The following is a 72089-nucleotide window of genomic DNA, read 5'->3' as shown; positions in this document are numbered from 1 at the left end:
GATGATGTATTCCCTCGCGTATTCACAGTGCTTTGCGCAGACTCCCAAGAAGCCCTCATGCATGTAGTACGGGTCAGCAACACAGATATGAGGTATCTGCTCAACCCTAATGATGTAGTTCATGTGCAAGGCATAAAGGCTTCTTCACGTGAAACATGTCGAATATGTAATCGAAACGAAGGAAGAACTTATTCGCGGGGAAGCAGTTGATGTATGACATTAGCCGCGGAATGTTAACCACGTAGAGTGGGTATCCTGGATCTTTCGAGGTGATGAGGCCTTTCTCTATCCGCAGCACATCGTCATGAAGTCTCCTTAGATCGCCGAATCTGGCCCGTAGCGCTCTTGCAGGTAGGATTGGTTGACCGGGGATATGCCATTTATCCGCATCGGGGATATCTATACGGTCCTGAAGCCGAGGCTGCTGAGGCGGCTGGATCATAGAGTCAGCTTTTTTTTCCTTTCCTCGCTCTCTTCCTAGACTTCTTTACTACCAGAAGGTCGTCCATAATACATTCAGCCTCCGGAGACGGCAATTCAGGCACCGACTCATGACGCTCAAACCCTGAGTAGGCGCCAGTATAGACATACTGTTCAGTGCCATCGTCATCCTCATCCTCATCCATGGGACGTCATCAGCGACTAATGGAGCCTCCTCCTTACCCCGTCCGCTATCACCCGACAGACACCGGACGCTAATTGGGTAGGTCGGGTGTTGATGTTCATACCTTGCTGAGGCTGCGTGCTCGTGGGTGTGCTCCCAGCCGCCTCCAGACGAAGCAAACTCTTTGGCCACAACAGGACCCACCCATTGCAACAATCACAAAGCCGCCGTGGGGTCTCGTCGTCATCCCCCACTAGTATCAGAGGAGGAAAATTCTCGTGGCCCGGTTTGACACTGGCCACAGAAACCTTGAAGACGTTCGGGGGGATCGGCCGGCTCTGGAACAATGGTTCCTTCGGTGCACGGGCGAAAACGGGAGATTATACATTTATTGAAGGGGGCTGGTGTGACAGATACCGTGAGGGCGTCGAGCTCAGCCAAAGACGAAGCACCGCGAGCAAGTCTGGTGCCGGAGCCAGTGCGGGAGCAGGTGCGGGAGACAGTGCGGGAATCGGTGCGGGAGCAGGTGCGGTGCAATGCTAGTCGAGTTGCTCCCCAAGAAGTCAGTAAGGGGAAAGTCCGCTACATTTTTTTCTGGATTTTGCTTGGTCCAAGTGAAAACGGCCGGAACCAAGGAAGTAGATATATCTACAACCACCTGTTTTGCGGCAGCTACCACTATTGCGACTGTCTGAGATGATTTCTTCTCAACCGCAATCTCAACCTTCTTGTCGATGATTTCTTCAATTAACCTCTGTATTTCCTTTCTCTCCTCCGTGGTCTCACGGTAGTACTTCTTCCACGTGGCGCCATCTTCGACACCGTGCACGCGTCCATACGACGGTCGAGTATCCACCGGGAGTCCTTTCTATATGTTCAACGCCTGGTTGAATGGAGTGTCCCACTTGGGCCTCGCCAATGCCTCAGACGGCGAGTCGCTTTCGGCCGCAATCATGTGCTACTCTCTCTGCAAAAGGCACAAGGATCGTTTACAAATATGACTAACGTGTGCAGTCAAATTGATCAGAAACAAAAATTACCAGCAGTCTCATGAACTCCGTCGTGACCGGGTTTGTCTAGTAAACCTTCTTCACTGGGTCCCAACGGTGCCAGGCCCTGAGGACGTCATGCTCCTGCGGGACGGTGAACTCCGCCAAGGGGTCTGCGATGCCCAGACTTGCGGCTTCCGCATCCTCCTTGGCCCATTTGGACCTCTTTCCGCCGTAACCACAGCTTCCGAGGTGGTGGCTCCCAATGTTCCTCTCTTGAAGCCCGTTCATGTACTTAGATTTTTTTGGCAGCTTCGGCCTCGCAAGCCTCCTTGAATATTTGAAACTGCTCTACCATGATTGTTAGGTTATCCTTTACAATCTCGAAGCAGGGTTCCTTGTCGATGATCCTTGTTTTCACCCTTGTTTTCCAGGCGGCCAACACGTTGCTAAACTCGGTCATGGCGTGTTTGTTTATCTTCTTCATTGCCGGGTCCTTGTCTGGATCTTCATAATCCTTTTCATTCCGGCCCGGGAACAAGAATATCTGGTGAAACTTCTTTAGGAGGGAGGGCCTCATATTATCTATCTTCTGTAGTTTCTCATCGTAGATGGTGGCAGTTGTCTGTACGATGCAGCCAATTTGATTGTCGTAGCACTTGCGCGCTTCCTCGGGCGCCTTTGGCTCAAAATTGCCGTCGTCCACCTCCGTGACCACCAGTCTAGTAGTCTTGAGTTTGTTAGGAAGTCGTTGCCTGTTTTCTTTCGGTTCTACACCGGCTCCGCTCCCCGAGGCAGCGTCGGTCTCAGTCTCAGCGCCGGTCTCGATGCCGGTGTGAGTCTCAGCGCCCGTCTCAGTGTTAGCACCGGTCTGCGTGTCGGTCACAGTCCTCGATGCCACTGGTGGGCCTAGCAACAACATCGGTTGTTCGTCGGCAAGGCTCAAAAATTCGTCTGCCGCCCGGTAGACGTCGTCGCAATCACCAGAACCCTATCCTTCATCGTTGCTAGCCATGTTTCCTATGATTAAATCTAGTCAATTAATTCTAGACCTAATAAAGTGAATATTGACATAAAAAGGCCTATTGTTTTGCAGGAATGTTGACTCCTTCCTGGTGCGGCAAATCCCGGGCACTTGATATGTCCTAGTTTGTAGCACAAGTCATGCCGAAATTCATGGAAAATTTCGGCATGACCTTTGCTAAAAAGTGGACAAATCGAGAACCTGAAATTTCCCGGAACAGAAATGAATCAACATTCCGGCAAAACATTGGCCACTCAGCTTCATTCCCTGGAAACAGTGTTCAAATATCCCTCTTCGACACTGCAACACATGTCCAAATATACACGAGCAACCACATGTCCAAATTTCACAAGCTAATTCAAAAACAAATTGTAGAAGAAAATTCATTTAACTACTAATAGAACCAAATACAGTTAACTTTAGTGCTCTATAATGATGAAAGGAAAAAAATCCAGATAACTACTAATTTCATTCATTTAGGTTATTCATTTAACTTCACCTAATTAACCTACTGTACCACTACTACTAGCAGCACTACTAACCTAATTAACCTAGCAATACTCCACTGCCCTAACTGAGAAACATCTAATTAACATCTACTAGTACCACTACTGCCCTAACCTAATTAACATCTACTAGTATCACTATATACTATACAAGCAGCATCTACCCTAATTAAACCCTACTGCCCTAACTAACTTTTGTTGTAAACCAAATTTTTTGCTCTAAACTAATTTTTGCTCTAACATCTACTACTTAACATCCTTTGCTATAAACAAACATTTGCTCTAATAATTTTTGATCCAAAATGCAGAGAGAGAGGAGTGGGGGGGAGGGGGGACTTATAGAGAGGGGAGAGACGGTGACGGGGAGGTGCTCGACGACGGAGGCAGGGGCGGAGAGGGCGGGCTCGGGCACGGGCAATGACGGTCCTGGGCGGGCTCGGGCGACGGTGAGGTGGAGGGCGGCGATGGTGAGGTCGAGGGCAGCCTCGGGCGGCAGCGGTGAGGATGACAGCGGCCTCGGGGAGAGACGGTGAGGTTGCGGGCGTCCACGCCGGCAGGAGACGGCGGCGAAGTGGGGCGACGGCGAATTGGGGAGACGGCGGCGAGGGCGAGGGATTTGGGGAAGAAGTGGTGGACGGGGGGGGGGACCGCTATTTATGTGAAACCTAACGGTAGCGCGTTTCCGAAAACGCGCTATAGCTAAGTTAGCTACATCGCGTTTCCTGAAACTCGCTACTACTATTCCTTTCTCCTTTTTCCCCTTTTTTGATTTATTTTTCTTTACATTTTATTTTTTTCCTTTCTCCTTTTTTTATTTCTTTCATTTCATTTACTTTTCTACTTGTTTTTCATTTTATTTTATTTTCGTTAGCAGTAGCACCTTACACATAAACGCGCTGCTACAACAAAATTAGCGATAGCGCTGTTTCTAAAAGAGCGCTACTACTATGTGTAGCCGATCGGCTTAACGGTCGGAATTTTTGTAGTAGCGCTTTTACGGCGGGACGCACTACTAGTATATGTGTATCTGCAGCGTGGTTTTTTCACGTGCGCTACTGCTATCTAGCAGTAGCGCCCTTTCTTAACACGCGGTACTGCTAAAGTTCTGTGTATAGGCTTTTCCCTAGTAGTGTGTGGTAGACCAAGCACAAGTTATGCACGTAAACCTACATCACGACAGGCTTATTCCTCGCTTCCTCCTTTAGATTCTTCTCTTTTCCCAGGACTATGGTGTACTCAACATCTTGCCCAGTGACCCACTCGTCACCATTTGACTTTTTGAACATGCGTCTGAAGCGTGCAAGGAATCCTTTCACCATCGCAGAAGAATGGGTGTAGATGACGTCGAACTCATCGTCGGTCATGGTTATAACCTTATACTCACCGCCAATCATGGAGATTTGGGACACCATGGTTTGGGGAGAGGGTTAGGATTAGTGGAACTGCTGTAATGTGAAATGATGGGACGACTAGGAGCAAACTGCCGTAATGTTAAAGGACAGCCGGGGACGAGTAGGAGTGAACTGCTAGCGGTTTTCCGATTGTAAAAATGCTTGAGTGGGTCGTGCGAACGGCATGGTAGTGGCTTGCCCAGTGGATAAATGGATTGATGCACAGTATATGGGGGCTCAATTAGATGTCATGTCTACTAGACGCCCAATTAAATGGCTTCATGCATCTACGTGTTCGCGCGTCAACCGTCGGGAAAATTATAAGTGATACAAAGCTTTCCATGCTCCCATGATACGGGCTTCCAAGAGCCCTTGGATCTGAGATCGAACAGTTGCATGGCGTGATTCTAGACCTATGGTGAATATCCTATCCTGGAGGATTATCCTGCAAATTTTCAGCAACTTAGCATGCAACCGTTCGATCTCAGATCCAAGGGCAGTCATCAGCCCTTATCATGGTCGCTCCTGCCAAGACCGTCGTCTCGCTCATGTGGTCGCGCCCATGGAGATTTCAGATGGCTATAAATGAGCATTTTTTTGCCTACTTCGCATGCATGAAACTACTTCCCCTGTCCAGGTGCGTTAGGCTATCTAAAGTTGGCGTGTCGTACATAGTCATCACTTAGTCACTCATACAACAAGGTTAGCTATAACGTTGTCTATAAGAGTATTTTTTTACTTCTCTCTATCTCTTTCTTCGTAGTATTTACTACATTTGCCAAGGATTAAGGACTACACTACTTGGCACCTGTATACCATGGAGGTTGTCGGGGATCGGGAGACTCATGCCGGTCGTAGCGCCCCAATAATAATGATAATGGCATGTCAAATCATATGGCCCCACCTGTCCAGCAGTAACGAGCTGTCAAATCACACAGCACTACGTTTGGAGCAGCCTACTCCTTCATCTTCTCGCCTCTCTGTCGACCCGACTAGGCGGAACTGCCCCGCCTACCAGGCGGGAAAAGCCCCGCCCTCGACTTTTAAATATAATTTTGTATCCATGAACTGCGCCATGGAGCAAAGCCTCAAGAAAACGATGGTACACATGTATACAGCATGCCCGTCGCATTCGCGTCGCACCCCAGACGGTCGGTTGATCTGGCACGCTGCTCTCCAAATAGAACGTGCGTCATATTGCGTTTGCACACGCATGTGGGATGATAACCCACAAGTATAGGGGATCGTTTGTAGCCTCCTTCAGTAAATCAGAGCGTCGAACCCAACGAGGAGCTAAAGGCAGAATAAATATTCCCTCAAGTTCTATCGACCACCGATACAACTCTAAGCACACTTGATGTTTGTTTTACCTAGAACAAGTATGAAACTATTTTGCAAGAATAAAACTATGGATAAAATGCAAGGTTATAAAAGTAGATAGCATTTGTTAATAAGAATGTCATTTGTCCCTAGGTAATCAAAAACAAGTACCGGTAATCATTCTTGTAATTTTATATCAGGGAGAGGCATGAGCTAGCATACTTTCTCTACTTGGATCATATGCACTTATCATTGGAACTCTAGAAAGCATCCACAACTACTAAATTTCATTAAGGTCGTGAAACCAAACCATAGCATTAAGTATCAAGTCCTCATTTCTCCCATACGCCATAACCCACTTACTCGGGTTTAAGCTTCTGTCACTCTTGCAACCCACCATAAGAACCATGAACATATTGCAACACCCTATAGAAGGGGCCCCTAACGTTTGCACGAGAACGGAGGGGCACCGTAGGACAGCACCAAAATAAAATATACAATCATACCAACCAAGATCGCGATTAACCCACAGGACAAAACGGATATACTCAAACATCATAGGATAACCATAGATCATTGGGAAATAATATATGGAGTTGAGCACCATTTTAAGTAGAGAATACAGTGGGGAGAAGAGGTGTTACACCAGTTCATAGAGGGCGAGAGAGTTGGTGATGACGGTAGCAAGATTGTTGATGAAGATCGCCGTCACGATCCTAGCCCCGGCGGCACTCCGGCGCCACCGGGAGAGAGGGGGAGAGAGCCCCCATCCTTCTTCCTCTTACTTGGCCTCCCCCCTAGATGGGAGGAGGGTTCTCCCTCTAGTCCATGGCCTCCATGGAGGCGGAGGGGCGGGAGCCCCTCTGAGATTGGATCTCCCGCTCTGTTCACTTCTGTTTCGTGCTCCCGAGATCTGGCCCTTCACGGTTTCTTAAATTCCTGAAGATACGTAACTCCCATTGCGCTAATCTTTTTACACAACTTTTTTTCTGGATATAAGCTTCCATACGCCCGAAGTATAGCTCGAACCAACGTTCGAGGAGGGCACGATACACCAGGGCGCGCGGCGCGCCCTGGTGGGTTGTGGTGGCCTCTGGCCTCTGTTTACTTTGATTCCACCTCCTAAAATTCACAAATATTCCAAAATAATTCTCTGTAGAGGTTCATCACGTTTGGACTTCGTTTGATATGGATATTCTACGATACAAAAACATGCAACAAACAGGAACTGGCACTGGATAAGTAAGTTAGTGCAAATAAATCATATATAAAGGTGCCAAAAGTATGTGAAAGTTGTATAATATTGGCATGAAACAATTAGAAATTATAGATATGACAGAGACGTATCAGCATCCCCAAGCTTAATTCCTGCTCGTCCTCGAGTAGGTAAATGATAAAAGAATAATTTTTGATGTGGAATGCTACCTAACATAGCTTGATCATATATCTAGTGATGGCATGAATATTAAGACATAAGTGATTCAAAGCAAGTGTAATTTGACATAGAGACATCAATACTCAGGCATCCCAACAATCAATCATGTCTTTCAGAATATCAACGCTAAAGAAAGCTATCCCTAAAAAATCATATAGTCTTGTCATGCTCTGTCTTCTTAACACAAAGTATTTATCATGCACAACCCCAATGACAAGCCGAGCAATTGGTTCATACTGCTTAATGCGCATAAGATTTTTCAACCCTCATGCAATACATGAGCGCAAGCCATGGATATACATAGCACTACGGGTGGAATAGATTATGATGATAGGGGTAAATATAAAGAAGACAAAAAAGTAAGAAAGTCTCACATCGACGCGGCTAACCAACGGGCTATGGTGATGCCCATCAATTGATATCAATGCGAGGAGTAGGGATTGCAGTGCAACGAATGCACTAAGAGCTATAAGTGTATGAAAGCTCCATATGAAAACTAATTGGGTGTGCATCTAATCCCATAATGAAATATTCCCACTAGTATATGAAAGTGACAACATATGAGACTCTCCATATGAAAAACATGGTGCTACTTTGAAGCACAAGTGTGGTAAAGGATACTAACAATGCCCCTTCTCTCTTTGTTTATTTTTTTCTTTTTTTCTTTTTCCTTTTTTTCTTTTTTTCTTTTTCCTTTTTTTCTTCTCGCATTGTCCGGAGTCTCATCCCGACTTGTGGGGGAATCATAGTCTCCATCATCCTTTCCTCACTGGGGCACTGCTCTAAAAATGAATAATGATGATCATCCCACTTCTATTTACTTATAACTCAAAAGAAATAAAAATTTCAACTCGATACCTATAGCAAAATATGACTCTATATGAATGCCTCTGGTAATGTACCAGGATGTGCAATGATCTAGCGTAACATGTATGAAAAATGATGAATGGTGGCTGAGCCACAACTACTATGTCAGCTATATGATCATGCGAAGCAATATGACAATGAATGCTCAAGTCATCAAACGGAAGCGGTGGAAGTTGCATGGCAATATATCTCGGAATGGCCATGGAAAAGACATAATAGGTAGGTATGGTGGCTGTCTTGAGGAAGATATAATAAGTCTTATGTGTGATAGAGTGTATCATATCACGGGGTTTGGATGCACCTGCGAAGTTTGCACTGAGTCTCGCGGTGAGACAGGGCAATGCACGGTACTATAGAGGCTAGCAAATTGCGGAAAGGTAAGAGTGCGTATAATCCATGGACTCACATTAGTCATAAAGAACTCATATACTTATTGTAAAAGTTTATTAGCCCTCGAAGCAAAGTACTACTATGCATGCCCCTAGGGGGGATAGATTAGTAGGAAAAGACCATCGCTCGTCCCCGACCGCCACTCATAAGGAAGACAATCAAGAATAAATCATGCTCCAACTTTCATAGCATAACGAGAGACTATACGTGCATGCTTCGGGAATCACAAACCTTAACACCAATATTCTTACTCACCACAACCGTTTACTAGTACCTCCCACATATTCCATCTCTATATCACCAAACTATTGCAAGGAATCAAACATATCATATTCAGTAATCCATAAGTTTTATGTAGGATTTTATCACTAACCATGCAAATGACCAATTCATGTTGACTCTCTAAATAGATATAAGTGAATCATGTGAGTTCAATTCTTTCTACAAAAGAACATGCTCTAACAAATATAAGTGAAGCAAAAAAGCATTTTTATGAACATTAGTTTTCTCTGTGAAGAGAAACAGGCAATCCAAACCTCAAATGATATAAGTGAAGCACATGAAGCATTCTATAAAGCCATACCCCAAAGATATAAGTGAAGTGCAATGAGGGTTCTATAGATCAACCATGGACTATCTCATACCAGCATGGTGCATAAAATAAAAATGAAAACTAAATGCAAAAGACGCTCCAAGATTTGCACATATCACATGAACGAAACGAAGACGAAAACATACTGATACTTGTTGAAGAAAGATGGGATGCCTTCCGGGGCATCCCCAAGCTTAGACGCTTGAGTCTCCTTGAATATTTAATTGGGGTGCCTTGGGAATCCCCAAGCTTGAGCTCTTGCCTCTCCTCCTTCTCCTCATATCGAGACCTCCTTGATCTTTGGTCACTTCATCCACACAAAACTCAACAGAAAGCTCGGTAAGATCCGTTAGTATAATAAAGCAAATCACTACTCTAAGTACTATTGCAAACCTATTTATATTTTGTTTTTGCACTGTAGCTACTGTAATATAACTTTTCCATGGCTCATACCTCCCATAAAAATCGATAGTTTCATCAAAACAAGTGAACGAATGCATCAAAAACAGAATCTGTCTTAAACAGGACAGTCTGTAGAAATATGAACATCCACCACACTTCTGGTACTCCAAAAATTCTACCAAATTAGGAAAACAGAAACAATTTGTATAGAAAGACTGTGCGAAAAGTTTCAGAAACATTTAACATTCCAGTAAAAAAATGAAAATACACGCGCTACAGCCACAGTTTCTGTTTCTACACCGCACAAACCAACAAGCAATCTAATCATCCTAAAGGAAAATCTTGGCACATTATTTTTATAATACAATGGAATTGTACAAGGGAATAATTATTTTTGTGAGAATCTACATGAAAAACTCTACATTGTTTCCATGAGTATGAACACAAGTGTTCAAGGTCGACCCTCACTTCTCTAGTGCATATCTTCCAATCGCTTCTCTTTCGTGAAAAGTTCCCCTTGGAGAGTCCTGGATTAGGGGGTCCTCGGACAGCCAGACTATATAATTTTGCCGGACTGTTGGACTATGAAGATACAAGATTGAAGACTTCGTCCCATGTTCGGGTGGGACTCTCCTTTGCGTGGAAGGCAAGCTTGGATATTCGGATATGTAGATTTCCTTCTCTGTAACCGACTCTGTGTAACCCTTGCCCCCTCCGGTGTCTATATAAACCGGAAGGTTTAGTCCATAGGACAAGGACAATCATAATCATAGGCTAGCTTCTAGGGCTTAGCCTATACGATCTCGTGGTAGATCAACTCTTGTAATACTCATATCATCAAGGTCAATCAAGCAGGAAGTAGGGTATTACCTCCATCGAGAGGGCCCGAACCTGGGTAAACATCGTGTCCCCCGCCTCCTGTTACCATTAGCCTTAGACGCACAGTTCGGGACCCCCTACCCAAGATCCGCCGGTTTTGACACGGACATTGGTGCTTTCATTGAGAGTTCCACTATGCCGTCACGATAAGGCTTGATGGCTCGCCTTGTTATCAAGGATCACATCACCTCTTGGGGAGCCCTGGCTTTAGGCCAAACTCTCCGACTAGGCGGCTTCGTCATGACCGCTCGTTCATCCATCGCGCTGATGATGAATTCTCAGGTCATCAAAAACAGCCTCCACGTTAGCTCGGAATTCACCAAGCAGATGGATCCAAAGGAGCTCTCCTCCTTGAACGAGCTCTTGGATCGCATCACCGCTCTGGGAGTCGCTACGGACTATGATCAGATCGGGCTTAAACCCGACCAAAGGGAGATTAACTCTCCGCCGGTCACCCATCAGATAGCGGTGGTGGAGGAGCAATGTAGCAATTCCTCCTCTGTTTTGAGGATAAACTATGTCCGGATTCCCAAGCTCTCCGAGCCGGATACCCGTCTACGGGAGGACATTGCCCAAGCTCCGAACCTAGAATCGGACAACAGGCCAGAAAAATTGGGCAACATCCCGGAGCCCGAACTGCCAAGCTCGGAAGCTCCTCTGCCCCTGGGTCTCAGATCGGGTCAGGGTTTGGCCCTAAATCTACCCACCCACCCAGACACAAGTGATCTTTCCCACATTAGAAAAGAGCCCCAAGAGAGAGTACATCACTTCTGGGACAGATTCCTCCTTGTAATGAGCAAGGTCAAGGACTGTCACGAGGAAGACGCAATTTCATTCTTTTGCAAAAATTACACGGACAGGGGAATCCTCAACGCCATAAGTCGCCGTAACATAGCACACTTCACTGACTTGGCGGCCATAGTACAGAAGAACTGTGCGATGGAAAGCGCCTCGAAAACGCAGACAAAATTCTAGGATCCTTCGACTCTTACTAAACCCCTCGTCCGAACTAAAAGGGTGAACTCTCGCAAGTCATCCAATCGAACAACAAAGAAACCAAAGCCCAATATAGGGCGTGGAAGCGTATTGGAGGGATCGCTCAATGGGCCATGCAAAATTCACAGCACACCGGATACCATACCAACACACAACCTTAGAGCATGCTGGATACTCTGGCAGGTGGCCAAGAGCGGCGAGGATCTCCTCATCAACAATATCGCAAAGCATCATCCCACCGAAAATAACAATACAGTATTGACAGTCTTCGAGACTTTCACCTCAAATTATAGGCGCAAGCGAGCACTCCGCCGCCTCGCTGAAGTCTGCCACGTTGCAGCAATAAATCCATGGAACGACACGGCCATAACCTTCAATGTTAGTGAAGAACCACAATTCCGAACAGTCTGAGCCCCAGCCGCTTTGGTCCTTAGTCCAATTGTGGATGGCTTCCGGCTTACTAAAGTGCTCATGGACGGTGGTAGCGGATTAAACCTCATCTACGAGGAAACTCTTAACAAAATGGAAATAGACAAGAGCCGCATCGAGCAAAGCAACACGGCCTTCATAGGAATCATCCCTAGTTGGGAGGCACGATATGCGGGACAAATCACACTAGATGTGGTATTCAGCATGCCGAAGAATTACAGGTCCGAAGAAATCACATTCCAGGTGGCCCCGTTCAGTAGCGGATACCACGCTCTTTTAGGGCGGGATGCATTCACGAGCTTCCAAGCTATACCCCATTATGGGTACATGAAGCTCAAGATGCCGGGGCCCAATGGAATCATCACTCTAGCTACTGATCCGGACGTAGCACTCCACGCCGAAAATAAAACCGCCACACTGGCCCTTGAGGCATTATCTGAAGCCCTCGCGGACGAAGAACTAACTACGCCGCGCTCCATAGTGGACAGGGATGACGTGATACTCGACAAACAACCCAAGTCCACCTCTTTCAAACCAGCTGACGAAATAGTCAAATTCCAGGTCCACCCAATGGAGCATACAAAAACAGCATCCGTCGGGGCACAACTGAACCCCACAATAGACGCCGCACTGCGGAAGTTCTTGCATGAGAATTGGGACATCTTCGCCTGGCATCCTTCAGACATGCCAGGAATCCCATGCAGGCTGGCCGAGCATAGCCTAAACATACTAAAGGGATACAAGTCGATCAAGCAGACTCTTCGGCGTTTTTTAGAACCTAAGCTACAAGCCATGGGAGAAGAGCTAGCCAAGTTACTCGAGGCTGGATTCATCAGAGAAATAAAACATTCGGACTGGTTAGCAAACCTAGTGATGGTACCAAAGAAGGACAAATCCTGGCACCTATGTGTCGATTTCAAGGACCTCAATAAGGCTTGCCCCAAGGATCCCTTCCCCCTCCCCCGCATCGATCAAATCATCGATGCTAGCGCAGGACACGACTCATTGTGCTTCCTCGACGCATACTCCAGATACCATAAAATTAATATGGCGGAGTCCGATCAAGCCGCAACGGCATTCATCACACCATACGGCCCCTTCTGTTTTAACACCATGCCTTTCAGGCTCAAAAATGCATGTGCAACCTATCAACGCATGATTCATACATGCCTGGAAAAACAAATTGGCAAAATAGTGGAGGCATACATAGACGACTCGGTCATCAAAACCAGACACGTTGAATATTTAATAGGCGACTTGAGGCTTACATTCAACAATCTCCGAACATATGACATCAAGCTCAATCCGAAAAATGTGTTTTCGGCGTGCCTGCCGGAAAGCTGCTGGGCTTCACAGTTTCCAATAGAGAAGCAAACCCGGCTAAAATCCGAGCTCTTTCATAGTTAGTTACCCCAACAGACCTCAAGCAAATCCAGAAATTAACTGGATGTGTGGCTGCCCTAAGCCGCTTTATCTCCCGATTGGGAGAAAAGGCACTACCTCTTTATCGCCTTCTTCGACGCATTGAACACTTCGAGTGGACGGATGCGGCCACAGCCGGATTGGAAGAAATAAAGGCCCTCTTGGCCAGCAGTCCAATCCTGGCTGCACCAAATATCAGCGAACCCATGCTCTTATATATAGCTGCAACACACCAGGTTGTAAGCGTAGTGCTCGTCGTCGAACGAGAGACGGACGGACACAAATTCTCGCTTCAAAAGCCGGTATACTACGTATCCACTATCCTCACTCCATGCAAATCACGGTACCCACATTATCAAAAGATAGCACACGCGGTCTTCATGGCATCCCCGGAACTACGATACTACTTTCAGGAGTGTTCAATCACGGTGGCCTCTGAAGTACCACTCAACGATATAATAAATAACCGCGATGCCACGGGCCGGATTGCTAAATGGGCTATCGAGCTCCTCCCGTTTGACATAATATACAAACCACGGCGAGCCATTAAGTCGCAAGTACTGGCTTACTTCGTCGCCGAATGGACAGAAGCCAAACTCCCTAAAGAGTATGGTGCATACTCCAACTGGATCATGCACTTTGACGGCTCTAAGATGCTGGCTGGTCTGGGGGCAGGCGTTATCCTGACATCCCCCACCGGAGATACAGTCCAATACGTACTCCAAATATTATACATAGACTCCAACAATGCAGCCGAATATGAGGCTCTGTTGCATGGTCTTCGGATGGCAGTCTCCATGGGCATTCAACGCCTAGAAGTGCGTGGGTATTCGAACCTCGCAATATCTCAAATAAATGGAGACTTTGACGACAAGGACCCGAAAATGGCGGCTTACCATAATGCCGTCCTCGAAATGTCAGCTCGATTCGAGGGGCTCGAATCGACCATGTGGTCCGAGAGAACAATCAAGCGGCGGATAACCTCGCCCGCATCAGCGCTAAGCGCGACCCCGTCCCACCTAATATCTTCTTGGAAAGGCTGTTCAAGCCATCCGTAGTGTGGGAAGGGGAGACCGGCAATGCCAGTCCGGATCCAAACACAACCCCAAATCCCGAACACTCTGATGTAATCAGAGGCTCCGCCACCAAAATAACACCTTCGGCCCACGTGATTATGGTTATCATCGCCCTGTGGACGGAACCCTTCTTAGCCTACCCAAATAGGCAAGAACTCCCTGAGGACAAAAATGAAGCATGTTGCATTGTGTGGCGCTCTAAAGCCTACAAGGTCAATGAGGGAGAGCTTTATAAGAAAAGCGCGACCAGAGTGCTCCAAAGGTGCTTCTCCGAAGAGGAAGGACGATAGCTACTGGCTGAAATTCATGCTGGACTCGGCAGCCACCATGCTGCAGCTCGGGCCCTTGTAAGCAAGGCCTTCCATACAGGTTTCTACTAGCCGACAGCCCGAGTAGACGCATAGGACCTCGTCCAATATTGTGTCGGTTGCCAGCTTTTTGCAAATCAAAGCCATATGCCACCTACAGCTCTCCAAACAATCCCCATAACTTGGCCCTTTGCGGTCTAGGGGCTCGATATGGTTGGACCCCTTAAAGGAGGAAGCCATAAGAAAAAATACTTGTTCGTCATGGTGGATAAATTCACCAAATGGATAGAAGCCAAACCAGTTAAAACGGCCGAATCCGGACCAGTTATAGACTTCATATCTGGGGTCGTACACCGTTACGGTGTCCCCCACAGCATCATCACCGATAACGGCTCCAACTTCACAGCCGACAAGGTGAAAACTTGGTGCGGCAACATGCGCATTAAGCTCGATTATGCCTCCATCTATCAGCCCGAAACAAACTGTCAAGTCGAACAAGTAAATGGTCTTATTATGAGCGGCATCAACCCCAGACTAGTGCTATCCTTGAAGGAATCAGATACGCACTGGGTCGAGGAGCTCGACTTCGTACTATGGGGGCTGCGGACCATGCCGAATCACACCACCGGATACACACCATTTTTTATGGTGTACGACGCAGAGGCGGTACTACCCTGCGATATCATTCATGACTCACCTCGAGTGCGCATGTACAAAGAGAGAGAAGCCGAGCTAGACCGGCAGGACAGTTTAGATGCCCTGGAGGAGGAGCGTGACATCGCAAAGGCCCGTTCCGCATTCTATCAGCAACAGTCTCGAACGTATCAAAGCAGAGAAGTACGGGCCAAAACTTATAACGTTGGCAAACTAGTTCTACGCCTACTGGAGAATAAAAAGGACAAGCTCAAGCCCAAGTGGGAGGGTCCCTTCATCATTGATAAAGTTCTCACTTGAGGAGCGTACTGTCTGCTTGATGCATCGGATAATCGACTTGAGCCGAACCCATGGAACGCGGCCAGACTCCGAAGATTCTACGCCTAGTGCCGAACTCTGTTCGTCTCCTTACCTCCGCCTTTCTTTTTAAGTTATATCCCCTTTCTCTCTTTCTTTCTGTCTTCCCTTTTTAGCCTTAAAAGCTTCAAGTGTGCTTCGACTACACACTCCTATCGCGCTGTGCACGCTCAATTTACTTGGGGGCTTCTTATACAGAAGCATAATATAATTATCTTCCGGGCATTATGCCCACCACATATGAGTCACTTTTCCATATGTACCTTTTTTTCACCATTATATGCATCGATGTGACTTAAGTTTTGGCCAAGATGGGTTGCCTGGCTCCTGTGTTTATGCCCTATGTTCCTGTTAGTTTGGCTAGGGCATAAGGGGAGCACCTCTGCGATTGTTACTATCGGGTCAGCCGGATGTGTACCTGAGACTGGGTGAAGCTGAAAGCTAGCGTTCTTAAGGGAATATTTGGTCGGTGAACAAAAGATGGTTCTTACCTACTTACAATATATACCCCCAGATGTTTTATATCCTGCTTCTCTCTTCGCAGCTCGGACATGCATATTAATGCATGCGTACCCAAGGAAAGGAACCCCTAACGGAACTATTGTCCCTGGAAGATGTTTATTACTATCCATGTAATATAACATTGCTAGTTGGGTACTTGTCTGTTCAAGCACTTATGACCCCTACGTCTGGTTTCCACACATACCCCGGTTTACATAACTGAGCGGGTATTCGGATACACTCAGGACTATCGGGTCCGGAGGCTGAAGCGGAAAGGTCCGCCATGACAAATGATTTACAATCCGGTTAGGGACAAAGTATGTCATCTGAAGTACACAGTCACTTAGACTGACTAAATTCTTCTTCTATACCATCCAACAGGCTGTCTAGCATACAATCCTGTTGGGAATACTTTGCGGCTAATCCTACCTGGTCATATACCAGACTACCTGGCCATGTGATTCGGGTCAACCTTGGTGTACCATGTCTTCACCATGGCCCAGGCTTCCCTTGCACCTTGACGGCAGGCTGATATCTTCCATAATAGGAAGCGTCACCGCGCTCCCTTGAGCATTTCTACAAGCTCCCTCATGCCTCCGGGCAGGGAGGCGGAGGGCCATAGGGCCTGGGCAATGCCCTACATCACCTGCCGAACTTGTTCGTGTAGTTGCGAGAGCTCTTGCAGTAGATCGCCTACAGATCAAGGCATCTCCTCTTCGGGACGACCTGTCAGCATACCTATAGACATAACTCTGTTAACCTACTTCTTTGCCGAACTGTATAAAGGTTCGTTCGAGCACTTACTAAAAATGCCACGTCGAACCCTCTTATTCTCCTTCACGGAGTCGGCAAGCTGGGCCCGAACATCTTTTAGTTCAATGCCCAGCCGGGTATGGGCATCTCGGAGATCATTTTTCTCTCGAATAACCCGTGTAAGCACGTGCTCACCAGCCTCTACCTGTCATTTAGCATATTGCTCATCCCCTGGTACAATCTCCGGATTACCTCCGGGGTTGTCTGCAGAATCTATTGTTAGATTTGCCTGCATGCCAAATACTTACTGGAACATGTCAATACATTCTTTTGGATCAAGACAAGTATTACCAGATGAGGCCTTCTTGGACTCCTCCATTCCAGCAACTGCGCCCCGTAGCTGGGCTTTGCACTCCTCCATCTCTTGAGACAACTGGGTATTCTTCTCCGTAAGAACCTATGCATACAATGATCCTTAAATGAGTTGTGCCAACTATTTCAAGTCTCAGGGGCTACTGATATACATAATTATCAGATTTTCTTACCCGTATATCCTTTACATACTGGTCCGTGGCTCTGGCAAGGCCATCTTGAGCAGCTCGGATGTACGCATCTCCTGAGTAGGCATTGAACGCCTCTTTAGAGAAATTAGGGTCGCGGAGTATGGCCCGACGACGCCTGTGATTCATGGCGCTCTCCACTTTGAAATTCGTAGTGGACAGTCTATCCACATCCTCTGTAGGAGGACCGGTTAGTGTTGTCCCCGCGTTAGCCTCCGCCCCTGAGTCTGGCTCTGGAATCTGGCTGGTGGAGGCGCGACCGACAGGCTCTCCGGACACTGTTCGGCGAGCGTTTTTCCTGGCAGGGACCACGGACATTGTTATATTTTAAAACACGATAATCACAGAGAAGGTTGTTACTCATACCTCTGCGACGGTGTCTCGGTCTTGACCGCCTTCCTTTTAAGCCTACCCGGCTTTGGTGCCCCTTGTTAGCGAGTCATCGCGGGTTCGGCACGGCGCCCCAATGGCCTTCCCTGTAAAACGCAATACATGTGTGGTGGGTAAAGTGCAATGAAGGGATCCTTCTCAAGGTAGGACTCCGGTTTTACTTACATGTGATGCAGGGAGTAGGCCAGGGTTGTCAGCTATGATGGCTACCAAGGCACTGTCACCGCTTGACTGATAGAACGTCCTATGGATTAGCAAGGTTAGGGGGTCGAGGGCACGGTCAGGGTCCTCTGTTGTGGAGACGGGTTGTGGACCTCCCTCACAGCTTTTTGCAGTTCCTGCTATGAATTAGCAAGGTAAATGTTTGTGATGAAGAATGCGGGAATGAATGGAGTTGAGTAAAAGATAGCAGCTCACCCAGTTTGTGGGGTTGTACATGGAAAATCCATCCCGTGGCTTAATACGGAGGAACTCCTCTTCTTCTCCTTTGTACAAATCAGACAGTATTTTCGCCAGAGTGGTGGCGGAGTCCGGACCTTTAAGACCGCAGCGGGTGGCATCGTCTTCTCCATTGAAGTGCCACATGGTCTTCCCCCGATATTGAAGTGGTTGCACCCCCCGCATTATACATATTGACATAACCTTGATTATTGTTAGTCCAGATTTGGCCAGCGTTTTAGTCCTGTTATCTTCTTCCTGGGGGCTTCGGGGGTGCCAGCTGTGGTGTTTCTTCAATGGGGCTTTAGCAAACTCAGGAAGGCCCATCCGAATAGGGTCCGGAAGGGGGACGTCCTCCATATAAAACCACTCCGAAGGCCAGTCTTCGGATGTGTTCTTCGGAGTACCGGACAGGTATCCAGTCCCGACGATGCGCCATATTTTGGCTCCGCCCACTTGATATATCGACCCCTCCTGAGTGCGGGGTACGAGGCAGAATAGCCTCTTCCATAGCTCGAAATGAGCTTCGCAGCCCGGAAATAGCTCACAGAAGGCGACATAGCCTGCGATGTGTAGTATGGAAGCAGGAGTGAAGTTATGCAGTTGGAGGCTGTAGAACTCCAGGAGCCCGCGGAGGAAAGGATGGATTGGAAATCCGAGTCCCCTCAGCAAGTAAGGAACAAGGCATACCCGCTCCCCCTGGATGGGTTGGGAAAACTCTCCGCTTGCTCCCCGCCATTGTAAGTTGTTAGTACGGCTTGGATGGGGACCATATATGCGGGCGGGAGAAACCCCTGGGTCTGCAACTCCACCAATCGACCATGGGAGACAGAACACTTCTCCCAATCACCTGGCTTAGCGCTGCGGGAGCGAGAGGAGGAGCCGCGGCGGCCGGCCATGATGGGATGGATTTTTGTGGGCGTGCTCTGATGGATACTCGCTGGGGGAAGATGTCGTGACTTGGATCTGAGGAACCCCGTCTCTTTAATAGACGATTTACTAACGTGGTTAGGGTGGCAAATGTAAAAATGCCCCGACTTCTCGCATTCGCTCGACACGTGGAGACTACCATTATTAAGGTACAGATGCCGAGGAGTGCGACATTAATGGGATCCCGGACACTGCTCGTTATAACATGTACTTGGGATTTTGGAGAAGAATCCGCCTTGCAATGTTAAAGACAATCTGCGCACCAGACTCATCATCATTGAAGGCTGGTTCAGGGGCTACTAAGGGAGTCCTGGTTTGGGGGTCCTCGGACAGCCGGACTATATACTTTGGCCGGACTGTTGGACTATGAAGATACAAGATTGAAGACTTCGTCCCATGTCCGGGTGGGACTCTCCTTTGCATGGAAGGCAAGCTTGGATATTCGGATATGTAGATTTCCTTCTCTGTAACTGACTCTGTGTAACCCTAACCCCCTCCGGTGTCTATATAAACCAGAGGGTTTAGTCCGTAGGACAAGGACAATCATAGTCATAGGCTAGCTTCTAGGGTTTAGCCTCCACGATCTCGTGGTAGATCAACTCTTGTAATACTCATATCATCGAGGTCAATCAAGAAGGAAGTAGGGTATTACCTCCATCTAAAGGGCCCGAACCTGGGTAAATATCGTGTCCCCCGCGTCCTGTTACCATTAGCCTTAGACGCATAGTTTGGGACCCCCTACCCGAGATCCGCCAGTTTTGACACCGCCACCCCTCTATATTTTTTTGTTTTTAAAGTTTATAAAAGCACTCAACATAAATAAATCACTCTCTAAAACTTCCGGGTTGTCTCCCTGGTAGCGCTTTCTTTAAAGCCATTAAGCTAGGCATAAAGTGCTCAAGTAATGGATCCACCCAGATTCCAAGGTATATCAAAGCCAATTTGAATTAACAATGATTTGGCATTTAGTAGGGAGCACAAAGCAACATAAATCAAGCAATGATGAAGTCTAACTCTCTTCCTATGCATCGACATGTCATACGAGAACAATTCATGCACATCAAGTAATGGCCAATGCATAGCATAAGCAGTTTCTTGCAATTTTTTCGTGTTGGAAACATAGAGAGGTGGAGATGCAGTTCCTCTCTCATAATAATTGCACGTAGGAGCAGTAAGCACATGCATATTATATTCATCAAAATCATCATGTGCAATGGTAAAGGGCAACCCATCAATATAATCCTTAACCAGTGCAAACTTCTCCGACATAGTGTAGTTTGGAGAATTCAAAAAGAAATAATTTCATTCTTGACATAAGGAACTATAGCAAGTTGATCTCCATAAGCATAATTCATATTGGCATCATGGCCACAATCATCAAGTTCATCAAAAAAGGATATTTCAAACGAATCAACGGGATCATAGCAATTATCATAGCATTCATCCTTCGATAAAACGAAGGGTCATTAAACAATTTATGAGTTGAAGAGTTACTCTCATTAGAAGGTGGGCACGGGTAGCTAATCTGCTCTTCCTCCTTTTGTTCTTCACTCTCCTCATCATCTTTTTCATCCAGTGAGCTCACAATTTCATCAATTCCTTCTTCCATAGACTCCTGTAAAATATTAGTCTCCTCTTGTACAGCGGAGATTTTCTCAATAAATGCATCAATATCGGAATTGTATTTATAATTATCATAGCAATATTTACGGATAGAAAAAATTTCAGGTCTATAAACTGAACCATCAAAATCTTCAAACTTTTCAAACAAAGATTCAATTCATAAGCACCCTTAAAAGCAGCAAATTCTTCTATTCGTTCCACATCATAGTAATCATATATACCATTAGCATAAGAAGCCAAGGTTTCATTATCATTAAATTTTCATGAAAAGGGAAGGTGTGGAGCATTCATCCTAGAGCAACAAGTAAAATCATATCTCAAGCATAAATTCCAAACATACCAATGCAACATATCAATTTGATCCCATAAAAGTTTCCCTTTTTGTGTCAAGCGATAATCCCTAAAGTATTCACGTTGATCCAACGTTTCTCCCATTATCATGTTGAATGGGATTTTCTTAGGATTACCAAAGTAGTGCATAATATTTTTCACATAACGAGCATCGAGGGTTTTAGGAGGTTCGCCATCTCCATGAGTAGAAAGTACCACTAATTTTTTTGGTGTTTCGTGTTGCATATCCATTACTAAAGATAGAGAACAACTTAGAACAGGAAATAAAAACTACTTAGTGATAAAGCAAACAAGCACACACAAGAATATTCACCCCACGCTATTGCTCCCCGGCAACGGCGCCAGAAAAAGGTCTTGATAACCCACAAGTATAGGGGATCATTGGTAGCCTTCTTCGATAAATAAGAGTGTCAAACCCAACAAGGAGCTAAAGGCAGAACAGATATTCCCTCAAGTTCTATCAACCAGCGATACAACTCTTAGCACACTTGACGTTTGTTTTAGCTAGAACAAGTATGAAACTATTCTGCAAGAATAAAACTATGGATAAAATGCAAGGTAGTAAAAGTAGATAGATTTTGTCAATAAGAAAGTCATTTGTCCCTAGGCAATCGATAACAAGTACCGGTAATCATTCTTGTAATTTTATATGAGGGAGAGGCATGAGCTAACATACTTTCTCTACTTGGATCATATGCACTTATGATTGGAAATCTAGCAAGCATCCGCAACTACTGAAGATCATTAACGTAGTGAAACCCAACCATAGCATTAAGTATCAAGTCCTCTTTACTCCCATACGCCATAACCCACTTACTCGGGTTTAAGCTTCTGCCACTCTCTCAACCCACCATAAGCGAACCATGAACATATTGCAACACCCTACAGTGGGGGGCCCTCATGTTTGCGCTAGAACGGAGGGCACTGTAGGACAGTACCAAAATAAAATATACAATCATACCAACCAAGATCACGATTAACCAACAGGACAAAATAGATCATTGGGAAATAATATATGGAGTTGAACACCATGTTTAAGTAGAGATTACAGCGGGGAGAAGATGTGTTACACCGCTGCATAGAGGGGGAGAGAGTTGGTGATGACGGTAGCAAGATTTTTTATGAAGATCGCCGTCACAATCCTAGCCCCGGCGGCACTCCGATGCCACCGGGAGAGAGGGGGAGAGATCCCCCTCCTCCTTCTTCTTCCTTGGCCTCCCCCTAGATGGGAGGAGGGTTCCCCCTCTGGTCCATGGCCTCCATGGCAGCGGAGGGGCGGAAGCCCCTCTGAGATTGGATCTCCCTCTCGGTTCTCTTCTGTTTCACGCTCCCAAGATCTGGCCGTTCACGATTTCTTAAATTCCCAGAGATCTGTAACTCCGATTCGATGTTCGAGGAGGGCATGATACACCAGGGCGCCCCTGGGCCTGGTGGTGCGCCCTGGTGGGTTGTGGTGGCCTCGGGCCTCCGTTTACGTTGATTCCACCTCCTAAAATTCACAAATATTTCAAAATAATTCTCCGTAGAGTTTCATCATGTTTGGACATCGTTTGATATGGATTTTCTGTGATACAGAAAGATACAACAAACAAGAACAGGCATTGGGCACTGGGCACTAGATAAGTATGTTAGTCCAAATAAATCATATATAAAGTTGCCAAAAGTACTTGAAAGTTGTATAATATTGGCATGAAACAATCAAAAATTATAGATATGATGGAGGTGTATCATGGTACCGCAATTGAGAACCGACCATAGGCACACTCCCCTGTCCCCGCAAGTCGGCTGAGTTAATAGAAGAGAGAGACGGGCGATAGTACCAGAGCAGTGTTGTAAACACGTCGGTGCCTGGATGATCCCTGCATGACACGGGAGATCAGTTTGTCCAAGCATGTGACCAGACTCCAGCAGACGGCCGGATTGGCTATTGTCTACATATCATGCAGGCTGTGTGGTACGGGGATGTAGTTCTGATGGGAAATCTAAAAAAAGGTTTATTTCATCTCGCAATATTAGGTGTGATGTGCTTCAGATCACTGCAAGGGTTAAACAGCGACAACTGCATTCCTCTGAGGTGCTGGTCATTGGGGGCACGTTAATTAGGACATCTATCGATTGACCCCTTTTCTACGAGTTTGTCTTTAATTTGAGCTTTGATCCTCGTCTAGTTTGTCCGTCGGGATTCATGTTGTCTCCTTGGGGCAGTGAGGTTATGGTTTCTTGTCATGTGGCATTTTTTCGTGTTATATGTTAATCCGGTGCTTCAGATCAAAATAACGACAACTGCGCCTCCGGGGCACATGCATGAAGACTTCTCGACAGTCAGTGACGAGGTCAAGCCGGCTCTGGTAGATAAAAGAAAACTACTCCACTATATAGGCAGGAGCCTTCGCGCTTGCTTGCTAGTGTTTCTCTCTTCACACTCTCTTGTCCTCTCCAGATCTAAACACGACAGTGGTGCCCACACACACTCTCTCTCTCTGCTCACCGCTGGTCACGGATCCGGCCGGATCTCCTCCGTCGGGGAAGGTGCAATGTTCATGCGGCCGTCCTCGGCGACGGCCACTGCCGGCACGTCCTGATTAGCATGCCTTGCCGTTCTGTCCCACGTAGCACCGGCTAGGGAGGGCCTCCGACCCCTTCTTCCTCACTATCGTAGTGTGTGGCCACATCCCGGCGACCCTCTGGTATAACTTCCTTCGAAACCGGTCTTGCTCTACTGGCCCAGCTCCTCACATTGTTGCATTTGTATCTTTTACTATTTCTCAATCCCCCTCGTAGATAGGATCGATCGGCTGTTCGAACTCCACCTAAATTTTCACTGTCCAGAGGTAAAACTACTTCATGAAGTCGAATCTAGTACTACTTGGTTCAAACAGAGAAGAAAGGGGTTGGGGGTGGGGGAAGATTTGTTACCTGAATCTAGGACTTGGTGGAAAGAGAAAAGATGGGGGCGAAAAGTAGCAGAGACTGGCTATCCAACTGGTCTCTTGGTCTAATAGGGAAATAAAGGGAAATGCAGTACAAACTCAATATAAACCAATCTATTGGTTGAAAAGGAAAGAAAGTGGGGACTGGGGGACAAGTCAACGGAGTATGTCCAGCACTAGATTTTCTAGCCTCACATAGTATAAGGTGGCTATACTAAACAAAAATGGGACCAACCCAGATATCCTATTCTGATGTTTGTTGCCCCGAGACCCTCTTATGTAATGCCACTTGTAAAATGTAGCAGTCCCACTGTTAAAAGTAAGGACACGTTAAACCAATGTTGATTTTAGTGTAATGCCTCCAGTAAGATGAATCAGTAACACTATCTTTCATGTCGTGCTAAATTTCCTAAGATAAGTTGCTTCTTTTTGTTAGAAATGCAACTGTCCTGGTCTATCTACTCTCTTGTGCCCAAATACCAACTCTTTAGCAGCTTTTAATGTAATGTTGCTTGTAAAATGAAGCAATGGCACCATTAAAGTAATGTCATATTTAACGGTTGTCATAGTTAATCGTAGTGCCCACACTAATATCTAGCAATGCTGCTACCTTAGAAATTGCAACTGTCCTTGTAGGATTGCCATTCAGATAAGGAACATGATTCTTTTCATTTGATGTATGTTTCGTCACTTGTTAGTCACCCTCCTTTCCACCTTTTTGTGCAAATAGAGATATACATTTCACGCTTGATCTTAGTTGAACTGCACAAATGATATCCAAATTATAGTTTAACATTCCATGAGCTTCAGTACCAACCTTGATGTTGCTCAATTTTATTGCAACTAATGAAGAAGAAGCTGCTAGCTCATGGGACATTACTTCATTTTAGGTGAACTGCACAAAAAGGTCCGATGAATTGAATCATCCATGTTGGTGACTGGTGTCATCCCTTCTATGATTGCGTTGACTGCAGATATGGTTCCCATCACGATGTATGTTCCTCTTTGGTTCGGTCGTTTGCCAAAGATCCTGCATGTTGACTCTGCTCTTGTGTTACTATTTGGCACTGCCATGATAAAGCATTAATGTTATTATTTTGCACCTTAATCTAGTGGCACTATTAATTTGAGGCAATGTTTTGGCAGCGCTAGTGCCACTGATTTTTTTATATCAAAAGAGGTGTTTCCGCTGATTTCATTAAATTAACCCAACCATAGAGAACCATTATCCGACAACATCTCAGTGTAAACGGGCAGTTATGCAACTACTACTAGAACGAACTGAGTACTAGAAGGAGACAAGTTCGCCACATAAGCTAGGCAGGTAGGGGGACTCAGCACCAGCTCGACCAAGTTTGGATTTCAACACAAATGCTACGACAGAAACATCAGGGGGGAAGATAGGGACTGAAAGAGCCAGCTTCAACATCCCAGTCTAAGCAACCCCGGCCTCCATCCTTGCGATGCAAGGTACACCTCGCTTGCCACCTGCTCGACCCTAGTGCCACTTATAAAATAAAGTAATAATACAGTTAAAATAGAGTGAGTGTTCTCTCTATCATTTCATTTCCAATGTTGATAAAAAAAGTGCTTCTCTTGGTTAGTATACGTTTCATCAACTAGTCCCATTGTTAATGTTTAAGTGTTTCTGGAACTGGGGTGCTTAATTTTAGTTGATCTACACAAAAATAGAGATTGGAATGTCTCAAGGCCCCTCCTTGTACTACCGATGTACACTGATGTTCGTCACTGGCAGAAGGTATATCGGGGAGAATTGGGTCGGTTTCCAGTATGAGGCTGATACGTCTCCAACGTATCTATAAGTTTTGATTGCTCCATGCTATTATATTATCTGTTTTCGATGTTTTATATGCATTAATATGCTATTTTATATTATTTTTGGGACTAACCTATTAACCTATAGCCCAGTGCCAGTTCCTGTTTTTCCTTGTTTTTGAGTTTCGCAGAAAAGGAATACGAAATGGAGTCCAAACGGAATGAAACCTTCGCGATGATTTTTCTTGGCACAGAAGACAATAAGAAGACTTTGAGACGAAGTAGGAGGAGCCACGAGGCAGCCAAAAGGACAGAGGGCGCACCCAGGGGGTAGGGCGTGCTCCCCACCATTGTGGGCCCCCCATGACCCTCCTGGCCTAATTCTTTCGCCTATATATTCCCATTTATCACCAAACCACCAGAGATATCCACGAAAACACTTCTCCACCGCCGCAACCTTCTGTACCCGATCCCATCTAGGGACCTTTTCGGGCACCCTGCCGGAGGGGGATTCGATCCTGGAGGGCTTCTACATCAACTGTATTGCCCTTCCGATGAAGCATGAGTAGTTTACCATAGACGTACGGGTCCATAGCTAGCAGCTAGATGTCTTCTTCTCTCTCTTTGATTCTCAGTTCCATGTTCTCCTCGTTGTTCTTGGAGATCTATTCAATGTAATACTTTTTTGCGATGTGTTTGCCAAGATCCGATGAATTGTGGATTTATGATCAACTTATCTATGAATATTATTTGAATCTTCTTTGAATTCTCATATGCATGACTTGATATCTTTGTAATTCTCTTCGGACTATCGGTTTAGTTTGGCTAACTAGATTGGATTTTCTTGCAATGGGAGAAGTGCTTAGCTTTGGGTTCAATCTTGCGGTGTCCTTTCCTAGTGACAGTAGGGGAAGCAAGGCACGTATTGTATTGTTTCCATTGAGGATAGAAAGATGGGGATTTCATCATATTGCTTGAGTTAATTTCTCTACATGATGTCATCTTACTTAATGCGTTACTCTGTTCTTCATTAACTTAACACTCTAGATGCAGGCAGGAGTCGGTCGATGTGTGGAGTAATAGCAGTAGATGCAGAATCGTTTCGGACTACTTAACACGGACGTGATGCCTATACTCATGGTCATTGCCTTAGATATCGTCATAACTTTGCGCTTTTCTATCAATTGCTCGACAGTAGTTTGTTCACCCACCGTATTATTTGCTATCTTGAGAGAAGCCTCTAGTGAAACCTATGGTCCGCGGGTCTATTTTCCATCATACTAATTTTTGATCTTCTATTTTCCATCATATTAGTTTATGATGTACTATCTTGCAATCTGTTACTTTTTGATCTATAAACCAAAAATACCAAAAATGTTTACTTTATCGTTTATCTATCTCTATCAGATCTCAGTTTTGCAAGTAATCATGAAGGGATTGACAACCCCTTTATTGCGTTGGGTGCAAGTAAGCATGAAGGGATTGACAACCCCTTCAAGGGAAAAACCAACGCAAGCTCAAGAAGTAGCAGGAAGAATTTTTGGCGCTGTTACCGGGCAGGTCTATGCCAAGTCAAGACACACCAAGTACCCATCGTAAACTATCATCTCTTGCATTACATTATTCTCCATTTGCCTCTCGTTTTCCTCTCCCCCACTTCTAAAACGATTTTCAAAAGGATTTGCTTTTTTTCGCCCCTCTTTCGTTTGTCTTCTTCGCTTGCTTCTTGTTTGCTCATTCGTTAGATCGTTTGTGTTGACTTCATGGCTAGTCCTCCCATCATTGCTAGCACTCCCGATAATGAAGTCCTCAACTTTAAACAAAGGGAGGGAGAAAATCTGAAAGATTATTGGTATAGAATTTGCAATGCTCAAAATAGATCTACTCGAAAGCAATCTACTACCATATTTCTTGGCAATTTTTATGTGGGTATTACTCCTTGGAATAGATATGTTCTAGATACTATTATCGAGGGAAATTTCTTGGGGAGCCATACTTTTCCTTACAATGACATGATAGATTTGTTAGGCCCATCACCTCTTTTGATCAATGGAACTAATTTAACCTTGGAACATGTGATGCACAGGCTTGATATTATTGAGAATAAAATTGCTATCGTTGAGTTGAGTGAAAATTTGGATAAAAAGATTCATAATAATATTACTCAATATGGATCTAAGGTAGGAGTTACTTTAAAGAATCTTAGAGAAAAGAAACCCATAGTTAACGAAAAGATAGATCAATATTCTACTAGAATTGGCAAACTAGATGATATTATTACCAACTTGGTCCCGCTTTTTCCTCTATTAAAACTACTAAAAATCTCCCTTCTACTAAGATTGCTAAGTTTATTTACGTTCCTAAGAATAAGGGTGAATCTTCTAGTAAAGAAAATGTAGATCTCAAAACAATAAGTGTTCACCCCAATTTTTTTGATATTATTAAGGAACCGATTGCCACGAGTGAATTTCTTGATTTCTTGCCTAGGAGTTTGATCGTTGATAAAACCAAAGAATCTCCTAAGGATTAAAAGTGTTCGATTGAAGAATTTCATAACAAATATGACAATACCTAGATCTATTCGTGTTTTATGCCTAGCTAAGGGCGTTAAACAATAGCGCTTGTAGGGAGGCAGCCCAATTTTATTTTTGTTCTTGATTTTTGTTCCTGTTTTGCAATAAATAATTCATCTAGCCTCTGGGTAGATGTGGTTTTGTGTTTTAGTTAGTGTTTGTGCCAAGTAAGACCTTTGGGGTAGCTTATGCTAATAGTGTCTTAATCTTGCTGAGAAACAGAAACTTTTGCACCTAGGAAAATAATTTTGATAATTCACAGAAGCATGATTTTGATCTAATTATTTTTGCAATGGATAGGTACACAAATTGCCCATGTTGTCCTATTTTTCAGAATTTTTGGAGTAACATAAGTGTTTGAGAGTTACATATTTCTACAGACTATTCTGTTTTTGACAGATTCTGTTTTCTATGTGTTGTTTGGTTATTTTGGTGAATCTATGGGTAGTATCAGGGGGAGGGGGTATGAACCATGGAAAAGATGGAATAAAATAGATATTACACCAATATAAATAAATAATGAGTTCACAACAGTACCACAAGTGGTGATTTATTTTCTTATACTAACGGAGCTTATGAGATTTTCTGTTGAGTTTTGTGTTATGATGTTTTCAAGTTTTGGGTAAGGATTTGATGGAGTATGGAATAAGGAGTGGCAAGAGCCTAAGCTTAGGGATGCCCAAGGCACCCCAAGGTAATATTCGAGGACAACCAAGAGCCTAAGATTGGGGATGCCCAAGAAGGCATCCCCTCTTTCCTCTTCATCTATCGGTAACTTTACTTGAGGCTATATTTTTATTCACCACATGATATGTGTTTTTCTTGGAGCGTCTTGCATGATTTTGAGTCTTTGATTTTTAGTTTTCCACAATCATCCTTGCTGTACACACCTTTTGAGAGGTACACGCATGAATCGTGATTTATTAGAATACTCACTACTATGGAAAAGCCTAGTAGCAGCTTGGGTTTTAGGCCTATCAGTAGCGCGGGCAGGAGCGCTACTGATAAGGCGCTACAGCTAAAGCTTAGCAATAGCGCGCCTAGACCCACGCTACTGCTAAATTGACTTAGTAGTAGCGCTTCTCCAGAACAACGCTACTTGTAATTAGTAGTAGCGCTTCTCCTTTCCCGTGCTACTACTATTATTTAGTATTTTATTTCTTTTTTATTTCATTTTGTATTCATACACCTTTACACAAGTTTTCATACAACAGGAATTTAGAGATTGTTTTTACATCATAATGAGTTATTACATCACGGGGTGAAAGAACCGTGGACTAGTTCCAGGTGGATGTCCATCCACTTGAAACTAATCCGCGGTTCTTTCACCCAATGATATAATAATATCATCATCGTCATCATATCATTAACAACTTATCATCATAATACATCATTGCCATATAACACCTCCTCAAGATCATCGTTTTCATCAATGACATCACATACCAAATTGGTCACTAGTCGTAATCACAAGTACTCCTCATTATCAACTCTAACACATTACCACATAATAAACATATTGTACCTCATAGGACCTACTACATTCGATTAAAACCTACTACATTTTGTAAGGTAAAATAGCAAAAAACAAGATAGCCCCTAACTCTCCATTATGGAGAATGGAGATTAGCCTGTCTCCAATTCTTGCTTTTCGCTGAATGTTACTTCCAAGAACCTCCTTGCGAATGTCCATACATTTCTTCCGTTCTTTGAGAACATGTGTTCACCGGTTTTACAAATCCGATATGCACAAGTGAGATCCCTAGATTTACCTGGCAGTATGTTCAGAACTGTAAGGCGACCATTCAGATACATCAGATGAGGCACACAATCCATCGGAAGTTTCTGTTGAAAAACATAGTAATAACTTCGTAGTTAGCAATGATGTACTAGTTTTAGAAGTATGCAAAAGATGCACGGATGTTGTAATAGTAAAAAATCTTATCAGGGTATCTCCAGAGAAGTTATCGTGGTTCAACACGTGCACTAGTGGCACGTATTCACCATAATTTGGAGGAGTTCGATAATAGTTATTGTGATCCTCAATAAGAGTACAATATGCGATCAGATGATTTTTCTCCTTATAAGTTAATTCAGAGCCATCGGTGTAGTGGGTTTTGTCTACCATCTTCCGCACATATTCTAGCACAAGTCATGCCAGAATTCACGGAAAAATCCGGCATGACCTTTGCTAAAAAGGACATATCAAGCGCCTGAAATTTGCCGGAACGGAAATTAATCAACACTCCGGCAAAACATAGGCCACTCAGAGGTGTAAACTAAACATGAATGGCCACTTGGGCAACCACATATCCTATTTGAGCAACACAAGATATACATGGATATTTGGCTGGTCTCACCTTGATGTCGGAGGGGGTCGGTGACGGGGACGACGGCAGGGATGATGGAGGGGCTCCTTGATTTCTGTAAAAGCAAAAACCGTATAAGTTATCACTAATACATCCCGAATAATTGCTTAAACTAAAAAATAACAACAAATATGACATGTTCAACTAGTTTATTAATTCAACTAGTTCTTACTAAATATAAACTTACTATAAATAGAAAAAAACTAGTTCTTTGTAAAAATAAAGTAGTTCAACTAGTTATATTAATTATCTTACTAAAAATACATTAGTTCTATTAATTCAACTAGTTCAACTAGTTTATTATTTTACTTACTAAACTAGTTCAACTACAACTAAAGTAGTTCAACTACAACTAAAGTAGTTCAACTACAACTACTATTAATCATACTGCCCTAGTTAACTAGTACCATCACTACTAGTAATTAACATCTACTACTACTAAAAATCATTATCTATGAACCCTAAATTAACATCTACTACTACTAAACAACATCTAGTACTAACTAAGCAAAGAGAAAGGGGGTGGGGGCGACAGAGAGGTAGGGGCGGCGAGGGCGGGATCAGCATCGGGAGGCGGCGGTGCTGGGTGGGCTCGGGTGGCGGCAGTGAGGTCGAGGGCGGTGGGAGGAGGGCTTCCGGCGGAGGAGGGAGGAGGGGCGGCCGCAGGCCGATGGATGAGGGTGGCGGCGGAGGAGGGAGGGGCGGTCGTAGGTGGAGGGAGGATGTGCAAGGAGGAGGAAGGAGGGACGGAAGGAGGGGAGTACCTCGGCGGCGGCAGCAATGACGCACGACGACAGTTATCGGCGCGCGGGCGAGAGTGAGAGTATGAGTGAGAGAGAGGGTCAGTCGCGCGCGTGGGGATAAGGTAGGGATAGTTGTAGCGCGTTTGCCAAAATGTGCTACCGCTAATCTGAATAGCAGTAGCGCTCTGCACTATTACGCGCTACTGCTAAGTTGGACTACCAGTAGCGCTTTGCAGATAAAGCGCTACTGCTAAGTGTAAGTATACAAAAATACTTCAATGCAAAAATACATTGGCCATCAATGATCTTTTTGTGTACAATCTGAATTGTCAATATGAGTCCTCTCCGGTAGGAACCGGAGAGGACTCATATTGCGGCCACAAATTCTTCACATAGAGTTCAGTGAAGACCAACTGGTTGTGATAGTTTCCGAAGTAACATATTTAAGGTGATAAACACCCTGTTCGCGGAGCGAGGTGGGACTAAACTTGTGGGCTGATCTTAGTAGTAGCGATTTTCTTAGAAGCACGCTGCTTCTAACTTCTATAGCAGTAGCGCGGTTCAATATAGGGGGCTACTGCTATAACTAGCTGGGTGGCGAGGTCATGGGAATTAGAGCAGTAGCGCGGTTTGGTGTGGACGCGCTACTGCTATTTTCCTTTCAGCAGCGCGTTTTGCTATCACGCGCTGCTGCTAAATAGCAGTAGCGTCGTATTTTGCGGAGCGCTGCTGGTAAGATTATGTGTCTAGGCTTTTCCCTGGTAGTGACTGTATGTGCTTCCCCTATATCTTTGGAGCTAGGCAATTTTGCTATAGTGCTTCACTTGTATCTTTTTAGAGCACGGCGGTGGTTTTACTTTATAGAAATTGATAAACTCTCATGCTTCACTATATATTATTTTCAGAGTCTTTAAACAACATGGTAATTTTCTTTGGTTATAAATTTAGTCCTAATATAATAGGCATCCAAGAGTGATATAATAAAAAACATTCATATAAAGTGCATTCAAAACTATGAGAAGTTTGATTCCTTATGATTGTTTTGAGATATGAAGATGGTTATATTAGAGTCATGCTAGTGAGTAACTATGAATTTGAGAAATACTTGCGTTAAAGTTTGTGATTCCCGTAGCATGCATGTATGGTGAACCGTTATGTGATGAAGTCAGAGCATGATTTATCTTTTGATTTTCTTCCTTATGAGTGGCGGTCGGGGACGAGCGATAGTCTTTTCCTACCAATCTATCTCCCTAGGAGCATCCGCGTGGTACTTCCTTTTGATAACTAATAGATTTTTGCAATAAGTATGTGATTTCTTGTAACATACCAAATTTTCAATTTCGAATGTTATACATAGGACATCATTGCCTATCATATTTTATTGCGTTTTTGGTTGATCCTAGAAATTCTAAGCAACTCAAGGACCCACGGAGAGAGTTGGGAATTTCGTTATTTTCATATTTGAGTTTTTCTTAAATTTTGAAGAGAGGATCATTTCGTTTTAATTATTTTTCTCTTCGAATATTTCTAATATGAAAAATAAAAGAAAGGGGATAAGATGACTTCTCCAGAATAAAGGAAATATTGGAGGAAAAATATTAAAATCAAATTTTATTTTATTCGGAGTTTTATTGCTATTTTATTTGAATTGGGAAATATATGCGTTCTTCAAAATTGCATTAGTGGGCCACATAAATGTTCACTTTGTCTGCAATATTATTAGAGTACCGTGAAAATTTATTTCAGGATTTTTGGACTCCGTTTAGTATTTCTTTTATTAGTTTTTTCGCATCAGGATTATTTAAAAAAAAGTTGAACCGACCTAACGGGCTGTGTCCGTCCCGGACACTTTGCCCGGTCGGCCCTTTAAAGGCCGAGGCCTCGCCCCGCCAGCCCAGCCGCCCCGCCCCGCCAACCCAAGCGCCGCCGCTCGCCGCCGATCCTGCTGCCGCCGAGGTAGCCGCCGCCGCCGTCCGGTTTTCTCGGGAAAACCTTCGGTTTTTTCGAAACCCTAGATCTAGATTTTTTAGATCAGTTCGGTTTTTTCGGTTTAGTTAAATAGCGGACGTTCGTCCATACGTTCGTTTTAATGAACATTGTTCGTCAGTTAGCCGTAGACAGCGAACGTTCGTTTGTTAGCCTGTTCGTCTCATTTTATTTTCCAGGGGTTTTCCGCGATTATTTTCGATCGTGATTTCTGCCCTGATCTTCGTTTTAGTTTATCTTTTTGCTCGTTTATCCGAATCTGGTGAAACAAGCGCCTAGATCTTCGTATCGAAGCCCTCTTTCTATTTAATCAACTTGAACAACTTTAGTCTAGATTAGAAATGGATCTTGTTTCTTTCGTAGTTTGAGTTTCGTTGCTCCGTTTGATTTGATTCTTTTTGCAAACCGGAGTTCTTCAGTTGAAATTTCTGGTTAGATCTTCTTATTTGAGTTTTACTCATGCTTCTAGTTGAGTTCTTATGTATGTTATTGTTTGTTCACGATAGAATTCCCGGAGTGCGAAGCGTGCTACTACGAGTCTCTAGGTTTTGCAGATCATCAACAAGGCAAGTAACACTTTGATCATATCCCTTTATTACCCAATTTTTATGCATTAGTTCAACCCCCAAACATTGCATGGTTAGGATCTGAATAACATGTGGGTTTGGGAAGTAGATTATGAGGTAGAACCTATTGCCCTTTTATTATCAAACCTTTGGGAGTTACTTTTACGTTATGCTTATATTGCTATGCTATGCTCGTAGATGTGGTTTGGGTGACTGTATCCATGACATATGTGAGTATTGTTAATTAATGGTTAACTTAAGGTGGCTACTTAAATACACATCTAGGTGGATTGGTTGAGGCACCCTGGAGTACCCAGTGGTTGTCAGGGCACCAGGAGAATCCAGTGTTGTCGTAGGATACCCCGGATTACCCGTGTGATCATCCTACGGTTCGCCACCCAGGCTCAAAGGGATCATAAGATTATTCATGCTAGAAACTTCTGTGTGGAGACACAAGCCATTATGGGCTCTGGCATAGTTGAGTATGTTGTATGAGCTCTTGAAGAGGTAGACTAGCAGATGTAGGGGATGTAGGTGGTACTGTCTATCAAGTGTAAAGAGTTAATGCTTCTGAAAGACTGTGTCTCAGTCATCCATTTCTCAAACATCATGAAGTGCGAGAAAATCAACGGAGGAGATCGAGTCTTGTGGGGAAAAGTGCGCAAAACTCTATAGAGTGTATAAACTAATCATGGTTAGCCGTGTCCCCAGTTATGGACATCTTGAGTTTATGGTTCTTGGATTATCATGTTGATCTCATCACTCTAAATTAATTTGATTGGGTTTAATGATGATGTTTAATTGGGATTGAGTTGGAGGAACCTTCTCAATGTTTCACAACCAATATGATAGTTAAATAAAATTTATTCCTTTGTTGTAGGGAAAAATTGGCTTTATGCAAAAACTCTAACCATATAGCTTTTCCACCAGCCATATATGCATATAGTGATAGCATGTATTCGTTCATTACTCTGTTTGTTACTTTGCTAGCATATTCCATGTGCTGACCCATTTCAGGCTGTAACATATCATGTTGCAGACTTTTCAAACGACGAGTAAGGTGCCATAGGTCGTCATTCACTCAGCTATGTCGTTGGAGTTGATGGACTCACTTTATCTTCCAAGTCTTCCGTTGTTATCTTATTTAGATGTCCTTAAGTCATATTATTGTAATAAGTTCTCTTTGGAGACATTCGATGTAATAAGTGTGTGACTGAAACTCCGTTATAAATCCTCAAGTACTATGTGTGTCAGCATTACCGATCCAGGGATGACACTGATGTAGAGAGACTAGACTGTTTGAGGTCTGGTCGCTACAAGATGGTACCACAGCACACGATGACTGTAGGACACGACCACTAAGCTAAAACCCTAGGTCACTCCTCTCTACTCATTTCTGACACCTATCCCTTTTCTACTCTATAGGATGGCAGACTCAAGGAACAAATTTACACAACCAGATGAAGACACCCCTTTTGGACGCCACTTGAAGGAAGTTACTAGGTACCTGAACATCGGAATGCCAAGCTTCACCGGAACCTACATCACCACTTTACCAAAAGAGGAGCGTTGGATGATTCGAGTTCAAGTTCCAGGAAGGACATTCATGCCAGTCATTGAGCCCATAGAATTTTCCTTTGATGCTCCAACCTGGAGTCGAGGAAAGAGCATGGCAGCCCACATCACCATGGGACGCATTGGAGAAGTTTATCACAAGGATCTTAAGGATACTATCTACTAGATTTGTGGGCGCCGAGATGAGCAATGGGAGATGATCAGCACCAAGAGGGACAGATCCATTGCAGCTTTAATCCAGGAGTTAAACCAGCACATTCATCGCCAGGAGAACCAGATGTGCGCAGGCATGATAGATCTGAAGAAGGCAATGACCAGGATCACAGAGCTGGAGGAAGAACTCAAGTCTACACGCGATGGATATGAGGAGGAAATGATGATACTAGTGAAGAAGAATGACGACTTGACGAGGAACCTAGGAGTATTCATGGGAGACCCCGCGCCAGGAGGAGATGACAACGATGCCAAGGACATCCGCTCGGAGGACTACATCATCATCGACGACACCGACTGAGACCCCGATGATAGTGATGATGATTATGTTGATGAAGTTGGAGCGGATATCATGGAGTCTTCCACCGATTAAAACTTCTAGTCGACCACCATAACAGTAGTAGTATTCCCCCATGTATATAGTATAGTCCGAGCACTATTGTAACGATAGTTAGACCAATTGTATGCCCTTGTTTGAATTGATTGAAGTGATATGATTGTGTTTGTCTCATGTACATATGGGTAGTGTTTTCCCTCTAGACCTCATTGTATTCTGTTTTCTCGCCTTTTCTAAAGCCATCAGATGCCTCCGAGACATGACAATTGATTTTATTTCCCACCGGAGCTCACTCAGTTGATCCAACAGCAGAATACCCTAATGCAACCACTAGTTCAGAATCAGAACCAAGGGAACAACAACAACAACAACAACCCACCACCACCACCACCTGTTGATCACTTAGCCCGTTTTCTAAGGCTGAATCCACTACTGTTCTCTAGTAGCACCGAGCCGATTGTTGCAGATGATTGGCTCTGCAAGATTGGAAGGGAGATGATCACTTCAGGATGCACAGATGCGGAGAGAGTGCGTTTTGCCGCACACCAGCTTGATGGACCCGCGGCATCATGGTGGGAGAATTTCACAGCCACTTACCTCATTAACACTATTACATGGGACCAATTTCAGCAGGCTTTCCGCACTGCCCATGTTTCAGCTGGAGCTATGAACATGAAGAAGCGCGAGTTTCGCAACTTGCACCAAGGAGGACGCACAGTGGGCCAGTATGTGGATGAGTTTAGTAAGTTAGCATGTTATGCCCTAATGACGTAGCTACAGATGCCGCTAAGCAGGAGAAGTTTCTGGAAGGACTGAATGATGAGCTCAGCATGCAGTTGATGGTGGCAACCTTTAACAACTACCAGGAGTTGGTAAATAGATCTCTCATGATTGAAGGAAAGCAGCAGTAGATAGACAACCGCAAGAGGAAGTATGGACAAGGGAAGTATAATTGAGGAGCTCAGTAGAGACCTCGTTTTACCCCGAACTCGGGAGGACACATTCACAACAACCATGGAGGCCATAATTCTAATGGAGGCAGTTCGCATAGCCATAGTGGCCCCAAGAAAGGGAATGGGAATGGAGGAAGCAACGGCCAGAACCGTTCCAACCCAGCAACACCCACCAAGAAGGATCTAAGTCACATTACTTGTTTCTAGTGTGGGAAGAATGGACGTTACGCCATGGAGCAGAGTATATGGAAGCTCTGGGAAGAAGCCCAACCCTTTCAACAGGGGACAAGTGAACCACGTTAGCGTGGAGGAGGTTGAAGCGCAACCCGATGTAGTTACAGGTAAGTTTTTGGTTAAGTCATTTACTGTAATCGTTCTTTTTTATACTGGTGCATCGCATTCATACATATCAAGGGGATTTGTGGATAAGTATAATTTGCCGACCCAAGCCCTTAATCACCCATGTTAGTAACCTCACTAGGAGCAGAGTATATGGCCAGCCTATGGTGTGATCGGTAACCATTAAGGATTGGTAACTACATGTTCCCCTTAGACCTAATAGTATTGGAGTCATAAGGACTATGTAATATTAGGCATGGATTGGTTATCAAAGTATGGAGGGAACATTGACTGCCAGTAAGTCGATTATGCTCACCACCCCAGAAGGAAGAATGATTAAGTATGTATCCCGGCATGTGCCGAAGAGGACTCAAGTGAATTCCTTATCAGGAGTTGTACAGGAGGAAGTACCAGTGGTGAAGGATTTTCCCTGATGTATTTCAAGAGGAGTTGCCAGGCATGCCACCCGATAGAGACATTGAGTTTTTGATTGAGATTTTGCCAGGCACAGGGCCAATATCGAAGAGACCATATCGGATGCCCGCCCAGGATTTGGAGGAGATTAAGAAGCAGATTAAGGAGTTACTCGATAAAGGTTATATTCGCCGAAGTTCGTCACCTTGGGGATCTCCAGTACTTCTAGTGGAGAAGAAGGATGGATCATTGAGGATGGTTGTTGATTATCGTGCGTTGAATGAAGTGATGATCAAGAACAAGTACCCACTGCCGATGATCAATGATTTGTTTGACCAGTTGCAAGGAGCTAAAGTATTTTCCAAGATCGATCTGCAATCAGGATACCACCAGTTGAAGATCCGAGAGCAGGATATACCTAAGACAGCTTTTACCACAAGGTACGGGCTATATGAGTATACTGCTATGTCATTTGGTCTGACTAACGCACCTGCATATTTCATGAACATGATGAACAAGGTGTTTATGGACTTTTTGGATAAGTTCGTTGTAGTGTTTATTGATGATATATTGGTCTACTCGATGAATGAAGAGGAGCATAAGGAGCATTTGCGTTTAGTTCTTGAGAAGCTCAGGGAACATCAGTTATATGGCAAGTTCAGGAAATGTGAGTTTTGGTTGAAGGAAGTTGGATTCCTCGGACATGTTATATCTGGAGAAGGAATAGCAGTAGACCCCATGAAGGTTGTCACCATGACTAAATGGGTAGCACCCATGTCGGTTGGAGAGATCTGGAGTTTTCTTGGACTCGCAGGATATTACTGGAGGTTCATTGAGAATTTCTCCAAGATTGCAAAGCCCATGATAGAGTTGTTGAAGAAGGACACCAAGTTCAATTGGACTAAGGTGTGTGAAGCCAGTTTTCAGGAGTTGAAGAAGCGTTTGGTTACAGCCCCAGTGTTGATTCTTCTAGATCAACGCAAAGATTAACAAGTGTATTGCGATGCTTCTCGTCGAGGACTTGGAGCAGTGCTTATGCAGGAGGGAAGAGTTGTTTCATATGCTTCACGATAGCTTAAACCACATGAGCAAAATTATGCCACACACGATTTGGAGTTAGCAGCTGTAGTGCATGTGTTGAAGACATGGAGACATTTTCTCATCGGAAACCATTGTGAGGTCTACACGGATCACAAGAGTTTGAAGTATATCTTCACGCAGAAGGAGTTGAATCTCAGGCAAAGGAGATGGTTGGAGCTCATTAAGGATTATGATATGAAATTACACTATCATCCCGGGAAGGTTAACGTAGTAGCTGATGCGTTGAGCGCAAGAGTCATGTCAATACACTCATGACCAGAGGATTACCCAAGGAGTTAGCAGAGGATCTTCGCGAGCTATGTTTGGAAATAGTTCCGAGAGGTTATGTAGTAGCGTTGGAAATTCAGTCAACTTTGGTGGATAAGATCAGAGAAGCTCAGAAGACAGACAAAGAGATTGCCGAGATAAAGGAAAGGATGAGAAAAAAGGCTAAAGGATTTCGTGAGCATGAGTATGATACCTTATGGTTTGAGGATCGCGTATATGTGCCTAATGACCCCAAGATCAGGAAGTTGATTCTGTAGGAGGCCCATGATTCGCCGTATTCGATTCACCCAGGAAACACCAAGATGTATCTGGATTTGAAGGACAATTTCCGGTGAACTGGAATGAAGAAGGATATTGTTGAGTATGTAGCCGTATGTGATGTATGTCAGAGAGTAAAGGCAAAGCATCAGAAGCCATCAGGATTGCTACAACCATTGCCGATACCCGAATGGAAGTGGGACAAGCTAGGCAGGGACTTTATCACGGGGTTGCCCATGACTCGTTCAGGCTATGACTCTATATGGGTTGTAGTCGATCGATTGACGAAGGTAGCTCATTTCATTCCAGTGAAGACCACTTACACCAGTGGTAAGTTGGCAAAGATATACATGACCAGGATCGTATGTCTACATGGAGTTCCGAGGACCATTGTATCAGACAGAGGAACCCAGTTTACCTCAAAGTTCTGGAATCAGTGCATGAGACTTTGGGTACCAGGCTAGAGTTCAGTACAACCTTTCATCCACAGACAGATGGACAGACTGAGAGAGTCAATAAGATTCTGGAGGACATGTTGAGAGCTTGTGCGCTAGATTATGGATCTAGTTGGGACGACAATCTGCCGTATGCAAAGTTCTCTTCCAACAACAGTTATCAAGTCAGTTTCAAGATGGCCCCTTTCGAAGCCTTGTACGGAAGGAGGTGCAGGACGCTGTTGTTGTGGGCTGAAGTTGGAGACCGTCAGTTGTTTGGACCAGATTTGATTAAGGAGTCTGAAGAGAAGGTTAAACTGATTTGTGATAGACTCAAGGTAGCTCAGTCCAGGCAGAAGAGCTATGCGGATTCTAAACGCAAAGACACAGTTTACGAAGTTGGAGATACAGTATATCTTCGTGTGTCCCCACTTCAAGGAGTTAAGCGTTTTGGAGTTAAGGGAAAGTTAGCACCACACTTTTTGGGACCATACAAAGTTTTGGAACTGATGGGAGAAGTTGCTTACAAGCTGGATTTGCCAGGAGGATTGTCAAGAGTTCACGATGTGTTTCACGTTTCCCAGTTTAAGAAGTGCCACGCAGAGATGGCCGATATTCCTCTGAGAGATACAGTGCCACTAGAAGCGATTCAGCTGGATAGTGATCTGACTTACGAGGAGAAACTAGTGAAGATTCTCGAGTTTGCCAGCCGAGTCACACGCAGTAAGGTTATCAAGTTTTGCAAAGTTGAGTGGATCCACCACACTGACGATGAAGCCACCTGGGAACGAGAGGAAGACCTACGGAAGGACCACCCGCACCTATTTTCTAGCCAACCCGAATCTTGAGGGTGAGATTCATCTTAAGGGGGTAGGTTTGTAACATCCCAAATTTTCAATTTGGAATTTTATACATAGGACATCATTGCATATCATATTTTATTGCATTTTTGGTTGATCCTAGAAATTCTAAGCAACTCAAGGACCCACGGAGAGAGTTGGGAATTTCGTTATTTTCATATTTGAGTTTTTCTCAAATTTGGAAGAGAGGATCATTTGGTTTTAATTATTTTTCTCTTTGAATATTTCTAAAATGAAAAATAAAAGAGAGGGGATAAATTAAATTCTCCAAAATAAAGGAAATATTGGAGGAAAAATATTAAAATCAAATTTCATTTTATTCGGAGTTTTATTGCTATTTTATTTGAATTAGGAAAAATATGCATTTTCCAAAATTGCATTAGTGGCCCAAATAAATGTTCACTTTGTCTGCAATATTATTAGAGGACCGTGAAAATTTATTTCAGAATTTTTGGACTCCGTTTAGTATTTCTTTTATTAGTTTTTCCGCGTCAGGATTATTTAAAAAAAAGTTGAACTGACCTAACGGGCCGTGTCCGTGCCGGACACTTCGCACGGCCGGCGCTTTAAAGGCCGAGGCCTCGCCTCGCCAGCCCAGCCGCCCCGCCCCGCCAACCCTAGCGTCGCTGCCGCCCTAGCCCCACCGCTGCCGCCTCTCGCCATCATCGCCACGCGGAGTTGCCGCCGGAGCCGCTGCCGACCCCGCCGCGTCCGCCGGCGCCCGCCGCCACCGGAGGAGCCGCTGATCCCGCCGCCGCCGTCCGGTTTTCTCGGGAAAACTATCAGTTTTTTTAAAACCCTATATCTAGTTTTTTTCAGATCGGTTCGGTTTTTTATCGGTTTAGTTAAATAGCAGACGTTCGTCCGTACATTTATTTTAATGAACGTTGTTCATCAGTTAGCTGCAGACAGCGAACGTTCGTTCGTTAGCCTGTTTGTCTCGTTTTATTTTCCAGGGTTTTCCCGCGATTATTTTCGATCACGATTTCTGCCCTGTTCTTAGTTTTAGTTTATCTTTTCGCTTGTTTATTCGAATCAGGTGAAACAAGCGCCTAGATCTTTGTCTCGGAGCCCTCTTTCTTTTTAATCAACCTGAACAAGATTTTGGTACTGTAAAATTTGACTTTTGTCCAGATTAGTAAATGAATCATGTTTATTTCGTAGTTTGAGTTTCATTGATCCGTTTGGTTTGATTCTTTTTGCAAATTGGAGTTCTTCAGTTGAACTTTCTGGTTAGATCTTCTAATTTGAGTTTTACCCATGCTTCTAGTAGAGTGCTTATGTATGTTATTGTTTGTTCATGATAGAATTTCCGGAGTGTGAAGCGTGCTACTACGAGTCTCTAGGTTTTGCAGATCATCAGCAAGGCAAGTAACACTTTGATCATATCCCTTTATTGCCAAGTTTTTATACATTAGTTCAACCCTCAAACATTGCATGGTTAGGATCTGAATAACATGTGGGTTTGGGAAGTAGATGATGAGGTAGAACCTATTGCCCTTTTATTATCAAACCTTTGGGAGTTACTTCTATGTTATGCTTATATTGCTATGCAATGCTCGTAGACGTGGTTTGGGTGAATGTATCCATGATAGATGTGAGTATTGTTAGTTAATGGTTAACTTAAGGTGTCTACTTAAATACACATCTAGGTGGATTGGTTGAGGCACCATGGAGTACCTAGTGGTTATCAGGGCACCTGGAGAATCTAGTGTTGTCCTAGGATATCCCGGACTACCCGTGTGATCATCCTACGGTTTGCCACCCAAGCTCAAAGGGATCATAAGATTATTCATGCTAGAAACTTTCGTGTGTAGCCACAAGCCATTATGGGCTCTGACACAATTGAGTATGTTGCGTGAGCTCTTGAAGAGGTAGACTAGCAGATGTAGGGGATGTAGGTGGTACTGTCTATCCAGAGTAAAGAGTTAATGATTTTGAAAGACTGTGTCTCGGTCATCCGTTTCTCAAACATCATGAAGTGCGAGAAATTCAATGAAGGAGATCCATTCTTGCGGGGATAAGTGTGCAAACCTCTGCAGAGTGTATAAACTAATCATGGTTAGCCGTGTCCCCGGTTATGGACATCTTGAGTATCTGGTTCTTGGATTATCATGTTGATCTCATCACTCTAAATTAATTTGATTGGGTTTAATGATGATGTTTAATTGGGATTGAGTTGGAGGAACCTTCTCAATGTTTCACAACCAATATGATAGTTAAATAAAATTTATTCCTTTGTTGTAGGGAAAAATTGGCTTTATGCAAAAATTGTAACCATAGAGCTTTTCCACCAGCCATATATGCATGTAATGATAGCATTTATCCGTTCATTACTCTATGTGTTATTTTGCCAGCATATTCCATGTGCTGACCCATTTCGGGCTGCAACATACCATGTTGCAGACTTTTCAGACGATGAGTAAGGTGCCATAGGTCGTTGTCGTTCACTCAGCTATGCCTTTGGAGTTGCTGGACTCACTTTATTTTCCATGTCTTCCGCTGTTATCTTATTTAGATGGCCTTAAGTCTTATTGTAATAAGTTCTCTTTGAAGACATTCGATGTAATAAGTGTGTGATTTAAACTCCGTTATAAATCCTCAAGTACTGTGCGTGTCAGCATTACTTGCGTGTCAGCATTACCGATGGATTATACACACTCTCACCCTTCCACCATTGCTAGCCTCTCTAGTACCGCGCAACTTTAGCCGGCACCATAAACCCACCATATACCTTCCTCAAAATAGCCACCATACCTACCTATTATGGCATTTCCACAGCCATTCCGAGATATATTGCCAGTCAACTTTCCACCGTTCCGTTTATTATGAAACGCTTCATCATTGTCATATTGCTTTGCATGATCATGTAGTTCACATCGTATTTGTGGAATAGCCACCTTTCATAATTCTCTCATACATGTCGTTCTTGATTCACTGCACATCCCGGTACATCGCCGGAGGCATTCATATAGAGTCATATTTTGTTCTAAATATCGAGTTGTAAGTAAATAAAAGTGTGATGATCTTCATTATTAGAGCATTGTCCCATGTGAGGAAAGGATGATGGAGACTATGATTCCCCACAAGTCGTGATGAGACTCCGGATGAAAAAAAAGAGGCCAAAAAATGAGAAAGGCCCAAATAAAAGAAAATGAGAGGAAAAGAGAGAAGGGGCAATGTTACTATAAAGTAGGACCATGATCTTGATAATAGAGAGTGCCCTATGTTGTCACATTCATATGTTAGTGGGAATTCTTCATTATAGAACTTGGCTTGTATATTCAAATGATGGGCTTCCTAAAATTGCCCTAGGTATTCGTGAGCAAGTGAGTTGGATGCACACCCACTTAGTTTTGTTTTGAGCTTTCATAAACTTATAGCTCCAGTGCATCCGTTGCATGGAAATCCATACTCACTCACGTTGATACCTATTGATGGGAATCTCCATAGCTCGTTGATATGCCTATTTTATGTGAGACTATCTCCTTCTTTTTGTCTTCCTCACAACCACCATATTCTATTACATCTATAGTGCTATGTCCATGGCTCATGCTCATGTATTGCGTGATAGTTCAAAATGTTTGAGAACATCAAAAGTATGAAACAATTGCTTGGCTTGTCATCGGGCTTGTGCATGATTTGAATATTTTGTTGATGAAGATGGAGCATAGCCAGACTATATGATTTTGTAGGGATAAGCTTTCTTTGGCCATGTTATTTTGAGAAGACATAATTACCTTTTTTAGTATGCTTGAAGTATTATTGTTTTTATGTCAATATTAAACTTTTGTTTTGAATCTTATGGATCTGAACATTCATGCCATAATAAAGAAAATTACATGGATAAATATGTTAGGTAGCATTCCACATCAAAAATTCTGTTTTTGTCATTTACCTTCTCGAGGACGAGCAGGAATTAAGCTTGGGGATGCTTCATACATCTCCAACATATCTATAATTTTTTATTGTTCCATGCTATTATATTATCTGTTTTGGATATTTTATATGCATTAATATGATATTTTATGTTATTTTTGGGACTAACCTATTAACCTAGAGCCCAGTGCCAGTTCCTATTTTTTTTCTTTTTTTTGAGTTTCGTAGAAAAGGAATAGCAAACGGAGCCCAAACGGAATGAAACCTTCGCGATGATTTTTCTTGGACCAGAAGACAACCAGGAGACTAGGAGATGAAGTCGGAGGAGCCAAAAGGCGGCCACAAGGACGGAGGGTGCGCCCCCACCCTTGTGGCCCCCCCATGACCCTCCTGACATAATTCTTTCGCCTATATATTCCCATATATCCCCAAACCACCAGAGGCACCCACGAAAACACTTCTCCACTCGCAACCTTCCGTACCTGTGAGATCCCATCTAGGGACCTTTTCCTGCACCCTGCCGGAGGGGGATTCGGTCATGTAGGGCTTCTACATCAACTCTATTGCCCTTCCAATGAAGCATGAGTAGTTTACCACAGACCTACGGGTCCATAGCTCGTATCTAGATGGCTTCTTCTCTCTCTTTGATTCTCAATGCCATGTTCTCCTCGATGTTCTTGGAGATCTATTCGATGTAATACTTTTTTGCGGTGTGTTTGTCGAGATCCGATGAATTGTGGATTTATGATCGGCTTATCTATGAATATTATTTGAATGTTCTCTGAATTCTTATATGCATGATTTGATATCTTTGTAATTCTCTTCGAACTATCGGTTTAGTTTGGCCCACTAGATTGGTTTTTCTTGCAATGACAGAAGTGCTTAGCTTTGGGTTCAATCTTGCGATGTCCTTTCCGAGTGATAGTAGGGGCAGCAAGACATGTGTTGTATTGTTGCCATCGAGGATAAAATGATGGGGTTTTCATCATATTGCTTTAGTTAATTCCTCTACATCATGTCATCTTCTTAATGTGTTACTCTGTTCTTCATAAACTTAATACTCTAGATGCAGGTAGGAGTCGGTCGATGTGTGGAGTAATAGTAGTAGATGCGGAATTGCTTTGGTCTACTTGACACGGACGTGATGCCTATATTCATGATCATTGCCTTAGATATCGTCATAACTTTGGCTTTTCTATCAATTGCTTGGCAGTAATTTGTTCAACCACCGTATTATTTGCTATCTTGAGAGAAGCCTCTAGTGAAACCTAAGGATCCCGGTTCTATTTTCCATCATATTAGTTTCCAATCTTCTATTTTCCATCATATTAGTTTCCGATCTACTATTTTGCAACCTTTTATTTCTGGTGTATAAACCAAAAATACCAAAAATATTTACTTTATCGTTTATCTATCTCTATCAGATCTCACTTTTGCAAGTAACCGTGAAGTGATTGACAACCCCTAGATCGCGTTGGGTGCAAGTTGTTTGATTGTTTGTGCAGGTATTCGATAATTTGTTTGTTATCTCCTACTGGATTGATACCTTGGTTCTCAAACTGAGGGAAATACTTATATCTACTTTGCTGCATCACCCTTTCCTCTTCAACGAAAAAACCAATGCAAGCTCAAAAAGTAGGAGGAAGAATTTCTCACGCCGTTTCCGGGAGATCTACGCCAAGTCAAGACACATGAAGTACCCATCGTAAACTCTTATCTCTTGCATTACATTATTCGCCATTTGCCTCTCGTTTTACTCTCCCCCACTTCAAAAATAATTTTTGAAAAGATTTGCCTTTTTTCGCCCCTCTTCCATTCGTCTGCTTCGTTTGCTTCTTGTTTGCTCGTTCGTTAGATCGTTTGTCTTGGCTTCATGGCTAGTCCTCCCATCATTGTTAGCACTCTCGGTAATGAGGTCCTCAACTTTAAACAAAGGGAGGGAGAAAATCTAAAAGATGCTTGGTATAGAATTTGTAGTGCTCAAAATAGATCTACTTGAAAGCAATCTACTGCCATTCTTCTTCGCAATTTTTATGGTGGGCGTTACTCCTTGGAATAGATATGTTCTAGATACTATTACCGGGTGAAATTTCTTTGGGAGCCATACTTTGACCAAAAATACGCAAAAAAAAAATACTTAGACCAGCGCCGCTCCTCTCCGCTTAAACCACCGCTGCTCCTCTATTGTTCCAATCCAAAACTAGCGCCGCTTCCCTCCTCTTCCATTTCAAAACCACCACCGCTCCTCTCTGGTTCTAATCCAAAACCGGTGCCGCTCCTCTACTCTTCCATTCAAAAACCACCACCGGCGAGTGAAGGTGCTATGGAGAAGTAGATTGATGGGGGAGTACAACCGATAGGTGCGGCTCGCATGCGGCGACCCTGTGAAGCTTGCTAGCATGTTGGAGATACAATCTTGGTTTGACAACCTGGAGCAATTAGCGGCGACGGCGAAAGTGCTGGCCAAATATCTGGAAAAGAGTAAAAAAGAGGCAATACACCGAGAGGGAGTCGCAGGGGAGTACATAGAGCTTCTCCCCTGGGCCATGGAGCAAACAGATTCACCAGATCCGATCGTAAGGCTACGGTGGTGGGAGTATCGATCCAAGATTGTGAGGGTGCCATGGCAGAGCGAGCCGGTGGAGTCTCCGTCGACCGAGCCCAACTGCAAGAGGAGGAAAACAGACTAAGGAGGAGCTTAGGGTTGTCAGTATTTGCAGGTTGTGAATTGTGTTTTGTGTTTCAGATTTGGGAGTACTTTCAGATATGAATGTCTTTTGAATTTCAAATTTGCAGTATTAAACATATGAAGTATTTTATGAATTCCATAGATGTATTTTTAGCACTTTAAAAAATGTAGTTTCATATAAAAGTGCAGACAATGGGATTCTCAGGGAAGAAACTACAGGTTTTAGTTTTAGGTAAGAAACTGCAAGTTTCCGAGGCAGAGCATTTATACTAGCACGCCCTTTTGAAATAGGGAAAACATCATGTTGGAAGTTTTATTCATGGTCAAAAATGGAACTACTAGCCACTTAACATCATGCTGATCTACATTCATGCATGGCACATCTTCATATGATGCACAGTCAAATAGATATGCTATTTTCAAAATGCCCACAACACAATGTTGAGTTTGTTGGAGGTGGTGTGCGTAGATGACAGTGGGCACCCACATGTCAGAGGCAGAGGCAAAAATTTGTGGATATTTTCACTGTATCAGGTGGAATCGAACCCGGGCGGAGCAGCGGTTGGGGAGTGGAACTTGGCCACTGGGCTACTCTAGTACTTCAGCTCGAAATTAGGCACAACATCTCCCACTACTGTAGCACGTCTTCCCCGGCTCTGATGCGTTCTCATCCGGGACCTAGACGACATCCTCCTCCTTTGTGGACATGCTCAAAAACCAACAGGAATCAGGAGAGGACTGTACGTGGAGAGGTGGACAGTCGGGACCCACCAGATCCATGGCTGTATGCAAGCAAGTGGATCATTGAAAAAATACTTCCTCCTAATGCTATACTGGTGTTGGGGGCCATGGGTTTATTAACATAGTTACTAATGAAGATAAATTTACAACGAAGATAGTCATCAGGGAGCTGGCATGTATCATTTATTATTAGTGGGCCAACAAGCATCAATTGGGTTGTGGGCTACCCAATCTACGTTTTCTTTTTTAATATGTGCAGCCCACGACATGTCGGTTTGTATTTTTTAAGGGCCGTCATGTATCGACCGGCCCATGGCCCTCCCATCCTAGGTTTCATTTTTTCTTAAACATCCGCAACCAAACTTAGGTATTTTTTGAAGAAAACACAGAGGTCTTGTAACATCCCAAAATTCTACTCCCTCCGTCCCATAATGTAAGACGTTTTTTGACACTACACTAGAGTTAAAAAACGTCTTACATTATGGGACGGAGGGAGTAAATTTTGGAATGTTATATTAAATAAATAGTTTTGATTGTTTGTTTGATTGTGGTGTGGTTGTTTGTGTGAATTTGAGTGAAATTTGAAAAAATTTGAAAGTTAAATGAGAGGGAATGAAATGAATTTCCCAAACTTTCACCCTGCATTTATGATCTCCATGAATTCAAATTTATTTCATCAAAAAACCCGAGAGTGAAGATGATATAACTTCTTCCATTTAAATAAATGAAACATGGTTTGAAGTTATTTGAATTTCATTTGGAAATATTCCAAACTCCCAAACTTTATGCAACTCAATGATTTTCATGAGAGAGGATAAAATGACATCTTCAAATTATATGAAATATGAGTTGCAAGTTTAAAAGAAACAAATTGAAAGTCCCTTTGAAATTATTTTCAATTTGGAGTTATTTGGGGTTTTATTCAAACTATTTTTCTCCAAAAATAAAATATATGGAAATTAGGGTAAAATGATTCCCTACAGTAGAAAAATGGAGAGAAATAAATTTGAAATCATTTTGGCATTTTAGAAATGTTTTTATGGGGTTTTAATGCAACAGTAGGACTCTTAGCTTTATTTAAAATTTTGTGGATTTTATTTGATCTTAGAAAAATGTTCATGTTGTAGAAAATCTTTTTTTGAAAGTTTTGACATATTATATGCCTATAGTATATTTTATTTTATTTTTATTGGTTTTATTATCTGTAGAAGTGTTTAAAACAAGAAAAAAAACTTCTTCTTTCACCGAGCTGGGCCGGCCGACCTACCAGCCAGGCCGCGGCCCAGCCCAGCATGCCGCGCCGTCCCCAACCACAAGCTGGAGACTGGCTCCTGCATGACACCGTCGCCGCCGCCTTTGCCACCCCTCCTCCAACCCAAGCCGCCTCCCCTCCCTCCTATAAATAGCCGTGCCCGGACCCCCTCTTCTCCTCATACGCACCGCCGCCTTTCTCGCGTCGCGCCGGCGCTTGCCGCCGCCTCTGCTACCGCTCCCGCACGCCGCTCGCCGCCGCAGCTGCCTCGCCATCGCCTCTGCTTTGCCGCTGCACGTCGTTGCCTCTGCACGCGTCGCCGCTGCTGCCGCCGCCTGCCGCTGCTGCCGCCCCGCGCCTCCCTGCTGGAGCCCGCTGCCGAGGCTGACGCCGTAGCCGCCCCCGGCGGATGACCCGATCCGCCGCCAAAACCGTTGGTTTTCGTCGAAAACCCCGAACCAGTAATAAACTGTTGTGGTCTTTCTTAGGTTTTCTTTTCGAAAACACTAGATCAGTTTTTTATATAAAACTGGTTTTGTTTAGGTTTACTTATTTAGAGAATGTTCGCTGGTTAGGTTTAGAAAATGAACGTTCATTATTTAGTTTTTTCTTTTTCTGTTAGTTTTAGTCAGGGACCTATCCGCAATTATTTATTTTTCAGTTTAGCCCCTAGACTTCAATCTAGCATTACTTTTGCTTGTTAGTCAGAATTAGACAAAACCAACACCCACTTCTTCACTATGATCCCCTCTTTCCAGTCAAAAAACTTAAACATATTTTTAAAATTTTAAAATTTGGTTTCAAACAAATTTGAATTCAAACTTCTTTTGTTCATAACTCGAGTTTTATAACTCCGATTTAGTTAATCCTTTTTGCAAATCGATGCTCTTGACCTAAACTTTCTGATGAGGCCAAATTCACTTAATTTTGCTAATGTTAGAAATTGTTTTCTGTTGCAAGAGTTAATTGCTTGTTTTCGAAGCTTTTCAAGATCTTTTCTTCGATTCTTTTGCATGATTGCTTATTTGTGGTTACTATTGATTGCTTACGATAGATTAAACGGAGTGTGACGAGTAGAACTATGAGGAGTTATGAGTGCGAAGGATCTTCATCCACGGTACAGGCAAGTTCACACTTTGATCATATTTTTCATACCCAGTTTTTTATGCATTAGTTTCAACCCTCAAACATTGCATGAGGAGGTTTGATAACATGTGCGTACTGGGAAGTAGTTGATGAGGTAGGAACCTATTATCTTATATTCAAACCCTTGGGTGTTACTATGTTATGCTTATACTACTATGTTGTGCTCATAGACGTGGTTTGGTTTGAGAGAATTCATGAAAGATGTGAGAGATTTGTTAATCAATGGTTTAACTTAAGGTGGCTACATTAACACACATCTGGGTGGAATGGTTGGGGCACCCTAGAGAACCCAGTGGCTTGCCCGGGCACCTGGAGAATCTAGTGCTTCCCCAAGGGAATCCCGGAGTACCCGTGTGATTACCCTATGGAATGCCACCCAGGCTCAAAGGGATCATATGATATTTCATAACTAGAAACTTCCGTGTGCATCCACAAGCCATTATGGGCTCTGGCATAGTTGAGTAAGTTGTGTGAGCTCTTGAATAGGTGGACTAGCAGATGTAGGGGGATTATAGGTGTACGGGTCCACCCGGAGTAGAGAGTACATGCTTCTGAGAGACTGTGTCTCGGTCATCCCATTCTCAAACACTAGGCCGTGCGAGGACTTCAAGGGAGGCGATCGAGTCTTGTGGGAAAAGTGCGCAAACCTCTACAGCGTGTACAAACTAATCATGGTTATCCATGTTCCCGGTTATGGACATCTTGAGTATCTGGTACTTGAAATATTGATTTGATCTCATCACTGTATTTAATGAAATTGTTGGGTTATAATTATTACTTTAGGATTGAGTTGGAGGAACCTTCTCATTTAACGACATACACTTGGTAGTTAAATAAAATTTATTCCATTGTTGTAGGAAAAAATGGGCTTTATGCAAAAATAAACTTAGAGCCTCCACCACCCAAATATGCATGTAGTGATAGCTATTATTCATCATTGTTGTGTGGTGTTAATTTGCCAGTACATTCAATGTACTGACCTACATGGCTGCAACATCTCATGTTGCAGGAGTCTTATGACGAGTAAGTGAAACGATAGGGTTACATTGTCTACACACAACTTTGTCGTTGGTGTTTTTGGGAACTCCACAACCTTGTTGTTACTTCCGCTATATGGATTCAGGTAATAGTATATATGTTACTTTATACATGTGATTTGCCTCTGTTATAAATCCTCGAGTACTGTGTGTGTAAGCATACCGATCCAGGGATGACACTTAAGCATAGAGGCTTGACCATTTGAGGTCGGGTCGCTACAAGATGGTATCATAGCACATCTTGACTGTAGGTCGTGACCCCTCGAAACTGGCAAGCCTTTAGGAAAGGATTTGTCTAAAACTTTATTTTCAAAAGGATTCCTTACCTCTCTTCTTTTCTGAGCTTTATCAAATATTCCCTTTTAGTTAGACTATACCTCCTTTCTTCTTTTGACCACACCAAGATTGGACTGATGAGACCACTCCAAGAAGTACAAAGATATCGGACAACTAAGACCACTTCGAAATGAAGGGGATTTTACCATGCATTATAACAATGGAAACTACAACAGTTGAAGACTCCTAAGACTAGGAGAATTTGAAGGCTCTAAAAAAATTCCAGATTTGTATGACCTAGGAAGGCTACCCTTATGGAATTTGTAAGACTATTGAAGCTGGCAATACCCGGGATCAAGGTGTGTTGGAGAAAGACCAGAACATGGAGCATCAAAACTCAAATTTTTTATTGTCAAGAAAACCCCAAGGCAGGATGAGATCAACTATGGAATGATAGCTCATGGCCGAGACATGGGCATGAACACGGCTATCCATGATGCTATCCCCCGCTTGTGCTATCGTCACCATGCTGAGTTAAGCATACATTTATTTGGAAGGACTGGATGGTAGAAGGCTTATGCCTATTGCCTTGAAGAACGAGCGAAAGATGAAGTTTTAACCCTGGTCGGGGTATCACCGGGATCTGGAGTTTTACCTCAAGAATTTTCAGACGGAACTTCTCGAAGCCTTATTCGACAAGGAAGCATTTCGTAAAGGGCTCAGAACCCGGAAGCTGAAAGTAGCCAAGCTGGAAGACCAAAACCTCAAGATACTCTTAAGATTTAAATAGTTGTACGAGTTTGAAGATTTATTGACCATTAGAAGACCAAACCCTGTTATATACTTATGTTAGATGCGACGATTATGAGTTGTCATTTTTTTGATGTTTTTTCGAGGGACACAAAATAAATCTTGTCTCTTCGAAACTATTATTTGTATTGTGTGTATCTCTCCTCACCTCTCCCTTATCTCGTCCTTACCCAAAACCCTTGGAACCAATAGAGGATGAATGGAGATGAATTCATATTTTCTGATCTACTCAATTGGAGACGGACTGATGGATTCATGAAAGATCACATGAAGAATAACACTATAGCCGGAAAGGATATGTCCTGGCATGCTCTTTAGTGCTTTGAAAGAGGTGTTGCTACTTGGTGGAGGATGCACCAAACCATCAATGGATGGCAAATAGTGACCACTTGGAAGAATTTAAGTTGACTCTGCCAATGTCTCGGTTTGTGTCCCAGAAGTTGAAACCTTATGGAAATGATATGAAGAAACCTTGTACATGCAAGATCTGTGGAGAAATAGGACACACCCATAAAGAACACAAGGATGAATGCCCTCATTTTCAAGAAAGTCACCCAGCTGAAGAATTGCCAACTAGGCAGATTACCTGTTTCTTGTGTGAAGGGAATACACACTACCCTGCTGAGTGTCATATTTACCCCATGGTACAAAGGACTATCCAGCAGAAGAAAGAAGCAATGAAAGGAGACCTCAAGGAAACTTTAGAAGAACCTGTGATGAAGGAAGAGGTGGAGGACACACCCGAAGAAGACCCAACTAAACCCTGCACCAAGTCATGCTATTCATGTGGAGAAGAAGGACACATCTACCAAAATTGTCTGAAGGGGGATCTAGTAGCATTCCCGACAAAGGAAGTAGAGTATGACCCACGGGAAATAGAAGCCCTGATTGGCACGGGAAATTCCAGGAAGAGAAATAGATTGGATTCCAGGAACAACCCAATTTCTAGAAAGAAGGACCTGAGTCATATTACATGTTTCAGGTGCAAAGATTAAGGACACTACTTCAACGATTGCCCAAAAGGGAAGATGGGGACCCAACAAGGCTATGTAATCACCAAGAAACCTTTAGAGTTGTCAGAATTAATATGTTACCGTTGTAATGAAGTAGGGCACTTTGCCAGAGATTGTCCCATTGAGAAGGAGGCTTGTGCTAAATAGTTGAGTTTGCAATAAGGAAATATGGTAGTAGTAGTGGGAACATTTCTTTTATATTGAGGTGTTGAGTTGAGGCATGCAATGGAAATACAGGAGATTGTAACAATTTGAGAATCAATAAAGTAAGCATGGTTGGTATTGAATTGGATTGTATGAGTTGTTACTCTATGAAGAAAGATTTTGACCAATTTCAAGGATATGAGAAATATGGTCTATGGATGAGTATGTGCATTTCAAGGGTGGTAGTAACTGTGAGGACACTTGACCCCTGGAAAAGATAATGATATTCCACGGAGTGGACTATGGACAAAATAAGTATGAGTTTTATCTTGATATGTGGGATACATCAAGAATATGAAGAGACGAAGTATTATTGGATATAAAGGAGGTATAATGTTGGTAATATAGAGCAATTGTAACTCCATGATGAGTCTGTGTATTCACGTCTTAGTTTGGTACCAATAGAAGGAAGGGAGACACTATAATAGGATGGATTTAAGAATGCTAGGAAGCTGGATGTTTGAATAATGATCAATTGGCCCGATGATGAGTTCAAGGTTTATAAGTGATGAGTTGGGCCATAACCCACAGGCCCCAGTCCCTGCCAAGAAGCAAGCACACTCTTGCTGAAGGAAAAAAAACCTCGAAGAAGTTACGACTTTATCAACCGACGATCTTATGGGAGTAACGCAAAACCTGAGAGTTGTGAAGGAACTATAGATGTTTGTTTGGCTTGCAGAATCCATGGATTTATCCGAACTTGGTTCGTCGAAAGGAGAAATTCTGCAATGCTTGTGATGATGACCGAGTGTTAGAATCCGAGACTCACTGAACCATGTACAAGGTAATGATTTGGGTGCGGAATGGAATGATCACCATGCCGACTTATTCTTATTATTCGCCTTGCTGTGTGGGATGGTAAATCTGAGTGACTTGCCTATAGTAGAGAGACGGCGATATTGAGCCAAATTGAACCTTAGAATGGTATGATGATTTTCCCTTGTACAAGGCAACTGTTGCCAAACGTAGGTCATACGGTGAGAATGAAGCCCAGACCCATTTCCTGCAGGAGAAACCATAAATCATTGACCACCATGAGATATCGATAGTTGTTTAGATTTGGTGCCAAACACGTCAGCTAAGAAGACCCAGTCACAGGAAGACCGTGCCAAGATGAAAAGGACACATGAATTGATGAAAAATGTTATGCCACTACAGGAAGTGCCCATAGAAGAAATTATCCTGAAGATCTAAGAAGAATCGACACTGCCAACAATAAGGATGTACGGCCTGAGTTTTAATGGAACTGTAACCATGCTTCTAAGGGTGGTAGCACCCGAGACCCCCTGTGATGATTTAGGGATTTTCAGAAGACCCTCGAACCTAACCTATTTCCTTTTAGCCTGTCCGAATCTCGAGGGCAAAATTCATTTTAAGAGTGGTAGGTTTGTAACATCCCAAAATTCTAAATTTTGTAATGTTATGTTAAATAAATAGTTTTGATTGTTTGTTTGATTGTGGTGTGGTTGTTTGTGTAAATTTGAATGAAATTTGAAACTGTTTGAAACTTAAATGAGAGGGAATGAAATGACTTTCCCAAACTTTCACCCTGCATTTATGATCTCCATGAATTCAAATTTATTTCATCACAAAACCCTAGAGTGAAGATGATATGACTTCTTCCATTTAAATAAATGAAACGGGTTTTGAAATGATTTGAATTTCATTTGGAAATATACCAAACTCCCAAACTTTATGCAACTCAATGATTTTCATGAGAGAAGATAAAATGCCTTCTTCAAATTATATGAAATATGAGTTGGAAGTTTAAAAGAAACAGATTGAAAGTCCCTTTGAAATTATTTTCAATTTGGAGTTTTATTCAAATTATTTTTCTCCAAAAATAAAATATATGGAAATTAGGGTAAAATGATTCCCTACAATAGAAAAATGGAGAAAAATAAATTTGAAATCATTTTGGCATTTTAGAAATGATTTTTATGGGGTTTTATTGCAACAGTAGTACTCTTTGATTTATTTAAATTTTTATGGATTTTATTTGACGTTAGAAAAAAATTCATGTTGTAGGAAAAAAATTTCTGAAAATTTTGATATATTATATGCCTATAGTATATCTTTTTATTGGTTTTATTGTCTGTAAAAGTGTTTAAAAAAAGAAAAAAAATTCTTCTTCCGCCGAGCTAGGTCAGCCCAGCTACCAGCCAGGCCGCGGCTCAGCCCAGCACGCCGCGCCGTCCCCAACCTCGAGCCGGAGACCGGGTCCCGCACGACACCGCCGCCGCCGCCTTTGCCACCCCCTCCTCCAAGCCAACCCGCCTTCCCTCCCTCCTATAAATAGTCGCGCCGGGACCCCCTCTTCTCCTCATAGCGTTGCCGCCTCTCTCGCGTCGCGCTGCCGCTCGCCGCCGCCTCTGCTGCCAATCCCGCACGCCGCTTGTCGCTGCAGCCGCCTCACCGTCACCTCTGCTTTGCCACTGCACACCGTTGCCTCTGCACGCGCCGCCGCTGCTGCCGCCGCCCGCCGCTGCTGCCGCCCCACGCCGCCTGGCTGGAGCCCGCTACCGACGCCGTAGACGCCGGCGGCCGATGACCTGATCCGCCGCCTAAAACCGCCGGTTTTTGTCAAAAACCCCGAACTGGTAATAAAGAACTATGGTTTTTCTTAGGTTTTCTTTTTGAAAACCCTAGATCAATATCTTACGATAGATTGAACAGAGTGTCACGAGTAGAACTATTAGGAGTTATGAGTGCCAAGGATCTTCATCAACAGTACACATGCAAGGTCACACTTTGATCATATTTTTCATACCTAGTTTTTATGCATTAGTGTCAACCCTCAAACATTGCATGAGTAGGTTTGATAACATGTGGGTACTGGGAAGTAGTTGATGAGGTAGAAACCTATTGTCTTATATTCAAACCCTTGGGTGTTACTATGTTATGCTTATACTACTATGCTGTGCTAGTAGACGTGGTTTGGTTTGAGAGAATTCATGAAAGATGTGAGAGATTAGTTAATGAAGGGTTTAACTTAAGCTGGCCACATTAACACACATCTGGGTGGAATGGTTGGGGCACCCTGGAGAACCCAGTGGCTTGCCCGGGCACCTGGAGAACCCAGTGCTTGCCCAAGGGAATCCCGGAGTACCCGTGTGATTACCCTAGGGAAGACTACCCAGGCTCAAAGGGATCATATGATATTTCATAACTAGAAACTTCCGTGTGCAACCACAAGCCATTATGGGCTCTAGCATAGTTGAGTAAGTTGTGTGAGCTCTTGAAGAGGTGGACTAGCAGATGTAGGGGGATTGTAGGTGTACCGGTCCGGCCGGAGTAGAGAGTAAATGCTTTTGAAAGACTGTGTCTCGGTCATCCCGTTCTCAAACACCAGGCAGTGCGGGGACTTCAAGGGAGGTGATCGAGTCTTGTGGGAAAAGTGCGCAAACCTCTGCAGGGTGTACAAACTAATCATGGTTAGCCGTGTCCCCGGTTATGGACATCTTGAGTATCTGGTACTTGAATTATTGATTTGATCTCATCACTCTATTAAATGAAATTGTTGGGTTATAATTATTACTTTGGGATTGAGTTGGAGGAACCTTCTCATTTAACGACATACACTTGGTAGTTAAATAAAATTTATTCCTTTGTTGTAGGAAAAAATTGGCTTTCTGCAAAAATAAACTTAGAGCCTCCACCAGCCAAATATGCATGTAGTGATAGCTATTATTCGTCATTGCTCTGTGGTGTGAATTTGCCAGTACATTCAATGTACTGACCTACATGGCTGCAACATCTCATGTTGCAGGAATCTTATGACGAGTAAGTGAAATGATAGGGTTACATTGTCTACACTCAACTTTGCCGTTGGTGTTGTTGGGAACTCCACAACCTTGTTGTTACTTCCTCTATATGGATTGAGGTAATAGTATTTACGTTACTTTATACATGTGATTTACCACTGTTGTAAATCCTCGAGTACTGTGTGTGTCAGCATACCAATCTAGGGATGACACTTAAGTACAGAGGCTTGACTGGTTGAGGTCGGGTCGCTACAGGTCTGTCCTATTTTTCTATAAGTATAGGAACACCATGTCCAACTTATGTTTCCCTTCGAACTATATTATATATATATATATATATAATTCTCAAAAAAATATTATATATATTTATATTATTTTATATGTTATTATATATTATTGTTATTATCATCACATATTTAACAGATACTTACATATATAAGAAAATAAATATCCCATGTTTTATGAACTTATAAAAATAAGCGTTTAACAATAAAATCCTTAGTTTTTTTTACTAAAGGTAAATGAAAATACAGGTGATTGTCTACAAAAGCTTGGTAAGATTTAAGGACCAATGTAGATAAAGCACTTATTATTTAAATATATTTATAACAAAATGGTTAGCCCGTGTTTATTTTTTGATAACACTGTTGCGCCCAATCCAACATTATAATTAGAACCAGCCCAGCAAAATCTTGTATTTCGAGAAAGTGCAAATGAGTTGTATTTTTTAGGAAAAAATAAATGGGCTGCATGGATGCTACATTATTTGTTCACCTAGGCCAGCAAATTCGTGTATTTCTAGAAATTGCAAATGGGCTGTAGTTTTTTTTAGAAAAAAATAAATGGGCCGCATGGACGCTACATTATTTGTTATCCCAGACTAGCAAATTCATGTATTTCTAGAGAGTGCAAATGGGCTGTAGTTTTTAAAAAAATAAATGGGCCACATGGATGGTACATTATTTTTTTCACCCATTGCAGCAAATGGACTGTAAATTCTAAAAAAATGGGTTGAATATGTGCGACATTTTTGGAGGCTGAAATGTGGGCCAATAGGTCGAAGCCCACGCAAGGCGTTGTCAACTTAGTCAACACATGGTTCTGACATCAATAGCCGTTGGATAATCCAACGGTTGGCATTCATCTTCAATATGTCGTCTTCTTCCTCCAATGCCGCCGGGACCACCTGCTCCCGCCTCCGGCTGCTAGCAGCTCTACTTAGCACGCTTCTCAACGAAGAGCTACCCCAGCACCGACCAAGCCATCCCTCCATAGCTCCACACCTCCACCGACTGCATAACCACACTGCACCAGAACCAGTTAACCCTCGTACACCTCTCCGTCTGCAACTCCACTGCTGCGTCTTCCCATCACTGGCTCATTGCCATCCAGGGCTTCGCCATCGTCCACCGCCTTGGTGCGCTCGGCACGGCGTGGTCAACAAACAAGAGTCATCGGAAGAGGACTGTACGTGGAGAGGCTGACAGTGGGGACACACCAGGTCCATGGACGCATGCATGCAATTGCCTCCTTATTACGTGAAAATAAAATTATTCCTCCCCTTGAAAGCCGGGATCCACCACATATATCTTCGCAAGGAAGGAAGCGCCTCCTTATGCCTTCCCCTGACAGCTGGGACCCATCGACAACATCTTTGCACACAAGGAAGTTCCCCCTTATTATGGGCAAAATATATATGATTCCGTCCCTGACCGCTAGGACCCGCCAGCTATATATTTTCACGCAAGGAAGTGCCTTCTTGTCCTCCCTGACAGCTGGGACCCACCCGGTCGAAGCATACATAGCGTTATCTTTGAACATACCGGTCGATCAGTTTGTCTGCCACGATGAACCGTGGCCGAGTAAGGAGCGACAGCAGTTCAAGCAGTCCAGTAAAAAATGTGTACGCGTACATACAACCAGATGCCAAAAAATATGGCCACTTACGTACATACGGGTGGGGTCTCGAACGCGTACTCGTGTATACGTACGACCAAGGCTCGTGTGCATGGAGAGGCAATGAATGGCAACAACAATGTCCTGTTCATCGGAAGCCAACCGGCTGGATCGGAATGGAGAAACTGGGTCATGTTCATGGGGAGGCAACGTAATGCGTCGTGTTCATCGGGAGGCAATGGAATACGTCGTGTTCATCGGAAGCCAACCGGCTTGGACGGAATAGCCGAAACAAGGTCTGGCGTATCGCAAAATGGAGGAAATGGCCCTTTTGTTCAACCGCGTATGGTTATAACAGGGCCCTGTTCATTGGGAAGGGTCTGGCGTACCGCAAAACGGAGGAAATGGACTTGTGTTCGAGTGCCTATGGTCGAAACGGGATCCTGTTGATCAGGAGGGGTGTGGTGTACCGCAAAACGGAGGAAATGGACTTGTGTTGGAGCGCCTACGGTTGAAACAGGGTCTTGTTCATCCACCATCGACTACCTCGATCCAGCCTCCACGGGCTACTGTTCATCCACCGTCGACTTCATCCAGCCTTCATGGGCTACTGTTCATCCACGGGCTACTGTTCATCCAGTCTCCACTGGCTACTATTCATAGATGTTCCATGGGGTCCTGTTCATCCACCCCTAACTAGCTAGGGTGCGGCGGCCTCTTTGGGGTCTGTTTCATCCAGCGGCAACCACCTACTACCACAGGGTCCTGTTCATTCAATCCCCACCGGGAACTGTTCATCCATAGCAAAACAACCGGCTCGATTCACCACGTCCCGACTCATTCTACGTACCACGTGCATGTAGCAACGATCACTGTTCATTGAGAGGCAACCAACACCGGCTGGCTACATCTCACACCGGGGCTCGGTCAGCTTCAGTAAGCAGCAGAAGTGATCGATCGCTCGGGTTCAGTTAGCAGTAACAGCGAAGGAATTGCTCGGGTTCAGTTAGCAGTAGCAGCGAAGGAATCGCTCGGGTTTAGTCAATAGCGAATGATTTGCTCGGGTTTAGTTAACAACCAAGGGATCGATCAATTGGGTTCAGTAACATAGCTAGCAGTGCGATTGCCCGGGTTCAGTTAGTGCCCAACGCCTCGCATACACGTGCGTACACAAGAGAAAGGCGCAAACCACAGTGCATCGCTTGGCCCCGACCACCCATAGTAACAGGGAACTCCCTGATATTTTCCTCTCCCTCGCTTCTACCATGATTTTTTCCTTCATGGACGGCCCAAAGAATGTCATGCAGCTGCGTCTCCGGCCCGCCCGGGATGAAAAGCCCATTCTCTATCATGATTTTTGTCATAGAAGTAGGAGCCCACCACATCTATGATGATACCGGGTTTTGTCACAATTATCATCATATAAGTGTGATGTAGGGTAGAACCCTAGAGGCCGATATTTCACATTTGGAGCGGATCCCTACGAGGAACACGAAGAACACGAGGAGGGGAACGAGGGAAAAACACGAGAGAACACTCAACCAAGAAGAATAAAGTCACACATGTGCTAGATCATCGAAACCAAAAGGGTACAAGATCCAAATCCAACAAGGGACGATACACAGGGTAACTGGTTCTTCTCCGTGAGGAGGTCTTGAAGATGGTCTTCTCTGGAAGGAGGTCTTGAATCCAAGTGGATCTTCTCCGAAGAGGTGTCGGTCCCTCACGAGGAGTAGACCCATATGGATGAGCGAGGCTCTATCTCACAAATGAGCTAAATCAACGCCAACCCTAGCTAGGAGGTGGGAGAAGTCTATTTATAGTCTAAGGGAACGAAAAGGTAAGTGGATTGACCCAACACTCGGGCGGCCGCACAGATGTCGGAGATCCGACGGTAACCAGTCGTCCGAAGGCTCACGAGGGTTCGGACATCCGGTACCTGTCAAGCGTCCGATGTTTTGGTTCTGGACAACAATTGTCGATCATCCGGTCGGGGTGGGTCATCCGCTGTTTTGGCTAGGGAGAGGTTGTGCCGGTCGTCCGGGCGCTGGGAATTGTCGGACGTCCGGTCCTGGTTGGACGTCTGACTGTTGTAGCTTTTGCTGGCCTGTTTTCCTTTGGCTGTTGCGACCTCCACGGGTCGGACGTCCGAGCTGGGCCGGTCGTCCGGATCCTATAGCTTCCGAGGAATCTCTTCTTCTTGTCCTTCATGCTTGGTGCTCTCGCTGTCTTGGCCATCGAATATAGATGTTCCGTGGCTCTCCTCCAAACACCTGATCACACATAGAGTCTCTGCATGAGGTAGTAGCCATGTCTCATAAGTAGAGAGTGGGAGTTCAGAGAGGAGCGAGTTCACCTTATCTGCAATAGCCTTTGCTCGAGCTCTTGTCATGAGTCCAAGTGGTGTCGTGGGAGATGTATACAGGTCCATGGGGACGATGGTGGGATGCTCTGCATCATCTCCCTCCCTTGGGAAAGATCTGACCTCGGATCAAAAGTTTCATCACCATGGTATGGCGAGAGGTCTTTGACGTCGAAGATGTCACTCACATTGTACTAGTCTCGTGGGGGGGTCTATCTTGTAGGCATTGTTGTTGTAGCGTGCGAGCACCTTGAAGGGTGCATCAGCTCGAGGTAGAAGTTTGGACTTGCGTTCGTTGGGGAAGCAGTCCTTGCGAAGGTGTAGCCACACGAGATCTCCAATGTTGAATATCACGGGTTGCTTGTTGACGTTGAGCTTGGTCGTGAGTCGTTGTACTTGGCGCTCGATGGTGTGCCTTGTATCTGCATGCATCTTCTTGAGGTAGCTTGCTCGTGCACTCGCGTCCATGTTGGTGCGCTCTTGTAGTGGAAGAGGTAAAATGTCCAATGGGGACAACGGGTTGAAGCCGTAGACAACCTCGAAGGGGGACTTGTCGGTAGTCGAATGCATTGCGCGGTTATAGGCATACTCGGCGATGGGTAGGCACTCCTCCCACTCCTTGATGTTCCTCTTAATCAACACGTGAAGTAGAGTGGAGAGTGTATGGTTTGTTACCTCCGTTTGGCTATCGGTTTGAGGATGGTATGCCGAAGAGAACAAGAGCTTGCCCGAGCTTGCGCATAGCGTCTTCCAAAAGTAACTCAAGAACTTGACGTCAGGGTCTGAGACGATTGTCTTTGGTACTCCATGGAGTCGCAATATTTCCCTACAAAAAAGATTGGCAATATGTGAAGCATCGTCTATCTTGTTGCATGGAATGAAATGTGCCATCTTAGAAAATTGGTCCACAACAACAAACACGGAATCCTTTCCATTTTGAGTTCTAGGCAACCCAAGTACAAAATCCATGCCAATGTCTTCCCAAGGTTGATAAGGAATAGGAAGAGGCATGTAAACACCATGGGATTGAGCTTTAGACTTAGCTTTGCGACATGTAGAGCAAAGGTTGGTGAAGCGTGAGACGTCGCGGAACATCTTGGGCCAAAAGTAGTTCTTGGAGAGCGTGGCGAATGTATTGTCGCGTCCAAAGTGTCCCATGAGTCCGGCTCCATGAGCCTCTTGCAAAAGGAGCAAACGAAGAGAAGACTCGGGAATGCAAAGTTTATTAGCTCTCATAAGATAATCATCCTTGATGTAATATCGTTCCCAAGAAGTATGCGTCAAACACTTGGCATAAGGAGTGGCAAAGGTAGGATCATTCGCATACAAGTCTTTTATGTGCTCAAAGCCAATAACATTCAACTCAAGTTTAGTGACAAGCGTGCATATGCGTGAAAGGGCATCCGCCACTACATTTTCCTTACCCTTAATGTACTTGATGACATAAGGAAAAGACTCTATAAATTCACTCCATTTGGCATGACGCTTGTTCAACTTAGTCTAGCCTTTTAAGTACTTAAGTGTTTCATGATCGGTATGTATGACAAACTCATGAGGTCTAAGATAATGTTCCCAAACATGTAGCACACGTACTAAAGCATACAATTATTTGTCATAGATGGGATAGTTAAGTTGAGCACCGGAGAGTGTTTCACTAAAATATGCAATGGCTCATTTTTCTTGCATCAAAACTCCGCCAATTCTGGCACCACTTGCATCGCAATGAACCTCAAAAGTTTTGTCAAAGTTGGGTAAAGCAAGAATTAGAGAATGAGTAAGCAAAGATTTGAGCTCATCAAAATTGGTAGATTGCAAAGGTCCCCAAACAAAAGGATCATTTTCTTACTCAAGTCATGCAAAGGTGCGGCAATGGTGCTAAAGTCTTTCACAAAGCGACGATAGAAACCCGCAAGGCCAAGAAAGCTATGCACTTTTTGCAAATTGGTGGGTTGGGGCCAAGTTTTAATTGCTTCAATTTTAGATTCATCAACATGGACACCCTTTAAAGAAACAATGAAACCCAATAAAACAAGTTTGTCAACACCAAACATGCGGATTTGATAATAGCCACTTTTAAGATCAATTTTGGAGAAAATGGTGGCACCGCTAAGTTCATCAAGCATATCATCTAGGCGAGGAATGGGATGCCTATAACGAACGGTAATAGCATTGATGGGTCTACAATCCGAGCACATGTGAAAACTACCATCTTGCTTGGGCACAAGTATAACCAGAATGGCACAAGGGCTTAAGCTTTCACGTACATGTCCATTGTCGATGAGTTGTTGTACTTGCCGTTGGATCTCCCTAGTTTCTTCGGGGTTGACGTGGTATGGAGCTTTGTTAGGTAGAGGTGCTCCGGGGATGAGGTAGATTCAATGATCAATGCCTCGTAGTGGAGGTAGACCCGGAGGTAGATCATCGAGGAAAACATCTTGGAATTCCTGCAAAAGAGAAGACAACACTAAAGGTAGATCATGAGAGGTGTTAGTTCTGGGTGCCTCGTCCTTGCACACAAGGACAAAGTGCATAACACTCAATGGGTTCTCACACACTTCACTCATCTCACTTTTTGTGGCAAATAGGATGAAGTTTTTCTTATCGCTCATCATGGAGGCACTCGATTTTGGCTTGTGGCTCTCACTCTATTTTGGGTCGATCACTTTCTCACTCTTTTCTCCACGATGGGTGGCTTGCTTGTCGGCAATCACTTAACTAGGAGATATAGGTCGTAGCACATATTCATTCCCTTTCATCTTGAAGCTATAGTGATTGGTACGCCCGTTGTAGATGAAACCGCGGTCAAATTGCCATGGTCGACCAAGAAGGAGGTGGCAAACAGACATCGGGACGACATCACACTCCAAATTTTCTTCATATGCGCCAATTTGGAAGGAGACTTGGACCGTATGCTCAACTCGTATAGTTCTGGCATCGCTTAGCCATTGGACCTTGTATGGGTGCGGGTGCTTCATCTTGACCAATTGGAGCTTGGAGCATAGTTCTTCACTTGCCAAGTTGTGACAACTACCTCCATCGATGATGACCTTGACGGACCTTCCATTGATGTCGGCTTTTGTGTGGAATATATGGCATCTTTGGTCTTCGTCTTGTTGATGTTGAACAGTCAAGACCTTGGAGACAACGAAAGCGGGGCTCGAATCCTCATCACAAAAGACTTGATCATCTTCATCTTCGTTCACGCGCTGGTGCATGGCCACTTGTTCAAGGGCTTCCATCTCCTCTTCACTCATGGAGTCATAGGTTCCGTCGTCATTTAGGACCATGGTGCGCTTGTTTGTACATTGAAAGGACTTGTGGCCTCGGCCGCCACAAGTAAAACACTTGAAGGAGCTTGTCTTGACGGTCTCGTCGGTTGGAGTAGATGATTAAGCGCGCAAGTTGAAGTTGCTTGTAGTAGGAGGAGGACGAGCTGAGGTTGTCGAAGTTTTCTTGTAACATGACTTGTCGTCGTTGCTTGTAGATGGCTTGGTTGAGGTAGAAGTTGGAGGAGTCGTTGAATCTTGGTTGTTGGAGAAGCCGTAGGTCTTGGATGAGTACTTGGCGTACTTGAAGTCATCTTGCACTTGAAGTTCCGCTTTGGTATCTTGATGCACGAGCTCAATGAGGTTGGAGTAGGGTTAGAGCGCTTGGAGCTTTTGGAAATTGGCGCTCATGGCCTGGAGGAGCTGGTCTTCCTTGGAGCTGCTCCTGCTGGCGCTCGGTTCATCAACAACTTGGAGCGCAGCAGCGGTGAGGACCTCGTCGTCGAACACCTCCCCTTCGGCTGGCGCTCCGGTGCTTGCCGTCCCTGGGAGGCTGATGAACAGATCGTCGCCCACCTTCAAGTACTTGCTCGTGGCGGGGGTTGAAGAGGAAGAGGGTTGGTCATCGACCACCTCCTCCCCAGCAGGCTCCTTGGTGGCCTCCTTAGTGGCGGCCTTGCCGGCCTCCCCAGCAGGCCCCTTGGCGGTCTCCTCGGTAGCGGCCTTGCCGGCCTCCCCGGTAGGCCCCTTGGCGGCCTCCTCGACGGCAGCCCTGCCGGCCTCCCCGGCAGACCCCTTGGTGGGCTCCTTGGCGGCAGCCTTGGCGGCCTCCTCGGCAGCAATTTTGGTGGCCTCAGCCTCGGCATCCTTGGTGGTCTCCTTGATAACAGCGTCGATGTCCGTCTGGTCCGTTGAGGGTGGGTCCGGAAACCAAAAAGAATAATGAAGCGAAGCCAAAAATCAATGTTCAAAACAAAGAAAAGAAAGAAAATGGCATGGCAGAGATGGCAAGGGACGGAGGGCAAGCAGCTTACCTGTGACGAGCTGAGGAGAAGTGGTTCCCTCCTAGGCAACGATCGTTGCCAGGACGGAGCCACCAGCACCTATGCCCACCACCTCTTCCTCCATGCGTGTGGGCTCATCGGTGGATGCCCTTGCCGGGGACACACCTCTGGGTGGCGTGGTTGCCGGGGGCAGCATGTGAGAGGTGGCCCTCAGCGGCTCCTCCTGTTGCCGCTCTCCTCTTGCAAACCCGGCAAGATCAGCAATGAAAATACACACTCCAATGTCCGTCGGCGGAAAATGAGTAACAGACTCACGCTAGGGGCTGGAGTGGGGGCTGCGTTGAGGACTGGTATCCGGGCTGATCACAATCACCCCCGGCGCGCGTGAAGTGCTTGCCGGGGGCTGGTCGCCCATTGAAGCCTTGGCTCTCTTTGCCACCGGCTAAGCCAGCGTCTCCGTGTCACTGTGAAGACAAGATCAAGTCAAGATAAGATGATCTAAATAAAAGATCAGGAAATGGATGAGGAGGCAAGGTGCTTACTCATCTTCCTCTTTTGGCCTCCTGTTCCTCTTCTGGCTAAAGTACCAAAGGTCAAAATCAGCCACCGGGACGGTGTCCGCAAAGGGAGGAGGAGGAGATGGAGTCCTGGGCCGCTTGGTCAAGGAACAGGCGGTGACGCCTTGGTCGAGGAGGAGGCAGCGGCCGCGGCTTTCTTTGCCGCCGCAGCTTCCTTTGCCGCTTCCGCGACCGCGTGCCTCGTTTGACGAATGGACCTCTTGCCGCTGCGTGGCCTTGCCGGGCCGGACTGGCTTGCCAGAGCCACCCCGCCGCAGGACGCGTTTCTTCCTTGGGGCTGAGGGGTCATCCGCGTCAGTCATATCTTCGGCCGACTCCTCGACCGCTTCTTCAGTAAGGGGAACCCTGGCACCAGCACCGCTGTGCTCCCCGGCAGACCCCGTCCACTCAGCAAACTTTTTCTCCTCTAGGCTTCTTCGGCCTCATCCTCCATGGTGCCAAGGCCGCCGGCCTGTTCGGCAAGTTCTACCTCCTCCGCCCTGGCTGCAATGTACGCCACCTCTTCTTCAGTGGTAGGGAGGATGAGCTATGGCTCGGCACGAACGTACTTCTCCGACAAGTTGTCAAAAAATTTCCGCACCAGCTCTACTTTTGGCTCATCCCAGGTCGATTCAAGGTCATGCACGTTGAAAGCCGGCATCATGGCAATGATGGTGGTCAGGCAAGAGTTGTTGCTCAGCGGGACCACCCCCGCCAGTAACCTGAACAGATTGTCGGCCTTGCGGCCTTGGTGGTCTTCTCGGCCTTGCCGATATCATCGACCTTGAGCTGGAAAAGCCTCTGGTAGAGATGTGCATGCTACATCACTGTGAAGTTATGATTCAGGCCTGTGCGAAGCCTCATGATGTGTGCCGCATTCTTGAAGTCCCAGGTCGGCCTCCCCTTATTGTGCAGAGGAGCAATACGACGGTGGATGAAATCGGCCCCAATAATCTCGAGCGTATGCCCGGCTGAGATGAGGCGAGGGATCTTGGTGGTGGTGACCGTGAGCTTCTCGTCGTCGGTGTCGAGCTCGCCCCAGTTATCGCCATGGACCAGCAGCCTCCGACGGACCTGGCAGAACTCCTGCGGATCCTTCTCCTCGATCCAGCACCACCGGCCCCGCCATTCATCCCACTTCTCCTTCTAGGAACCCTCCAGGTACGTGCCCTTGGTCAAAGCCCTTGGGATCAAGTGACACAGCAGCAGATGGCGCCGCCTGCCTGGATAGGAGGGACAAAGTAGTGGAGGAAGAGTGCCGTGTTGGGAGGCACCCCAGCAAAGCCGTCGCAAAGGTGGGCGAAGAAGGCCATGCACGCCACGGCATTCGATGTAAAATCCAGAAGGTGGAAGTCGTAGGTATGCATGATATCATTGAAGAAGTCGTAGAAAGCGCGGGCAAATCCCGTAGGATAAGTAATTGATGAAGAAATGATATCTATCTGGACCTGGCTTGGCGAAGGGAGCAAGGATGATGTGCATGGCGGTATGCCCTGACGTCACCCTCCCCCACATGCACTTGAATTTTTCCCTGAGGGTGAGCGCATCGACCGTCGAGACGAAGAGGGCGTGCTTCTTCTGCAGCTTCACCAGCTCGCTCTCCGACACCTCCTTCCCCTCGACGGCCTTGGCCGCTCCCTTGAACTTTCTTGCCTTGGGCGCCATGGCGGCTGAGAAGGGGCGAGGAATCAAGAAGCAATGGAAGCACGGTGGCGGCGAGCAGGGGGCTAGAACTCTGGTTTGCGCTCGAAGAAGAAGAAGGGAATGACGGTTCCTAGATTGGGAAAGGCAGTAATGGTAAATGAGCAACGCCTCTGCAAATTCCTCTTTTTATGGGGAAGGTGCGGGCTGCCTCTTTACTATTCACTATGAGGTGACACAAGCGTTCTGTGACCGTTCCACGCACGACCCCCACGTCATGTACACAATGCAGATCGTGGGGAAGCACAACTAACAAAGAGATTACAATGGTTAAATGTCTGCCATGCGTGCCCGTGCACTGCTTCGGGCCTGGCCCAACTATGCTTTGCGCTTATGTGTGGCCCAGGCCTGGGGGCTCCTGTCGGTGCACAAAAGTATGGGCCTTTTCTGTACCCCTTACTTGTGCACGGGCAGTCGTAGCCACGCCTGCGGCAAATCTTGGCGGAGCACCGGAAGGATAGGACACAAGACTACCAAGACAAGTGTTCAAGCTAATGAATAGAGAGCAGAAGGCAAGCTGGACCTTCCCCAGCAACACCCTTACCGGGGTGGCTTTCGTAGCCCCGGCAAGGCCCTTGCCAGGGCAGCCGGCGAAGCACGAGCAAGATCATCACCGTTGAGGCTGAGAGCTTTGACACCATCGACAACGTCAAGGCCAAGGCTCGGGGACGCATGCGTAGTAGCATGCAGATCTTTGTGAAGACTGGTGGCATGCCAGTCTACACTGAGACCAGAGAAGCGAAGACCCCCGGCAAGACCCGTGCCGGGGACGACCATGAGCCCCCCAGCAAGATCCTTGCTGGGGACAATTGCGGGGCCACAGCCAGGCCCGCACCTGACAAGGTTTCACCACTTCGCTGCCGTTCCAGCACGATGACCAGCCTGCCAACTAAGCAGACGCCTGCGTGGCGACATGCAGGTCCTAAGACAACTAAGCAAGCGCCTGCGTGGTGGCATGCAGATCTTTGTGGAGGCTCTACCACCGTGCCAGCATAGCAGCTGGCCAACCATCCTAGTATTGCATGCCTCGTCAGCCTAGACGCGTGTCAGGGCAAGGAGAGGCGGCGACGAACAGGACGACTTCCATTTCCACCTCGCATAAAGTAAGAGGGCACGTAGCGATAAGCTTAAGCACTGTTGATACTTTCCAGCTCCTGTGTGCCACTGTAGCGACCCCTTTGACATATAAAAGGAGGCCCGAGGGATACTGAGGGAGGATTTGACTTTTTGGACTGGGCATGCACTCCAGCTAGTTGAAGAACTCAAGAACACTAAATATACACAAAAGCAGGACTAGGGTTTTACGCACCATTGCGGCCTGAACCTGGGTAAAAATCCCCTCGCGCTGATCACTAGACCTGCTCTTTGCACAACTCTCTCCCCGCCAACCGTAGAAGGGATCCTCGTGATCCCATAGGTGTTGTTTCCCCGAAAACCTCCTACTTGGATGACCTTGGAAATTTAACCGCGGTGTCATCCACAATGGGCGAACCAATCACTACAGCTTCTAGATGAAGGGCAAGGAGTACGTGTTAGGACCTATGTCGCCAGGTCAAGTGATCATCGACAAGAAAGCATCCACCCATCATGGAGAGAATAGTAAGAGAGTGAGCACAAAAAGAGAGGGAGCACCACAAGCCAAAAATTAGTACCTCCATGATGAGCGACAAGAAAACCTTAGTTCTTTTAGCTACCAAAAGAGACATGAGAGAAGTGTGTGAGAACCCATCAAGTGTTATACACTATGTCCTAGTGTGCAAAGATGAAGCGGCAAAAACTAACACCTCTCACAATCTACCTTTAGTTTTCTCTAATCTATTGCAGGAGTTCGTGGATGTCTTCCCTGATGAGATACCTTTGAGACTACCTCCAGTACAAGGCATTGAACACCGCATCGACCTCATCGTGGTGCACCTTTACCAAACAAGGAACCATATAGCGTCCACCCTGAAGAAGCCAAGAAAATACAAAGGCAAGTACAACACCTCATTGAGAATAGACATGTCTGTGAGAGCCTAAGTCCTTGTGCCATTCTAGTTATTCTTGTGCCTAAGAGGGATCATAGTTTTCGCACGTGTTCTGATTTACGTCCCATAAATGCTATCACTTCACTCTATAGGCATTCCATTCCACGCGTTGACGATATGCTAGTTGAGCTTAGCGAATCCACCATTTTCTTAAAAGTTGATCTTAAAAGTGGCTATTACAAAATTTGCATTCAAGAGGGTGATGAATGGAAAACCGCTTTCAAAACCAAGTTTGGCTTGTATGAGTGATTGGTCATGCCTGTGGGCTTATCTGAAGCACCTAGCACTTTCATGCGTGTGATGCATTACGTTCTTCGTAAATACATTGGCATATTTGTTGTGGTCTACTATGATGATATACTTGTGTTTAGTGAATCTCTTGAAGATCATGTCACGCATCTTAGAACCGTTTTGCAAACTCTTAGAAACGAGTGACTTTATGCTAATATGGAGAAATGCACATTTGGTGTTGACAAGCTTGTTTTCCTGGATTTGGTTGTGTCTTCTAAGGATGTTCATGTCGATGAAGCTAAAATTGATGCTATTAAAACTTGAGCACAACCAACCAACTTGCAATAAGTGTGTTACTTCCTTAGTCTAGCTGGTTTCTATCATAGATTTGTTAAGGACTTTAGCACTATTACATCACCATTGGACGCATTGCGTAAGAAGAATGCATTACTTGTTTGGGGACCATCCCAGCATACCGCATTTCATGAGCTTAACAATTTGCTTACACATGGTCCATTACTTGCATTGCCCAATTTTGATAAAACTTTCTAAGTGCATTGCGATGCTAGTGGTAATGGCATAGGAGGTGTGTTAATGCAAGAGAAGCGCCCAATCGCATACTTCAGTGAAAAACTTTCCGGAGTGCAACTTAACTACCCCATTTATGACAAAGAGTTATATGCTTTAGTGAGAGTTTTGCATGTGTGGGAGCATTATCTTCGTCCACGTGAATTTTTCATCCATACGGATCATGAGACGCTTAAATACCTTAAAGGTCAAACAAAATTAAATAAGCGACATGCCAAATGGAGTGAGTTCATTGAGTCATTTCCTTATGTTATCAAGTATATCAAAGGAAAGGAAAATGTTGTGGCAGTCGCTCCCTCCCACAAATGCATGCTTGTAACTCAACTTCAATTGAATGTCATTGGATTTGAGCACATTCAAGATTTGTATGCGCATGATGTTTCATTTGTCATTCTTTATGCAAAATGTCTAACACATAACAGTTGGGAACACTATTACATCAAGGATGATTATCTCATGAGAGCTAACAAGCTTTGTATACCCGAGTCTTCTCTTCATTTGTTGCTTTTGCAAGAGACTGACGGCCGAGGACTTATGGGACATTTTGGACATGACAAGACATTCACTATGTTCTCCAAGAACTACTTTTGGCCCAAGATGTTTTGTGACATCTCCCGCTACACCAGTTGATGCTCTGCATGTCACAAAGCTAAGTCTAATGCTCAATCCCATGGTCTCTATATTCCACATCCTATTCCGTATCACCCATGGGAAGATATTAGTATGGACTTTGTGCTTGGTTTGCCTAAAACTAGAAATAGAAAA

This window comes from Triticum aestivum, chromosome 3B (assembly GCF_018294505.1).
Source record: "Triticum aestivum cultivar Chinese Spring chromosome 3B, IWGSC CS RefSeq v2.1, whole genome shotgun sequence".
NCBI lineage: Eukaryota > Viridiplantae > Streptophyta > Magnoliopsida > Poales > Poaceae > Triticum > Triticum aestivum.
Note: the sequence above shows the minus strand (reverse complement) of the source record.